Here is a 72089-nt window from a genome sequence, read left to right on the forward strand (position 1 = left end):
ATCATCAAGGTTCTAGCATAGTCTATCACTAATCTATTCCTTCTTTCAACAATTTCATTTTGAGGTGGAGTTCTTGGTGCTGATTTTTTCCTTTTGATACCTTTATCATTCCAAAATATCTCTAATTCTTTTGATGTAAACTCATCTCCTTTGTCTAATCTTAGGCACTTCAGACTCTTACCTATTTCTTTCTCAACTCTAGCCAAATACCACTAGAACATTTGAAATGCATCAAATTTTTTCTTCAAGAGCATAGTAGTCATTATCCTTGAATAGTCATCTACAAATAGTATTATGTATATGTCCCCTAGGTAGCTTTTCACTTCTATTGGACCACATAAGTCTATATGGACTAACTCTAGTACTTCTTTGGAAGTGTATTTTTTACTTTTAAAACTAGACTTAGTCATCGTTCCTAGTTGACACTGTTTGCACATTGTGGTTTTAGGCTTCTTCAGTTTAGGCAACCCCCTAACCTTCTTCTTTTTGCTGATGCTAATCAGATTGTCAAAGTTAACATGACACAATCTTTTATGCCACAACCACACATCATCAAGTCTAACAACAAGACAAGTTGCATCTTCCATATCTAGGTAAAACAAGTTACTCCTAGTCTGTTCACCTTTTCCTATTAGATTTCCATCAGTGTCATAGATCTTGGCAATTTTGTTTCTAAATTCTATTTTGCAACCTACATTTCCTAACTGTGATACACTCAACAAGTTATAGTTCAATCCTTCAACATAGTATGCATTATCGCATGAAATTTTCTTTGTAAGTTTAATAGAGCCTTTTCCTTTGATTTGACAAGGAGCATCATTACCAAATCTAACACTATTTCCATCATATTGAGTAAAGGTAATGAACTTACTTTTATCTCTTATCATGTGATGTGAGCATCCACTATCTATGATCCACTTGTCATTCTTGTTCACATAGGTTACTAATGATGTTGCTTCATCTTCATCTTTATCTAATTCATCCTTCATGGACACAGACTACTTCATCATCATTCTCATCAGAGTCTTCTTCAATAATGTAGCATCTTTTTCCTTTTTCTTTGTATTCTTTGCTATCATCTTCTCTCTTTTTCTCGTACTTGTTTCCTTCTTTGTAGTTCTTCTTCTATGTACACCTTGCAGCAATATGACCTACTTAATTACAATTGAAACATATGATAGGGAGCTTACCTTTTAATTTACCTTTGCCTCTATGGAATCTTCTAGCTAGTAGTTCTTCTAACTATTCCATATCTTCCTCATATGTGCTGCTATCAATGGATGCATTTTTTCCTTTTCTTCTCTTCTTGTTTGACGTCTCCTCCTCAGTGTCTTTTATTGTAAACTTGGCCTTGAAAGTAGATTCAAGATTCTTAGGTTTGTAGTTATCAAAGTTGGACAATTCAAAAGCAATAAGTCTTCCCACAATTCCTTCAAAGGTTAGTGTGTTTCCTTGTACACACCTTAGCTCTTGAATGGTTGAAACTCTAATAGTATAGATAGGGAGTAAAGTTCTTAAGTATTTGTTGTTGAGGGTTTCTTCTTCCAATTGACCACCTAGACTTCTTATTACACTTACCACTTCTTTCATTCTAGCAACATATTGAGCAGCATTTGCTCCTTCCTCCATTTTCATGTCATCAAACTTTCCTTTGAGGCTTTTTCTCTTTGCTCTTTGTACATTCTGATCTCCTCCATAGATATTTGTTAGGGTTTTCCACATCTTGAATGCAGTGTCACAATCTTTGATGTCATCATATTCTACATAGCTAAGTGCAAAGGAAATCTCCAGCATTCCTTGATTGTGCTCCTTCCTTTTGCTCAAATCATCTACAATAAGAGGTCTAGCTAGATTTACATGTTCTATTCCAATTAAGGTTTGTGCATAGTCACTTATTGATCCAAGGTTTAATTTCATCAGACTTTGCCATGCAACAAAGTTGTCTTTGTTGAGCTTGGGAACTTCTCTCTTGGACATCTTGATCTTCCTACTTCTAGTACTTTGAAACCAAATTAGAAGATGGCTTTGATGCCAATTGTTAAAAATGCTTTAGAATAACTAGGGGGGGTGAATCAATTATTCAAGGTCCAACATGCCCATTCAAACTTTTTCACTAAGTGTAGTGATCCCATTCAACCATACATTCATCCAATCCTATTCAACATGTTACTATAAATCATTATGCAAACTTAACACATAAAAGATCAACACATAACATAATGATTTACATGGAAACCCAATTTGGGAAAAACCACCAGTAACATGCTACTCCATTCTCACTCTTTTGATCTGATGCCATATGAAAGGCCTACCATGTTAAAGGCTTACAACATACTATTAAATGTGACCTTGGTAGAGGATTTATCCACACTATTAGAAGTGGGCTTGGTTAGAGGACTTTAGAACATTCACTTGGAATACCATGTTAAAGGATTTACAAATGGTTGTTAGGCCAACCTAAGTCCATAGTATTTTCCTTCTATCTTAACTAATACAATTGATGAAGAGTAAAAATTAGGGATTTTGAGTTGATTACAACATACAACTTAACTTGTAGATCTTATATCACTCTTTAGCTCTTCACATTGTCTGGCCTTCAATCTCTACAACTTTGTCAACTTTCCCTCCTTTCAAGCTTTGTCTCATTGAGTCTCCTTTCTCAAAGTACTAGTGCAATCATCTCTTCTTGACCAATTGTAGAAGTAGACCCTTTGTACTTCTTTTTTCTCCTAGATGCCTTCTCCTTGACACCCTTCTAACCACTTCACAATTTGGCACTTTAGTAGCAGCAACAGCAACAACATTTGCTTCTTGGTCTATGACTCCTTAAATGGAAGTTTGGAACTTCCTTTACCACTCAATTCTTCCATCCTTTGATTTAAATTTGTATGGATTAGGTAGGATTCATTGTATCTAACCCATATTTTGTTTCCTCTAGAAACTTCTTAAATAATCCTTTTGAATTTTCCCAAAAATGGTTTACATAGAATTTTGTGCCACTAGCTCATCATCCTTATCCTCCAACTAGTTCACAAAATTCAAGGTAACAACTTTTTTAGCTTATATTTGGAAAATATTTGTCATTTAAAATAATGCAATAGCTCGATACTATTGAAATCCTAATGCTCAACACATACTGTGTTACTCGGCATCAACTATGTTTTTACTGATGCTTGGCACCTAAAGTTCACTTCACACCAACTAAGATTTCTTGATGCTTGGCACCTGATACTTTGCTCAGCACCTGAAGATCACTCAATACAGACTAGATTTTCTAGTTGCTCAGCTTCAACTAGCTTGCTCGGCACCTACTAATGAACTTAGTTTAAGCTTTGTAGTCAACCTTGTTACAACTTATTTCTCCAATGTTTCTAAGTGTGACCAACCTCTGTATCTTTGAGTATGTTATCAATACATCATTTAACCATTGTCTTAACTGATCCTTTCACTTCATTACAACATCATAACTCAACCTTTCCCATAGGTGCTCTTGTTACATCTTGTTAATAAAATCATCTTCATCAATCAACTAAGTGATAGTACTTAGACCTTATAAGAAAATGTCATTCCTACAAGTAGTAGGTTTGACATCAATGACAAATTAATGATTGACAACATTCTTTTAACAACAATCTCCCTCTTTGATCCACAATAATGATCTTTTCAATCAAATTTCCAACACATTTTTCCTTTTTCTCTTCACTCTCTTAATTAGGAGTTCATCATCAAAAGGAATAGAATACCTTTCTATATTCTTTCCCTTATTTCCAAAAACCTTTCCTGAGAAACCTTTCTTCTCAATACCCTCTTCCTAATCCTCTTCAAAATTAGTGTCTTGTTTAGATTCAATCTCCTTCTTCTTCCTCTTCTTCCTAGATGAGCTCCTAGGATCACATTTCTTCCTCTTCATAACCTCAACCTCAGCAATCTCATCCTTAATATCCTCATGAAAAGTCTCCTTCGATTCACTTCCCTCTGTCTCACAATCTAAATTTTTGTTTTTTAGAAGGGTTATATCCACTTTTTTGGATTTTAGAAGGTTCATAACATGAACAATTAATCCCTCATGACAAGCATGATCACCCTTAGGGTCATTTTGAATGGCTAAAATAGTGTTACCTGGAAATTTCTTGAGGTAGAAGGGGAGATTGAGCCTAACCTATGCCTAAAATGGTTACCTAGCATAAAATGGTGTCCATATATCTTTGTAAAGTGGCCATCTAAAGTAAAATATTAAATCACCACAAACATTAGAAACCTCCAAGGGCAAGAAATAGAACCAGGGCTAAAGTATGAATTACTAATTTTCACCAGCCTATTGCACTCCTTAAACATGTCTACAAACTCGTCTACCACCTAATCTAAGAGCTTCTTCTCCTGATAGAAGTCAATACCCTCAGTGTCAAGACCCATAGCTTTAGCAATAATATCCTCAATAACCTCCAATATTTGATTACCCACCAAAGTACTCCATCCTTCCATGTTTTGATGAATTGGTGAGTACTAGGAGTGTTACTACCTTTTAGCTTCTCCATAAATCCTTTAAATTTCCCTATTCTAGACTACTCCAAATCTCACTCTTTTTCTTCCATTCTTTGCAACTTGCCAGTTCAATCCTCTTTCTCCTTCCTCCCAATTTCTTAAAACTAAACTAAGTGCTCTCAGTCCTCAAAAAAAACTATGCAATAAAAAGCCAATTTTGAAATCATAGCCAAGGATTTTGGTAAGAAAATTAACTCACAATCTATGTGGTAATGAATGACAAGACACTACCCAACTCATAATAACTTTTCATTTCCCAAAATCATAATTAATCCTTCATGCCATATTCATCATTAATGAAAAAAAATTTATTTTCTTCTAACTTTATCATACTCCATCAAGGACAGCCACTCAATAGGGATAATATCACCTTGATTCCAAATTAACTTTTGATGACTTTTTCATGCCACATTATCAGCCCAATCAGAAACTTGATTAATTTCTCTATAGTTGTGGGTTACAACACAATTCACAAAAGAATTGATTAGATTAATGGCCTTGCCAATAATATTATGAATAGTCCAAGAAGGATTAGTAACTTTATTAAGACAATTTATAATATTAAGGGAGTCCCCCTCAAGCCAAATCTAATTCAAATTCAAAATTTTGTCATAGCTGAGATTGTATCATGCCACACTTGCTTCTATCACATGATTAGTTTGTTCCCTAATAGGAATGGTCATCCCACCCAATCTATCCCCATTCATATTCCTAACAATGACACCACAATCCACCATTCTTGGGTTTCCCTTTGAAGCCTCATTAAAATTAATATTAAACCAGTCCTTAGGAGGAAAATCCTATCTAGCCAAATCTGTTAAGTTAGGACCATTTTGAGTAAGACTAAGACCATCCAAATTCCAGTTCTAAATCACTTCTTCTTCCCAAGCATTTTGAGGTTGGTTCCCTTTTCCACAAGATCTAATATGCTTTCTCACCATATTCTTAATTTTATAGAACAACTGGCCAAAATTAGTTTCTTTCCCCCTAAACACCCTATCATTATATTCCTTCCAAACACCCTAGAAAAGATATGGGAGGTTAAAATCCCACAACATCATGACCAAAGTATCAGTAGACAGAGACTTTTGACTATTAAATAGGTGTTGAATGCTAAGGGGGAAGACCCAAATCATATTCAACAACCCACAAACCTTTTCCCATAATCTTCTAGTATTAGAACAATGAATAGTCAAATGGTTAACTAATTCATCCACTTCCTTACAAAGATAACATTTGTTGACAATGTTAAAACATCTCTTCATCAAATTTTCTAGTGGTAAGAATTTTATCCTACAAAAGAATACAAAAAAAATGTTAACCTTGGGTACCATACCTTTATACCAAGCTTTGGCCCAACAAGGCTCCTAATGGTCTTGAATGGAATTAGTGTACATTGAAGACATAGAAAATGACCCATTGGGAATTTTTAGTTAAAGTCAAGCTCAAGAAATTATTAAGTACAAACTTCATTCAAGCTATTGACTATGTAGAATGGATCTCAAGTATTGTGCTAGTTTCAAAACATGACAAATCCATCTATGTATGCATTGATTTTAAGGATCTCAATAAAGGATGTTGAAAGGATGAATTTCCACTACCTAACATCAGCATGATAGTGAAAATGACTATAGGTTATGAAATGTACTCCCTAATGGATGGTTTCACTAGGTATAATAAAATTAAGATAGCTCCAGAAAACCAAGAGAAAACAACTTTTACTTGTGCATGGGGAACCTTCTGCTAGAATGTCATGCCATTTGGGTTTTAAATTGATGGAACTACCTATGAAAGGGCTATGGCCACTATAACATGTAAGATTATGTTGACAACACTTTGGAAAAATATAAACAAAGAAGCACTCACTTTTCAAACCCGAGTTTGATATTGGACCATATGGAACGATTCCATTAGGTTCAATCTAAAGAAATGTATTTTTGGCATCACATTGAGAAAATGCTAGGGTACATCATCTCAGCTAAGGGCATAAAGGTAGATCCTAAAAAGTTAAAAGCTATCATGGACATGCAACCTCCTAGAAACATTGGTCAATTAAGGAGTCTACAAGGATGCCTTTAGTAAATCCAGAGGTTCATCTCTCAACTTGATAATAGGTCATAACCTTTTAATAAGAATATACATAAGGGTGTTGTCAGTATCTAGAATGAATAATGTGAGAAGAGTTTAGTATAATCAAGGAGTATCTAGAAAATCATCCTATTCTCATGCCTACAATTCAAGGGAAACCTATGATCCTCTATATTTTGAGTACATAAAATTCACTAGGAGCTTTAGTGGCACAACAATATGACAATGGGAAAGAAAGAGTCATTTATTATATCAACCATACCTTGGTGACCTATGAGCTTAACTATAAAAAAATATTGAAAATGGTTTCCTAGAAGTAGTGTTTGTGTCCCAAAAAGTTAGACATTATATGATTGCACATACCATGTTTCTGGTAGCAAAGATAGATCCTTCAAAATACCTCTTAAGAAAGTTGCACTTACGAGTCAGCTTGCCAAATGGATGATGATTCTTTTAGAATTTTTCATTCACTATGTTGACCATAAAGTTATTAAAGGACAAGGAATTGTTGATCAAATGGCTAAATTCCCAATTACAGATAGTGATCGAATGCAGATTGATTTTCTAGATGCTTCTATTATGTATGTCACTGAAAGGACATGAAAGATGTTCTTTGATGGCGCAGACACTCAAAACAAAGTTGGCACTAGGATTTTGTTTGTCACTCTTCATGGCTACACAATCCCAAAGTCTTGCAAATTATTGTTTCCATGCAATAACAACATATCTAAGTATGAGGCTTTAACTAATGGGATTAAACTAGCTATTGAATGGAGAATCATAGAATTGCATATCTATAGAGACTCTCAACTTGTCATTAATCAAGTCAACAATGAGTACTTGAACTAAAGATGACAAGTTAGTACCTTACAAAAAATTGATTGATGCCCTAAGGAATCATTTCACATTTGTAACATTTTAGCAAATTCCAAGGATAGAAAAAAGGTTATAAATGTTATGGCCACTTTAGCATCTATATTAAAATTTTAAGAACATGAGTCTCACTTTGAGTTCCTAGTGGAAGAATTACGACACCCTACCTATGATTCCCCTGAAAACCATGTAATATGAACTATTTTTGGTCATGAATCCTCCTACTATTCCACCATCTTTTCCTACCTACACAAAAAAGTTATTCCTAAAAACCTCATGCACAATGAAAAACATCAACTCATTTGCAATGCCTTACATTACACCCTTATCTCTAGTGACTTGTATAAGAAGGGTCTAGATGGAACATTTCTTATGTTCATAGAGATAGAAGAGTCTTAAAAGGAATTAGTTGAAGTCCATGATGATATTTACAAGTCACACTCTAATGGCCTTGCACTTGCTAAAAAATCAACTATAAAGGATGATGTTATTTGGTACATCAAATCATTCAAGAAGTATTAGTTACATGCCAACTTGATTCATGCTCTTGGGCATGAACTTATTCATTTTATCACATATTGGGATTTTCATTAATGATCCTTCAATCTAGTCAGTAAGATTCACCCAAGCTCATCTAGTAGACATTTAAGTTTATCATCACATCGACTAAGTACTTCATGAAATGGGTTGAATTTGTTCCACTATCTACTTCCATAAGCAAAGATGTTTCCCTATTCATACTTAATAATATCATTTTTTGCTATGGTATACCATCCTCTATTGTCATTAATAATGGAGGGAAGCTCAAAAATAAGGACCTTAAGCAATTATGCAAGAAATTCAAGATTAAGTAGTATTGGTCATCTATCTACTACCCCCAAGAGAATGGCTAAGTTGAGGCCTCAAACAAAACATTGTTGAAAACCCTACATAGAATAGCTTACAAATTAGGAAGGGATTAGCATTTCCAAATCAATCCAGCACTCTAGGCTTATAGATCTGCTATACATACTCCTAGTGGGGTTACACCCTTTTCATTAGTATATGGTTCTCAAGATTTCCTCCCACTACAAGTTAAGATCCCTCTTTTTGAGTCTCTCTATATGGTTTAATTAGTGATGAGCACCATAGAGCTATGAGGATCCATGAGCTATAAACCCTAGATGATTGTTGTAGGGTCACTTTTTATCACATAAGGGCTTATTAGAAGAGAATGTCCACTAGCTATAAAAAAAAAAAAATCAATCCTAGGGAGTTCCAAGTGGGTGAACTCATTCTTTGAGAGAATCCTAAGAACCAATAGAAGGGTAAATTTGATCCTAACTAGTTGGGTTCATACATTATCACCATTGCATTTAGGTCTGGTTCCTATCATGTTTCTACACTAGAGGGAGAAAAACTCCTTGAGCCTATCAATATCCTACATCTGAAGAATTTATATGCTTAAGGATCTCATGGCTCAACTATTTTTGTATGTCTTATTATTGTTATAATATTTAGTCCACCAATATAATTGAAGGGGGGTGAATCAGTTATCCAACTATTATCACAATTATCAACCTTAATCAAACTTAACCATGTGAATGATATAATCAAAAACCACAACAAGATACTCATGCACAATAATACCAGATATATTAACTACAAAAATTTGTTATCAGAGGGAAAACTCCAATGGGAATGATACCCAAAAGATGATGAACTAATATAAATATTCCTTGTTAGAGGATGGACCCTTTTAGGAGATTCCAACCCTGTTAGGAGTTGTGGAAGGTAGATGAACCCATTGTCACAATAGCTTCAAGATAAAGACCAATGAACCCATTATCCAAATGACCTTTGTATTATTCCTTGTAGAATAATAGAATTGAATTGTACTTCCTTCTTCTTTCTATATCTTGTCAACCAGACCTTTTCTCCTTCTAATCTTATAACCAGATCACAAATCTTGCATCCAATTATCCCTTGGATTGCTTACTCACATTCACCAAATACTCTTCTCCTTTTCTCACTTTGCATAGAACATACACTCAATACGTTTTACAAATAAGGAAAACACCTTTTCTTTATATCATATCTTCAAAATAATTCCTTGAGTTGGCTTTGAGGCTTTCCCAATTAATTATAATAAGATAATTAATTAATTTGCAATTACAATAGTATTGTTAATTCACAGCATATACAAATCTTCACATGTGTAATACTAGGGCTTTTGTTGGCATTGCCATCGGATTGTCATTTGTTACTAGCTAATTGTGCATCACCAAATTATATCTCTACTAGAATATATAATAGGATCATCAGAAACTGTTTTCCATGAACTTTGTCTCTTTATTATTATGTATAAATTACTTATAGCTTTTGTACATCCTAAACTTAAACTCTATTCATTTAACCTCACCATCAAAATACAAGGTACAACATGTCCTTAAATGTGCTTCACTTGTATATTAAATTTTTTCCTGTACAAGTATGATCTCTCTTTGTTACTATGCCAATCTTCACAGAGTTATTTCCATGTGACATCAATGACAAATATAGTTATGAATGCAACATGTCAATATTCTCCAATTATTAGGATACTCCCCCAAAGGAATACCATCAGTATTCATGCTAAGCATTGATGGAAACATAGATGACAAACATCTAAGTTCCAAGAATACCAAATAGTACTCTATTTTTGTTGCTCCTAATGTTCTCATTTTTTCAAATCCTCTTCATCAATCAAATCTAAAATTTGTTTGGAATATATATCTTCATTTTGTATATCTCCCCCTTATAAATATTCATGAATCTTTCTAAATCTCCCTAATAAAGTAAGATTTTTGTGCATTCTTCTCCCAGATACACACTTAGGACATTCTTCTCCCCCATACACGCTTAGGAGATTTTTTCATGCACTCTTCTCCCACATTGACATCAATGACAAAGATCTCATTATGTCAATTATTTCTCAAATACTTTAACCAACTCAAGTGTCCAAATACATAGTTTAGTACTAAACATCAAGATTCCTTAATGACTTTTCTTATCACACATACTCCTCCATACATGAAGCATTAGCATTTAGTCCAATCAAAAAATAGTGCATTTTACCACTAGACTGATGCAATCTCTACATCATGTACTCTAAAGTAGGTAGGGGCATGACCCCAAGTATACCTCTAAAGTACCCAAATGTATCTTTAGGTGAAGGCTTCATAAAGATATCTTCAATTTGATCTTTAGTACTCACATACTCTAATATAATCTCTTTTTATGCTACCTTCTCTCTTAAAACATGATACTTAATAGATATATTCTTAATCTTAGAATACAAAATATGATTCTTAGACATACTCTCTATACTTATGTTATTACAGTATATGATAACAAGTTCTAAAAATTATATCCTAGTATATTTTAGTATCTGCTTCATCTATGTTACTTGATTCCAATTGTTTGTTACTACCACATACTTTGCCTTAGTTGTACTTTGTGAGATACAATCTTGTTTCTTGATTAGCCAAGAAACCAATCTTCCTCCAAGAAAGAATGCCCCACCACTAGTATTTTTTTTGTCATCCATACTACCTGCCCAATCCACATCAATATATTCACATGGTATAATCATGCAATCTATCATATCATATTCCATAATCAAATGCCCCCTTCAAATATCTAAATATCCTTTTTACTATTGCATATTGATACTCCTTAGGATCAATATGAAATCTAGCTACAATCCCAACTAAATTTACTATATCTATTATGATGTGAGTTAGATATTGCAAACCTCCAATGATGGACCTATACTTCTTCTTCTCAACTATAGGTTTTTCATCTTTTCTAGATAACTTGTGACTAGTTATTATTGCTGTACCAATAGGCTTACAACTTTCCAAGCTAAATATCTTCAACAAATCTTTCAAGTACTTAGCTTATGATATAAAGATACCATCATTATTCTGCATAATTTGTAAGCCTAGGAAAAACTTCATTTCTCTTATCATGTAATGAGATATAAGAGTAACTAAGAAGGGAGGGGTGAATTAGTTAATATTCAATCACTTAGTTAACACTAACAATATGTTGTAACTCAGTAGCCACTAAAATAACAACTGTTACATAATAAATATTGAACATGCAAAACTTAAGATATTATCTATGATTAACCTTAATTAACTTAGTTTTATACACATGAAATAAATATTATGAACACAAGTGAGACCAAGATTTAACATGGAAACCCAATTGCAAGTAGTTACTAATTTTTACTTTTATAAAGTGGGCCCTCTTAGGATCCAACCCTATTAAAGGTTACAAAACACACTGTTAGGTGTGATCCTATTAGATTATTTAATCACCCTATTAGAAGTGGCCTTTTTAGAGGTCTTTAGACAATTTAATCTATAAATATCACCTTTTTAGAGGATTTACAAATAGATGTTAAGCCAACTTTATTAAGATATTTAGTTCACTACTACAATGGTTAGAGAGTAACAATGATATGGCCTAATTTCTAATAAAACTATATTGCTGATTTCATATCTCAATTCTAGGTCAAATACTTTATCCTTTCTAATCAAATGTATCTTTGGATCTCCTCAATGATATTTTTTTTATCCTTCTAATTTTCTTCTTCTAAGCATCTCTTGTTCTTCTATCCACTTACACACTTTCAATCCTCAACTTGACCTTATACTTATATCATAAACATTGTCAAGTGGGCTTGAATACATCTTAGAATAATTAATATTTATCTCCTCAATCAGATAGAACCAAAAAAAAATCCATTAAAATCAATATGAAAAAACAAGAAAATCCTTCCTTTGCTAACCCTACTTGGTAAACATTAACTCACAAATTATTTTCTTGTGTTAACCAAGTGAACTCAATTAAAACTACATCTTCACAAACTTTCTTTGGTAACCGAGTGAGATTGGTTAGCACTGGTTCCATCCAACTTTCACTCATTAACCGAGTGAGCTCAGTTAACACTCAACTTCTCCTAACTTCTCTTCAATGCCTGAGTAAAGTTGGCATACATTTCCTTATGAACTTGGAAAACATTGGAATACTTGACAAACATAAGAAACTATCTTTAGCTTAGCATACATTGACTAGTAAAGATATGACAATTTGTGTAACATCAAAGATAATATACAATTGGTCAATTGTTTTCAACATCATGCTCATCTCAAAATCATTCTTCATTTATTTAGAAAACTTATCACTTGCTTCATCATTACCACCAATTATTATGTCATCAACAAATATTACTATTATCAAAAAACCATTTTTTATTTCTTTCAAATACAAGTTACTATCTATTGTACCTTTAGAAAATCCAAGCTTTTCCAAATAACTCTCCAACCTTGCATACTAGGTTCTAGGTGCTTGCTTCAAATCATATAGAGCTTTCTTTAGTCTGCACACCATGTCTTTTTCTTTTGTCAAAGGGAAACCTTTAGGCTGCTCAATATTTACCTCTTCTTCAAGTCCTCTATTCAAGAAGGTTGATTTTACATCCAAATGATACACTTTGAATTCCTTACTTAATGCATATGCCAAGAAAATTCTTACTACTTCCATTCTGGCTATAAGACATAAGTCTCCTCATAGTCTATTCCTTCTTGTTGTGAATATCCTTTGCATACAAGTCTAGCCTTGTCCCTTAAAACTTTTCCTTGCTCATTCATCTTATTTTCGAATACCCATTGGTTCCAATAATATTCTTAGCTTTAGATCTCGGGACTAATTTCCATGTTGCATTCTTCATAATTTGATATAATTCTTCCTTCATTTCTTGAATCCAATTATCATCTTTACAAGCTTCATCTTCACTCTTAGGTTCAAATTCAAAAATCAAACATATATCTTCATTAACTTTGTTTCTTGTCATGGCTCCTTTGTCTTTTCTTCTAATTATCTGCTCTAGAGGGTGATTATTTGTCAGATTCTTATTTGAGGTAGGAATTTCTAGCTCAACTCTTATCTCTTCTCTTGGTTTAGATATTTCTCCTCTTTGATCAATAATTTTCACATCATTAGGCAGGTCATTGTTAGTCTCAAAGAAAACTTCTACATTCTCTCAATTAGTCTCTAGATTATAATCATCAATAATAGTTACTAGAGCTAACTCTTCTTTTACTTCCTCTTCCTTTACCAATTTAGGCTCATTATCTTCATCAAAAAGTGAACTCTTTCTAGATTTTCTTGCTCTCTTAGGATATCTAGATGAAAAATGACCAAGATTTTACATGTCCAACAAATGAAAATTTTATATCTTTTGACTCTAATTTCATAAGTAGATCAATTCCTTCCTTAATCTTCATGTCTTCTTTAGATCTAGATCTATCTTTACTTATGCTTCTATTATTTTGTATACAAAAAAAGGATTCTAGATCTGGAACCTCAATGCTCTATTATTTACACAAATCTAATAACTCACCAAGAACCTCCATCTTTTAGGTGTCAAAATTCTCTCCATCAAACTTAGGACTTTCTTGAATCACTAGTGATCTCTTAAATATATTATTATTTCCCTTCAAGGACCTAATACTCTGATACCAATTATTAGAATATATAGTCCACTAATATAACTAAGAGAGGGGTGAATCAGTTATCCAACTATTATCACAATTATCAACCTTAATAAAAGTTAACCATGTAAACAATATAATTATAAACCACAAAAAGATACTCATGCACAATGACACCAAATATATTAACTAGGAAAACCCTTAATCAGATGGAAAACCCTGTGGGGATGATACCCATAAGATGATGTACTAATATAAATATTCCTTATTAGAGGATGAACTCTACTAGGAGTCTATAACAACATTCAATATATATTACCCCATGTTAGGAGATTTTGAATCCATTTTGGGAGTTGTGTCAACCCTATTAGGAGTTGTGTCAAACTTGTTAGGAGTTGTGGAAGTTAGGTGGACCCACTCTCCAAACAACTTCAATGGCAAGACCAATGAACCCACTATCCAAATAATCTCTAAATTATTCCTCACAAAATAATAGAATTGAATTGTAATTCCTCTTTCTATGTCTTGTCAATTGGACTTCTACTCCTTTTGATGTTATAATAAATTTTACATCCAATAATCCCTTGGATTGCTTACTTGCATTCACCAAAGACTCTACTCCTTTTTTCACTTTTCATAGAACATACACTCAATGTATTTTACAAACAAGGAAGAAATATTTCTTTTATACCGTATCTTCAAAATAATTCCTTGAGTTGATCCTGAGTCTTTCCCAATTAATTATAATAAGATAATTAATTTATTTGCAATTATAATAGCATTTTTGGCTCTTAGTATATACAAAACTTCACACGTGTGATACTAGGGCTTGCACACTTGCTAACATCACCATTAGACTATCATCTGTTACTGGCTAATCACACATCACCAAATTATATCTCTACTAAAGATATCAATAGGTCATGGTTCATCCAAATATGGGGCATCTACAATAGCCAACTAAAACCCATGGTCTCTTATACCTCTCTATCCTCATCATCGAGGTGACATATAATTTGAAACCCCATTAACTTGGGGGCTCTGATGTACAATACCAAAAAAACCAACTACATAACCAAATACAAAAGCAAACAAAAAAGTGTTAGTACTAATCTTGATGGATCAAGTAACACTATAAGAATCTAATCAACTAAGAAATCAAAAGCCACATGATCAAATTCTACTTCTAAACATGTGAATATGCTCAAACATAAATTGTGTGATACTTTCTACAATGATATGCAATACTTTTTTTTGATAATGTATCATGTGATACTTGTCATAATAGGCATGTGAAACTCTCACGTCATACAATATTTTGCATAGTGTCATGCGACTAATGGGTAGCCCCCATATTATATAATCATCAATACCCTAGTGATACAATGTCATTGTTAGAAGTATCATATGATGGTTCTTGTCACAGGTGTGTGATAATTTTTAAGTGTCACAAAAATATCAAAAAATGATAAAAATGTGCAATAAATAACCCAAAAGCTCAAAAAAATTGATGACTCACCAAGGCACCATACTATGGAGGTCAATTATGCAACTAACTAAGCTAGAATTAGTGTTGGTTGGTTGGGATACCTACCTAAACCATTACTATCTCTCTTAGATCACTCAAAGCTCTCAAAATCAAAAAATATAAAATGAGTTGAAAATGACCCTTTGACCCATTATATAGTCTTTTGACTCAATTTTGACCCATTTCTCAAACTCCTCAAAATTTTGTTTAAATTGCACCCTTGGCTAATTTTGATGTCCTAGATTCATTTTTAGGATTGAAATATAAATTTGAGTTCACCTTGATGGTCAAAATTGCATTTTAAAATTATGCCTTCTTCTATGTAGTTAGTTAACCTTTCAAGGTCTAAACTTTTAATCTTCACTAGGGCATCATCATTTCTTCATCAGTCCCACTTCCAATTCATTGCATTCCACTTCTATATCATTATTCTACTTGATTTGACTTATTTTTCATGTTTTATCTTTCTTCATCAAACTAGTCAAACTAAGGCATTCTATCACTCCTTAGTGGTCACTCTTTTGTTTTAATCTCTTATCTATCATTATGGACCTTACTTTTGTTAGAGTGGGGTTTTCATTGTACCAAAAGACCAATCTATCAATGTCTGATACAACCACTCAACTTATAGTACACAGGAGGCATTTAATCCCTTGTCATGAATCCCAAGGGGAGCACTAAACAAATTTCTAACAATCTCCCCCTCAGCATTACTTGAGGGTCTAAGGATTTTTACCTATGACCAAGCTCTAATACCACTTGTTAGAGTGGGGTTATTGTTGCACAAAAAGACTAATCGATCAATACTCAATACAACCACTCAACTTATAGTATATAGGAGGTGGTTAAGCCCTTTTAATGTATCTTGAGGGGAGTGATAAATAATTTTCCAATAGCTTATCTCGATTTGATCATATCTTTCTCATTTATGCATCCCTTATAGCTCATTTTGATTTATTTCATAAGGGGGTAGGAATATTCTTTTATTGCTTGCTTGTTATTGCTATCAATTTCTTAGGAGCATATACTTGACCTTTCTATTTACTCTCAATCTATCTATTTTGCTTGATATTAGTACTCTTCTTGAGTCTTGATATCATCTCTTTATCCCAATGTTTAGTATTATCACTACCAAGTTGTGCATTCAAGATTTTCTATCTCACTCTGCATTTCATTCTTTAGAATCATATCTCTCTATCTATTTCTGCCTACCTGGCTTCTTTATTCTTTGAATTAATGTGTTCCCAGATCAATCACACATTAGTCAAAGAGTGAAAAATGTAATCACCTAAAAATGATCACTTAGACTAGTAGCCCCCTTCTCAACATTTTGGCTAAATTATTTAATCATTTTTCTATATCAAATATTCAAATATCAATTTATTGAAAAATAACAAATGGTTTGACTATAATATCCTAAGTCCATATTTGATTAAGAGAACATGACTCCTTTTAATTAAATAAAATACCCCATTGCCACATATTCCTAAGTTGCACATGCAAGTCATTTCTCCTATTTTCAAATTAAAAGAAAAAGATTGTGTTTCATTTAAAAAGTCAACTCACTTCTATTGGAGGAGACGAATGTGCACATGGATCATGACAAAATTCAACTCTCACCCTTGATCATGTACCTCTTGATCTTGATCTCAATCATCCATACACCATTAAAAGAAAGCCCCCTCCTCATCTAAGGATCCCAAATTTAAGATATTGTTATGTTGCAGGTTTACTTATAGGGTTTCTTGGAGCATTTGTGAAGAACTTATATCTTCTCTATCATTCATTCTTGCATCATCATACTAGTGTAGTTTCATTTGCATTAGCTAAGTTTTCTTCTTGCAATAGTATAGCTCACTTAGTTTAATTAATATTGTTGTAACACTCTCATATTCTTATCTTAGTTACATCTTTGCATTTCATTCTAGCATAATAGCATTTGAATTGCATCATTTGAGAGTTCTTTTACATTAGCACTCTTTCTCTTGTCTAAAGAATATCTTGTTCCATGGCTTACTAGCAAGGGTTTCATTCCAAAGCTCATCTAAGAGCTATATTCATGCTTTTTTGTATTCATTACACTCCATGACTATGAATCTCTAAGACATGATCCAAGATTTCCAACCTATAGGACACCTTGGATAGAATGGTTTAGAGAAGTGCATAATTCTAATGTACAATTTCTACTGAGATTGCAGTTAGAAAGGTTGAATTGATGGCACTAGTACTAAATATAGAAGAACTTGTTCAAAAACTACAACATCTATACAATATTCTTTGTGAAGTGCCAAGATTTACAAATAATTTTTAGGAAAACATTTAGAAGATTTGGGTTGATAAGAAATTATCAGTCAACTCTATCTCTCAGTCAGCTAAATTGAGCTCAATGCATTACAATAGATTTTTATTTTCACAAAGGTGGTTGGTTAAGCTACATAGAATAGATAGTAGAATACAGTCCAAACTTATCTCCATCCAATCAATGTTGATACCTTACTTGGATGTTAAGCAATGAGAGTGGCATCAACAAAGGATCTAGTTTAAAGAAATCATAATATTTTCATTGCTGATAGCTTGATTGACCTAGCTACAAATTTTAAGATAAAGATTCATGTTTTAGAATCAACAAGAACAACATGGGATCATGATCTTGCCATGATCATTCAAAATCAGGAACCATTCATTAATAAATATGGTTTTATTCCATCTACATAGTCCCCATAACAAACATAAGTAACAAAAACAAGGGGGATAAATTAATTTAAGAGAAAAACTAAAAGGAGATGGATAATAAAGAAGAAATAATCAAAGATATAGAGCTCAAAAAGATAGAAGTCAAAAAAAAGGTATGACAACTAAGATCAAGCTATTTTGAGTCCTGTAGAATAGGTATACTATGTTTAATAGAAATTTTTGTTATTTTTGTAATATAGATATGTAATTATGACAAAGTATTTTTGTCACTAATGTCAAAGGGGGAGATTGTTGGTTCCACTACATTTTGTTGTCTATTAGTGCCAAACACTCAGTCATATATAAGGTAGAGTCAATTAGCCATCACTATGACCAAGTTATTCTATATAGGTTGAGTCATGTAAAGACTTATAAATAATCATGCATAGCTGAGCTCTATAGGAGCTAAGAAATTCTTTGGTTACAAAGTACTTCCATACAAGCTAAGTTTAGTGAATATCGAGTAGATAGAGAAAATAGCTATTGAGTTATATAGAAGGAGTTAAGTTAAGTTAAGTTTGACCAATAGTAGGAAAAATAGTTTCGACCAAGCATCAGAGACAGTAGGTGTCAAGTAACACATAGTGAACAAATTTTTTTGAAATGGTACAAACTTCCAGGTAAACCATTTTTAGCTAAAATGTAAATAACATTTAATGGTCATATAGGTTTTTGCAATAGTTGTTACATATTTTGATGTGAACCACTAATCCCTATGAAGAGAAGAAAATGAATCAAATGAAGAGGAAAATTAGAAACATCTCAAGGACTCTACATATGTCTTTAAATAGGTAGATCCAAACCCTATTTTGATATAATGATAGACTATAGAAGTTGTGAAAACCAACTTCACAATTCGCCAAGAACACATACATGCAAATAACGTGTGTTGAAGAGAAACCAGAGAAGGAAAAAAGCATAGCTTGGAAAATCTCAAAGGAGTGAGAGAAAAATGTATTCCAAGATAATGAAAAAGAAAATACAAGTGTTCAACCTTAAAGGTGAATGAAACCCTAAAGCCTAAGAAAGCTAGGTTGCACATTAATAATTAATATAAGAATTAATTATTAATGCACATAAGAGAAATCTTAAGCACTAAAGAGTAATAAATTAACTAATTAAATCAAAAATATTTAAGTAGTAAGAAAGAAAAATATTACTCTAACAACCCCCCCTTAAGCTAAGTAAAGGGGACAAGCTAACCTAGTAAAGCTATGAAAGTAGGAAATGGGTCCCAAAAATAAGGCTTGATTAGGTACCCTATACAAGGAAATCTTTGTAACTAGATACAAAGGAGAAAACCTAGTGGGAAAAAATCCTCTCCAAAAAGAGATAAAAAAATACAACAAAAAGAAATGGCTCAAGAGACTCTCATAAAATCATAAGTACAACTAGCACCCCCATAAGAGAGAGAAGAGACACCAAAGCCCCCCCAGAATGATGGAGCCTCTATAGAAATGATCAAACCAATAGAACTCCAATTCAAAAGAAACAAAGGCACAGAACAAGAAAATCCCTAAATGAGAGGTGCAACTAGAAGGCCTAACTGATGCTCAAAGGAGAAGACATGAGGATCTTGAAAGGGAATCCCCAATGTAGGTGTGTTGACACCGTCATGAAAGAGGAGATGAATTTCCTCTATAGAACCCTCAACAAGTGCACCTAGAGACTCGATGAATGGAGTTGGAGGGTCAGGAAAAGTGGAAGAAGAATCTTTTTGAAGAGAAAAGACCTCAATTGGATTTGGTGTGGTAGTTAGAACAATGATCTTTAGAACAATACAAAGGTTCAAGGGTTATGACTGCACCACATGATGCTCTTGTGAAAGAGAAGAGTTGTGCTCTAATAGTGGAGATGGTAGACCAAAGTACAAGAAGTTGTAGAGATGGGTGGTATAATCTATTGCCCCTACAGAAATAAGGCCTCCTATTACACTATCCCAAATGAAGATTGAATTTGTAGTGAACTCAATTGTCTTCGCTGATCCACTGTGTGTAATCTGATAAATTGAGAGAAGGTTCGCAAAAAAAGATGGAACATACAATACATCATTTAATGTACCACCCTAAATTCCAATTGAACATTTTCCATAGAATATTAGGCTAGCATTATTCCACATGAGAATATGAGGAATAGAAGCCTCAATAGTAGAGAAGATCCCTTGAGAAGTTGCCATATGGTGAGAAGCACCTGAATCCAGTATCCAAGGGACCTAGAAAGGGTATGTAATGGATGCCCGTAATGCATGACCCTAGCCAAAATCTAGTTTAGATGTTGAGGAGATGGAAGAAGACTAAAAGACAAAACCCTATGAGGTAGAAGAGGATGGAGAGGAAATAGAGCTCTTCTGAAGAAGCCCTCACAGCCATCAAATCTCCTCTAAAAAAAATGTGACTCATCATGAAGTCCCTTTCAACAATAAAAATAGGTAGGAGTCTCAGTCTTCTTATTCTCCTTCTTACAAGAAGATGATGGACTAGTAGAGTATTGAGAAGAGGAATCTAATATCTACTTTGGCTTTGAATTTTGTGTATCCTAAGGTGACTTGGCAAGCAATGCCTGTGACTATGAACCTATAAGTGAATCCATCTGAGTGAGCTTGGACTACTCACAAGTTAAGCTATCATAGAATGTCTCAAAAGAGGGCATAACATGTCATGCACCTAGAGCATCCATAGTGGAGTAGAAGGTAGAAGTGAGAATCTAATAAGGACCTCATAGCTTTGAGTGTATCAAAAAGATACACTCATCATCTAAATTTGTCTTTCTAGCAACCTATAAAATAGATCGAAGAGACTTGAATTTCATTAAGAAGTCCTCAATGCTAGTAAATGATTTAGAAACCAAGGAGGTGAACTCTACATCTATCTGTAGAACCTTGAACTAATTCATTGTGCCAAACAAGGTGGAAAACTTGTCCCACATAGCCCTAGGTGTAGTCAAACCATCTAGGTGAAATAGTAATCCATCTAAAATATTCATTGCAATGAGGACCATTGCCTCATCCATCTTATTGTCTTGCATAAGAACCTCACAAGGCCTCTGTAGAACTGGTTGAGCCACATCAAGGCATGACCATAACCCATTTTCCATAAGAAATCTATTCATATATCCTTTCTAAGTATGGTAGTTGTGAGGTGTAAGGCAAGCAAAAAAAAGAGTTCAATATTAAGAGAACAAGACGGAAGTAGAAGGGTTGTTTCTAAATTAAATGATAGCAATGAAAATGTACCCCCCAAAATGTATAAATTTATCCCTCATAAACCAAAGAACCAACTAAGGAAAGCACAAAATTGAGAAGAAAACCTAGATGCCAAATGTAAAGAGGGAGGAAATTGAAGCCTCTAATTCAAAGCCAAAAATAGGAGCTCAATCAGCCTCATAAATAAATAAAACCTACACCATCATCTCCAACTCATAACTAACTTTCTGACACTTCTTTCAAATTGAAAAAAGACATCATTATGCTCAAGTTATGGCCAAAAAATGAACTCCTCCTCTAAAGAATCAGCTCTCTGGAAAATTATATGCATGGGAAAAAATTGATGTCCATATGGCCATCAAATGGTCATCTTTCAAAAAAAAATCTAGTCACTAGAAAATGAAGTCAGCTAGCTAGAAAATAACATTAGCAACCTAAAAAAACTATCAACCAGAATGATGATGTCAATGGTCAGAATGCTAAGTCAATAGTTAGAATGTTGATGTCACTCTGTTATTAGTCAGTTGGACAATGGTCCACTGGCAGTAGTGGCAGGTGGGTTGAGTGCTGGAGGTGGCTGGGAGCAGGTCAGGCTATGGTGGCACGCCGACAGTGGTTGGGAAAAGGGTGGACATGGGTGTCCCACTAGTGGCACATGGGTGGCTACCAAGTGGCTACCAAGTGGCCCAATGGAAAAATGTTGTAAAAGCATTTTCTTATTTTTTAATTTTTCTTTCAATTTTTTTCAATCTACACGGCCCCTGGGAGGCCAAAAAAATTTAGAGGCTACGTTGTCAAAATACACAAATTTTATATGAATTTCAACTATACTGAGCCTTCTAAGCATGATGGGGACGTCTGATTTTACCCAAAGTGCACCAAAAAAGGTGCCTCCTCCAAATTGAAGAAAAAACTTTTAAAAAGATGGGGTTTCTATCTTCAAATTGTAACGTCAAGATCTCCAAACCAGGCAGTAGTAGGGAGGATCTAATACCATGTAGGAGTTGTAAAAACCAACTTAATAGTTCACCAAGAACACTTGCATGAAAATAACTTATGCTGAAGAGAAACTAGAGAAGGAAAAAAGTGCAGCATGGAAAATCTCAATCAAGTGAAAGCAAAATCTATTCCAAGATAATGAAAAGAAAATACAAGCATTCAACCTTAAAGGTGAATGAAACCCTAAAGCCTAAGAAAGCTATGTTGCACATTAATAATTAATATAAGAATTAATTATTAGTGCACCTAAGAGAAAGCTTAAGCACTAAAGAGTAATAACTTAACTAATAAATCAAAAAGATTTAAGTAGTAAGAAACAAAAATATTACTCTAACATAGATGAGGTGAAGGAATCAAAGTATTATGCAAATGAGTTAGGTTTTGGATGTTTTATGTGAAAGTTATGAAGCAATAAAGTTAGTGACCTAATGAAGTAGTGAAGGATAGAGTAAAGAAATATTAGATAAGAGATCATATCGAATATTGGAAGGATGAGATCTATAATCAAGAATTATAAGTACAAACCAAAGGATCAAGTACTAAATCAATTTTGATAGATTGAATCAAGGTAAATCTCTTAAAAAAGTGGTTTTAGCAAACCTTTGTAAATCTCTTAACAAACTCCTTACTTCATTATAAGTATTAAATCATTTAATCAAGGTAGACCTAACAATCTTGTAAATATTTTAATAGCATAGACCCTCATAGGGTAGACCATCACAAGTGATCAAATATGTAGTCATAATAGGATAACTTTGTTGCTATAGTAGTGAAGATTTGTGGGTGTCATCCCCACCCCTATTTTACCTTTACCTCAAAGGGTTTCTAGGTTACCAAAATCTTTTGTGTTATGTTTACATTTCATGGATGTGATGCATATTTAGTTTTATTTCAACATTTTAGAATTTGAATTTATATATTATCCATAAGATAGATATGAAATAAAAGTTGTATACATCATCATTAACCTTCCCCCTCTCAGTATCTCAATTTTCCTATAAAATTCCAACATCTAAATTATAGAGAACATACTAGAATTTTTGTAAGTAGTTGTAAAGATATTGATGAGAATATTCTTTTGTTTAGTTATAATAAAATCATGTATGGTACATAAAGAGAAAATCAAGTTCACAAATAATCATGTGTTTTTTGAGTGTTAATTGATTCAAATGTATTGGCTTATAAGTCTCCTTGGTATGAGTATTAATCATAGAAATATGTAATGGATGACTAAATGTAAACTAGGCTAAATTTAATTATAGTTCTTGAAGTATTTTGATTTATTAAAGAATGAATTGTTATTTTCTAAAACCTCTTATGCACTAGTTGGAATCTTTGTCTAATTTTTATTTCTCATTGATGTTCTTGCATATCTTGTGCGATAGTGGTTGACATTGAATTCATGCTTTGATTTTTTTGTACATGAATATTAAGATTATTATTTGATCCTATGATGTTATTTGGAAATTGTGAGTATTTCATTTCTTAGCATTGATTAATATGGACAATTGGGTATGATTTAGTCCACCTACAAATTTTGATCCATGTTGTGGGTGTGATGATTGTGCATTGATTTTGTGTTTTCCTCACTTAGAGTAGTTGTGGAGGTGTTTAATGTATCACTATTTTCATATTATGGTTGATGATTGTTCCTTATGGATTTTAGGATTCTAGGTTTCCCCAAGTCTTCTTGGACTGATGCACTATAGAGGTTTAGAGATTCTCTTTCCAGTCTTGACACTCCCATATTGATACCTCCTTATGGCTATATTTATTTATTTATTTATTTATTTATCACTTCTTGGCAAGACTACATGTTAGATATTAGGTTTTGGTGGAAGGTTGATAGTAGTATCCCTGACATTTTTCTAGAGGGACATGGTGTCTTTGAGCATATATTAACTACCATTACGTGAGTTGGTATGAATTTGAATCTAAGATTTTTTCCACCAATGGAATCCATTACAACCTTTTGAAAGATGCCATGTCTAGTCAGGTTAAGTGACCCTAATGCCTACTAATAGTTAAGATCTTTGTACCTTACAAACCATGCTAATCTTATGCTTGGTGGTAAGTTGTATTGATTAAATCCCTTTAAAATGAAGGAGTCAACTATTGTGTCTTTGTATTGTGATTGTTCTTGGGTGTGATTATATAATCTGGTATGTTTGTACTTCTTGACACCTAATATAACATCTCTCATAAAAGTGCAATTTTTGCAGAGAATCCTTACCCTTTGAGATATTGTGGGTGATTTAGTGGCATCTTGGTTGGATTTGAGATTGCTTTTTATGGGTATCATAGTGTTTTTTATTGTTTTGACATGATTTTCCCCCATGTTCCCAAGTTTGACTTGGAAATTTTTGGTGCATTAATCTTGAGTAGATCATGATAGGTACCTTTTGTACTTGGATGCCTCATGATAAGGTAGAGTGATTTTTGGTATTCCCCTTCTTGTAGATATTGTGGCTAGATGTGTTTTCCTAGTACATGTTGAGTTCCTTGCCAAAGCACTTTCTGTTAGAGTAATAATCTTTATCTTGTGGTTGAGCTCTTTTTGTGGATTATTGGAGTGATTTGGTTTGACTTTGGGAGAATTCATAAATCTATTCTTAAGTTTGATTGGTTTTGATTCCACACTTGCTCTTCTTTATTTAAATTGACTTGCAAACTTCAAGGAGTGAGCCTTGTATTTGGGGGGATAATGTAGTGCCTCTCCCATTTTCATTCTATATGCTATCCTAATGGATGTAACTTTGGTAATTTAGGCTTATTGTGTGATTAGTTTATTTGATCTTGAGATGTGGTGATTATTCATGTGTTATTCTTTTAGGTGACCTTATGAGATACACCCTTTATAGTTTATTCTTGTGTCTTTTCTAAGATGACTAGTATGGTTTTGATTTGTGTTTGGCTTATGATATCTATGATGTGCTTTTATGGCTTCAATAAGGTGTGTTTTATTGGTTACCTAGTTTTGGATGGTATCATGATGTTATTTTGTGAGTACCTTTATGATGTGATTAGTTGTTGTATTGTATGTTGCACTTGATTGTTGTACCTTATTCTTATTCCTACAGTAGTGTTGAATTATATGTTATATTATGTTGTTAATGGTATTTTAGTAATATATTTATAATCATGAGCTATGATGTTATCTCGCATATTTTGCATTCAAATTTATGGATGTTAGATAAAGATGATTTTCTAGTATTTCATTAAATATTGTTCCATATATGTTAGGTGTTTTAGTTGTTTACTTCCATTGAAATATTCCTAGAACAATAGTAAAATGATTAATTAAATGGTTTAGTTTAAATGCTTTATCATATGAGTATATTTTTTTATGTTGCACTACACCCCTACTATGCATGGATTGCATGTTGGTGCTAGTATAGAGAGGTAACAAATTTGTAGTCACTTTTTTTGTAAGATCTACATGGTGCCTTGTTCTCCTACATGTGACTTTTCATGTTTTTTTTTTTTCTATTTATATATTGAGAATCTTCACTAGAATTTTTCATGTTTACTAAATGGGTACTAGGTACATTCTTCTTGAATTGTAAGAATTGAGTGTGAACTTATATCCCCGATAGTGGCACTAGGAGATAGTAACTTTGGCCTTACATACTGAGCCAATATCATCCATGTATGGATGATGTATCTAATTATTATATTATCCCTCTAATATGTGCTTGGTAATTCCATATTCATATTGCATTTGTGATAAACCAGTGAATGTCTATGCATTAGAGTTGTTGAATTGTCACCAAAGGATTTTATTTAAATGATGATTTTATGTATTGCAGAGATTTCGGTGATTTTTTAATGATAAACTAATTTTACATAGTTGGATTCTAGTTAATTGGAATTGATATTGATTTGGAAAAATCTTAAATGGATTATTTAATTATTTAACTAACCTATTTTAAGTTCACTTATAATGTCAAAAAGTGAGTTTCATTCTAACTTCTCATTTTTATGTCATGAGAATTTAGTAATTTTGCACCAAACCTTCTTGGAGAAATTTATCTTTTTATTGTTAGGTAAAAATCTAGGTGTCAAATTTTTGCATGGAGTGGCTAGCTAGATTTGTTTCATAATTACTCTACTTCCCCAAAGGTTTCATTTGATTCTAAGGACTTTTGATTTGTTTCTATTTTTTCTTTGGTTTTACCACTCATGCGATGTAGGGCTCTTCATATCTTTTGATCCTCTTCATCTTTTGAATTGAAGTAAATTCCTATTAGTTTTTGGGATGAGAACTAGTTTGCCTCACATTTTTGTTTTTTTCCTCCACTTAGTTGGATAGGTGTAATTTTTGATGTTTTTTCATGTGGGGTTTGAAGCTTTTTACATTGTTATGTTGTTGAATATTCATGAAGTGCCTAGATCTAATAATTTATCTTAGAAGTGTAATATTTGGTGAATTTAGACCAATGAGTTTTAATTACATCAATTTATTTGATGTTTGATTTTTGGGATTTTTATTTGCTAGCTCATTTTGTGTGCCACCCATAATCTATATGTTACCATGTTTTGGTTTGATTGAGATATGGATTTATTAGTCATTTCTAAAATGGGCAAGACCATGGGGTTGGAATGACTATAAGACATTTCAAGTATTTTATACCTCAATTCAAAATTGCTCCTTTAATGTTAAAAATGTTGATTTTTGTGTTTACCTAATTTTTCCATAAATTGGGTATTTATTTTCTTTTGGGTATTTTGTCTCTTCCCCATGTTCTAGTGATATTAATTATGGATTCCAATTGAGATATGTGTTATTATGTCTTTCTTTGGTTTTTACTCTCTTTTTTTCCTTGAATGTTTTGGAGTTGAGATATCTTCATTGTTGTTTCTTTGTCTGTGTGTTGGCACCTACCATGCTTGAATTAGAAGTATGTGTATGGTGTATGCGAGCATATCCCAATATGTATTTGAGATATCCTCTTATGTTGAGTTTTGAGTGACCCAAACTCTTAGTATTTGAGACCAATCAAGTTTACCATGAATAGTAGTTTATGACTTTGAGAGTCTTTTATGGGTTTGTCACATTATATATTCTTATTTATGCATTTCGTGGTACCTTATTTTTGTAACAAGATGAGCCCACTTAGTGTTTGTATAGTGGAATGGAGTAGTTCTCCAAGGTAGGCTAGGAAAAAAGGGGTCCTAAGGTATCCATTGGTAGATTCTTTAATAAGTCATAACTAAATAAATGAACAGGAGCTTAAAATTCTAACAAGAGGTTTGTGTGATAAACTACCTTATCATTGTTACTTAGATATTGTATGTCTCTTCTTCTTATTTTTCATGATGTTGATATGTTGTAGTACATTAACATCTTTTGAGGATATTGATATAGTCACTATAGCCTTGTCATCTATAAATCTTGATATAGTTTTATAGGATAACCTTGATGACTAAAGGGTAGTTTATTTTTGTACAAGCTTTGTGAGTTGTGATATGACACTCCATTCCCATGTCTCTACACTAATCCTTTATTAGTAGTAAGTAGTACCTTTAGTGTAATGTGACTACTGGTGTCCTTGATTACATTTGGATGTGGATATCATGTTGAGTGTTCTCCATGTGTAATGCCCTGCCAAGGGATCCAAAGAATTTCACTAAGTTTGCCAAACAATTTTTTTTTTTAAACATGAAAGTAAAAGCATACACAACACTTGCAGAAGCAATAGTAACATCCAACTGAAAATTACATAACATAACAGATTACATTCTTTAAAGATCCCTTAATGTTGAATTAATTCTAATCATAACTTATTCATCTAACATTACATCCTTAACAACGATATGACAAGGATACATCCAATGTTCATAAACCATATACAAGTGCACATTTTAGATTGCTCAATCATCCACTATACATGTTACAAAGTATGAAAAGCTTAAAAGAATAAACATTCATGTAAATAAAGTACATCATCATCCAATATCAATCCATGATGCAATAACATAAATGAAACCACATATCATACATGATACATCATCATCATAAAGATATAAACATCCATCATAAAAGATAACCATATATTACAAACATATCTAACTAAGTGCACGGTTCCTCCCAACCGTAAATAGCATAATTAGAACATGGTGGATCCTAGCCATCCCTCCGTGTGTAACATTCCAAAGCACCAAAAAGATCATCGGCTATAAACATAGTAGGAATGTCACTCCTAAAAACATCCTACTAACATGCAAAGTAAAGCATAAGATAACATCATCTAACATATGCAAATCATCAATAAAAGGAACATACCAGTAAATACATCCATCATAGGGTATATCATCTATCATAATGATCCAAGAACAGAATGAAGATAAATACCAACCAAAAATACTCCAGCCACGGTGTCTTGAATAGATCTCAAATGATAAGAGTGATAAAACACTACCACCCGACCGTGTGGAACCTAAATGGTCCACTCCCACCGTGCTGAGGAGATAATCTCAAGTCCCAAACAGGATATCATAACCACAAAGCATAAATTTCTATGAGTCCAAGAATCCTAAAAGTATACTAACTCAAAGGTTCCAACACACACAAAATCTGACATCTAATTCCCAGAGGCACACAATGACATGTAGGAAACCTACTCTGCAAGCGGGAAAGTGTCATCGCATTTATCTTGTACAAGTTACCCTGGCAGTTAGCTAAACTCCACGGGTACATACAGATCTCATGCGGCCACTAGTATCCTCTCATACAGACAAGGCATACTATGGAATGCAAGGTCACAACCATGCGTCTCACTACTCCCATCCTAGCCTGTACAAGCGCTCAAGGCATGGGCAAGAACATCCAAAACAAATATCTTTTTAGGTTCATTTAATCCCCATTTAGTGTGTAAATGTTATCACTTATTAACCAAACTTACAATGAGTTATCCTGGCAGCCACTTAGGGCCCTGGCCCCCATTGCAAGCCACTTCCTGACACTACAAGTAGATTACCTACCCTAATGCTCATGGAATCATAAATCACCACAGTCCTATACAAGCGACTGTAAAGAAATCCAAAAGACAATCCATAAAAAGAATCATCAAATATCCACAAAATAAGCATCAAATATCCATAATAAGAATCATCAAATATGCATAAAAGCATCAAATCTCCATGAGCAACATCCATAGAAAATCATGACCACAACAGTTCTCTATTGGCAACTGAAGGCATCACTGATAATCATAAGTATCCATTGGTCCTCAATAACCAAAATCAATCATCACATCTATTGGTTCTCAACAAGAAACCAAGAATATCTCAAAATCATACTGATCGAAGACTCCAAAAATGGTTAAGTCAAACATGTCACAACATGACATCATCAAGAGATAAATCCACATTTCAGTCCCATCATGGTGACTAGAAAATAATCCAAGGATAACTGATCGATGACCAAAAATATGGTTAGCTCAAGTGTCTCATACACATACATCTCAGCTTCACACATGAAGACTGATGAACAATAACAAACATTTCATAGAGCATACGATCACATAACCATGGCTGGGCTTATAAATATTGAGACCAAATAAGATCAACATGCCATCACATCTCATAACCCTCGAGCCTCTGGTAACAACCTAGGATTGGTCATCACTAGTCAACCCAAAAACCCAAAACAAGAAGCATATAGAATACACGATGCAGACACATGTTTTGGTTTTGCTATAATCTTATAGTTGAGTTAAGTGTAGAGTTTCATTTTCCATTTACAAGTTTAGGGGTTTCATTTTCCATTTTCAAGTATACTTCAAATGTCTTAAGTTTCATCGTTTGACCTACAAGTCAACCAAATTGTTTCCCCGATAGCATTATCCTTCCATTATTAAGAATTACATTCTTAGAATAACTTAAGGATAAATATTCACTAAATTGATCATCATTGACCTTAATTAAATTATTCTCTTTATTTGACCAAGATCCATATTACTAATTGAATAACTCTTCCTAAATGTTATTTCTACATTTCAACATTATTAAAGGATCGTTATTCTTTTATAAAAGAACCAATTATCAATCCTCGAATAAGAAGAATTATAACTTAATTAAAATGATCAATTTAATAAATGAACATAGGCACACCATCCATGACCTATTATCATTCTAATAATTTTCAATTAGAAACTTAATTGAGTATTACTAAAGTTGGAGTCTTTTAATCGTTATCATCGTTGACAACCATATAATATCTAAGGTCATAATTCAAATCATAAGACTTATCAACTTTGATATAGTTAATTTACAATCTCATTAAAAGAATTATATCAATTAAATCTCTATTACATAACTTAATTATTAATTAAATCTAATTAACTCTCATTAATTTATTTAATTAATAATTACATAACTATAGCAATGTTCCAATTAATATCAGTTGACTAATAACTAACCAGAATTTTGTAAGATAGGAGTCAACTATAGTTCAATACTCAAATGATCATATTACTAATTCAATAATATTAACTTATTAATATTTAATAAAAATCTATATTGAAAAGCTTGATAATAAATCTGTAATGACCACATTCGTCATACTAATATTTTCTTAACAATTCGTATTAATGATAATCATTTCAAGTTAAATCTCTATCGCATAGAATAGTTATATGAATATCAATTGATTAGAAATCAACTATACTCCAAATCCAAAACTAATGTCTTTTACAAATCTTCAATCTTAAAATAATCTCTTCTAGATTAATTCTAATCGAATTTATTGATAGCTATATAATCTATTTATTATTTATTAATAGTTTATTAGACCGAACAACATTAATAAATAATAAACTCATCGCAACTATAAATAATATGACTCCATGTCAATTAAACCTTAATCCATTATCATTAGAATCTCATCGTTTAAAAACGTAATATAAAATTACCATTTCTTATTTACTTAATGTATATATTAATATACATTAAATATTTAATATTAAAAAGTCAACCTTTAGACTCAATACTCTAATCACTCAATATTCAAATTAATAATTCAGTATCTCTTAATAATAATTCACGAATTATTATTAATCGATTATCATTTATCATTTTCAACGAGTCGATTAAGGACCCCAAAAATAATAGATAACTTAAATATTTAAACTCATCTATCATCACTATTTAATTAACTTGATTAATTACTTAATATTACATACACACACACACACACACACACACACACACACACACACACACATATAATTATATATACATATATACATATATATTTATATATATAATGATTAATATCCAATACTTCATTACAAAATCGAATTACAATATTAATTATATATATATATATATACACATGCATACATTTATACGCATATATATATACATATATTAAATAATTGTAAATTTCATAATATAAAACTCGAATTACACAATCATAAAATTGCATATCATATAATACACTTCTATTTACATATGAACGCAGGCTTATTAAGCTGCTGCCAACGTACCAAGGGTCGTGCGGTCCTTCCCAACACCCACCGCAGTCAAGTACACTGTGGATGCAGAGCTGACGCAGGTGAACGCTAACACCGAACGGAAGATGGAGTGCGATTTTATTTTTTTTAAATCTTTCTCCCATGTTGCAGGTACTCTGCGATGCAGACCTGCGGGAGTTAAATGCCACCATCGGGTGAGAAGATGGGGTATGGGGGGTGGGGATATATATCCCGCCCCTCCAAAACATATATAAAAAAAAATTTATATAACATTTTTTCATATATAAAACATTCATCCAATGTGCTATTCGGATTCAATTAATTAATTTCTCACTTGAATATACACAAATATATATATACATATATATATATGTATATATATATGTACATACGTATATGTATGTATATATATGTATATATATATATACAAAAAAATTTATCAAATATCATTGCATTTAAAATATATATTTATATACATATATATATGCAAAAGAGAATATATACTTAGATTTTAAAGGACATTTCTAAACAAGAATTTTTTTTTCCTTTTAAATAATTGTTTTCTAAACATATCCATTAATTCTTCCAATAGGTTTAACTATAAATTTGAAATCATCATTCTCAAATTAATTCTAATTCGAACCCAAACCCATTTAGATCTAATTTCTCCTTAATTGGATCTAGGGTTTTCTAATGTTTTCTTCTCAACCAAATAAAATATCTAATTACCAAATTCCAATTATAGATTATATCACAAGAGTATTCAGACACATATAATAAACATGATGAAGATAGGAAGAGAAATAGTGCAAAAGAATATGCGAATATCACGAGTGCACCTGGACACTGATGCTAATCTACCATGTCTTTGAAGTCCATAGGAAATCCCTTCCTTCTCTATCATTCGCAATTCCTCCTAGATCCAAGCCAACAGAATCCTCCAAGTGACTAGAAATTCTAGAAGGAGCATAGAAGCAAATAGAAAATATACGAGCATATGAATCTTCTCCAATCTATGTAAGCTTTGAAGCTTCCATTAAGCTTCCATAAGGCTTCTAGCTTGTGGCCTCCATTCCGCTTCCACTTAAGCTTTCATTTTTGCTTCCAAACACACTAGGGGAGCCTCTATTTAAAGGCCTCTAAGATGCATCTAGAGTGTCTCTAAAGTCAACTAGAAGATAAGCATGACAACCAAGCATGGGCCTTCTCCAACCTTCTAGATGAGTCTTAAGGTTGTAGACACCATGTGCTCAAATAAAAATGCTAACTCCTAAGTGTAGACAACTTGTGCAAACTTAGAGTGCAAACTCTAGTGTTGTCTACATGACAACTCCCGAGAATTTACAAACTCCTATGTGAGCAATAATACACATTAATTAAATATAATATTTAATTTACTCTTCCCAATTTAATTTATTTATTTATTAAATCTCATGCACTTTAATAATTTCACTTTTCAATTTCGTTTTCCAAAACTTAATTGCTAAAATATTTATTAGCTTTAATAATAATATTATTTAGTCATTTATTTAAAAATGAGCTCCAAATATATTATTATTAAAATAAATATTGTCACATTCCAAATTTAAACTTTTAACTTTTATCTTCAAATTTAATTATTTTACTTAATTAATTTCCCAATTAATTAAATAAAATAAATATTAAAATATCATATTAATTTTCCATTTAATTAAACTATTAATTAAATCTTTTAATTAGGCTTAATTAATATAAAATACATCAAAGACTCTCAAGGTAAAAATATGAAAATCCATCATAGCCAAAATACATACAAAATCAAACCAAGGGTTAAATCACGAATTATGTTATCCAACGTATTCGGAGGGTACTCAACTTAGATACTTGTTCTGATTTTCCAATTAGAACAAATGGCTTAAAGGGTTGGGATTTGGACTTGATAATTTATCTCCCCTCTCTTATCATTGAGATGATGTGATAGGGTACGCTCATCCTGACAATTCAGGGAAGTCGATACCCGATACCTGCAACTTGCATAAAAAACCATGCATGTACAAGCACAATATATAGTAAACTAAACAGGCAATGGCAGGAAGTGGTGCATCGTGTAGATCCTGACTAGCAGGTGACTACGACTCCCTTCCTTAACCACATCAGACACGCCATACAAAAGCAAACACGCAAAGCAAACATGCACACCATACACATGCAAGTATGGGGTAAGTATCCATAAGAAAACACATATGATAATAAATCATCTTACTAATCATCATTAATAACTGCAAACACTAAAAATAATCATCATGCATACATGAAATATAAATTCTAAGTGATCTCATCACATAATAAACTGAATCCATAGCACAATATCTAGTAATCTCAAAAGAATGTTGCTAACCAACATCATAAAACTAGTCTTAAAAGAGTTCAACAACAATAACAAAATGCGAACTAGGGGTAGGCACTACATCCACCCCCCCAAAATTAGGCTTACTCTTGGAAGCCTACAAGAATGAGAGACTAAGTTACTCACTTTGCGGTTCCCATTGAACCCTTTTCCTCTGTAGGGAGACATGATTCCACTGAAGATATTACAACACTCTTAGAGCAATATGATTCTGGTTTAATGGTAAACCAAAAACCACATTGATCCAACATTCATTCTTTTAACAACTATTAAAATAGATCCCTTAATACATTCTAAACAAAAGCAACTTAATGCTTGCAAAGATAAACAAAGGTATACTAGCTTGAAACTTAGATAAAAGATACATGTTTTACAACTAGAATAAGTTTCAATTTTCAGTTTTTCCTATGTTTAGGTTTAAGTAGAATTTTCCTTTTTTAAAAGCTAAGTGTTAAGCATGAAAAATATGCAAGTAACAGTTTAAGTTTTGTTTTAGTTCACCTAGTTTCAAGTTTCAGTTTGAAAGAGATACACATGATAGTTCAATGTTTTCATTTTATTCAACTAGCTAACAACTAGTGGCATTCAAATATACCCAGAGCTCCCAATGTTGAAACTCGGGCTCTGATACCAAATGTAATGCCCCGCCAAGGGATCCAAAGAATTTTACTAAGTTTGCCAAACAATTTTTTTTTTAAAACATGAAAGTAAAACCATACACAACACTTGCGGAAGCAATAGTAACATCCAACTGAAAATTACATAACATAACAGATTATATTCTTTAAAGATCCCTTAATGTTGAATTACTTCTAATCATAACTTATTCATCTAACATTACATCCTTAACAATGATATGACAAGGATACATCTAATGTTCATAAACCATATACAAGTGTACATTTTAGATTGCTCAATCATCCACTATACATGTTACAAAGTATGAAAAGCTTAAAAGAATAAACATCCATGTAAATAAAGTACATCATCATCCAATATTAATCCATGATGCAATAACATAAATGAAACCACATATCATACATGATACATCATCATCATAAAGATATAAACATCCATCATAAAAGATAACCATATATTACAAACATATCTAACTAAGTGCACGATTCCTCCCAACCGTAAATAGCATCATTAGACCATGGTGGATCCTAGCCATCCCTCCGTGCGTAACATTGCAAAGCACCAAAGAGATCATCGGCTATAAACATAGTAGGAATGTCACTCCTAAAAGCATCCTACTAACATGCAAAGTAAAGCATAAGATAACATCATCTAACATATGCAAATCATCAATCTGCCATTAAAATCTAATTTCTAATCTGCCATGCCTCTGAAGTCCATAGGAAATCCCTTCCTTCTCTATCATTCCCAATTCCTCCTAGATCCAAGCCAACCTAATCCTCCAAGTGACTAGAAATGCTAGAAGGAGCATAGAAGCAAATAGAAAATATACGAGCATATGAATCTTCTCCAATGTATGTAAGATTTGAAGCTTCCATTAAGCTTCCATAAGGCTTGTAGCTTGTGGCCTCCATTCTGGTTCCATTTAAGCTTTCATTTTTGCTTCCAAACACACTAGGGGAGCCTCTATTTAAAGGCCTCTAAGATGCATCTAGAGTGTCTCTAAAGTCAACTAGAAGATAAGCATGACAACCAAGCATGGGCCTTCTCCAACCTTCTAGATGAGTCTTAAGGTTGTAGACACCATGTGCTCAAATAAAAATGCTAACTCCTAAGTGTAGACAACTTGTGCAAACTTAGAGTGCAAACTCCAGTGTTGTCTACATGACAACTCCCGAGAATTTACAAACTCCTATGTGAGCAATAATACACATTAATTAAATATAATATTTAATTTACTCTTCCCAATTTAATTTATTTATTTATTAAATCTCATGCACTTACTTTAATAATTTCACTTTTCAATTTCATTTTCCAAAACTTAATTGCTAAAATATTTATTAGCTTTAATAATATTATTATTTAGTCATTTATTTAAAAATGAGCTCCAAATATATTATTATTAAAATAAATATTGTCACATTCCAAATTTAAACTTTTAACTTTTATCTTCAAATTTAATTATTTTACTTAATTAATTTCCCAATTAATTAAATAAAATAAATATTAAAATATCATATTAATTTTCCATTTAATTAAACTATTAATTAAATCTTTTAATTAGGCTTAATTAATAGAAAATACATCAGACTCTCAAGGTAAAAATATGAAAATCCATCATAGCCAAAATACATAAAAAATCAAACCAAGGGTTAAATCACGAATTACGTTATCCAATGTATTCAGAGGGTACTCAACTCAGATACTTGTCCTAATTTTCCAATTAGAACAAATGGCTTAAAGGGTTGGGATTTGGACTTGAGAATTTATCTCCCCTCTCTTATCATTGAGATGATGTGATAGGGTATGCTCATCTTGACAATTCAGGGAAGTCGATACCTGATACCTGCAACCTGCATAAAAAATCATGCATGTACAAGCACAATATATACTAAACTAAACAGGAAATGGTAGGAAGTGGTGCATCGTGTAGATCTCGACTAGCAGGTGACTACGACTCCCTTCCTTAACCACATCAGACATGCCATACAAAAGCAAACATGCACACCATACACATGCAAGTATGGGGTAAGTATCCATAAGAAAACACATATGATAATAAATCATCTTACTAATTATCATTAATAACTGCAAACACTGAAAAATAATCATCATGCATACATGAAATATAAAGTCTAAGTGATCTCATCACATAATAAACTAAATCCATAGCACAATATCTAGTAATCTCAAAAGAATGCTGCTAACCAACATCATAAAACTAGTCTTAAAAGAGTTCAACAATGATAACAAAATGCGAACTAGGGGCAGGCACTACACCATGTATGATTGTATTATGCTCTAGTGTATTATATTATACATTTTGATGTCCTATGAGTCTATGTATGTGTCTAGTTTGTGTGCTACCCACTACTTTCTTGTGTGTATTTTTTTTTTGTGGTCTAGTTGCTATCTCTACGAGCACAAGAGGTCATTCCTATGGGTTCCATTTGGTTGGGAGGTGTTACTAACTATACAACTACTAGAGATTGATGCATAGGGACAAACTTCCTCCAGTTACAAGATTCAAAGCCTATACATTGACTCTCTTTTCATTAAAGATTTACTTGATGGTATGCATATATATTTTATGTTGCAAGTATTGATATTGATCTTGCCTTTTATATTTATGATTTACATTTACATATTTGTGTACTCAATTGACTATTTCCTTATTTTATATGCATTTGGTACTCCTCAGTGTGGATGTAGATACATTTTAATTATGATATTGCCACTATTTTGATCTCACATCCTTTTTTCATAAGGTATCATGCTAATTCCATGTCCAAAATTCTCAAGTTCAAGTCATGAAAAGAAAATTTTAAGTCTAGATCAAGATTTGAGTCAAGTCATTTCTCATTGAGATCCTCAATTTTTCCTTCTACCTTGCATTTTCAATCATGTCATGTGGGTTCAATTGAAAGTTAGTTATCACAAGCCACACCGTGTAGTTCATGCTTTTAGGAAGTCAAGGTAAGTTATTAGAGATACCCTCGATGGGAAACAAAGTTTAAGTTAAAAATAAATCTCTTTATGGTTCAAGATTGTGAACACTCCCAATTCGGGCTTCTACTATGATCGAGGAAGTGTTGAAGCAACTTTTTTCCCATAGCTAAGTACATTTACATTCTCCATGGTAAAGTAGGTTGGTACATGAGAATATTCTTGTGGAGATTCCTAAGGCATGCCCCATAGTTCAAAAAGGTGATAAAAAGGATGTGCTTCCATGAGTAAGAAACAAAGTAGATGGTGTAGGAAGTTAAATATGAGAAACATGAATATGCCTCCAAATATTCTCTAAAGTGACTTCTCAAAAAAGTAACCCTTCTCCTATGACACCAATAGTAAGGGAAAAGTGATGAGATCTAAGGCTTGTAGAAAAGTGAGCAAACAGCTTCTCCAAGGCTAACACCTCAATAAACAACATTAAACATACAATTTGGATTTCACCCTAACTAAAGGAGATCGTTGGCTCATAAGTAAGGGGAAAAAAATTATAAATTTGCTAATCCATGTTAAAAAGGAAAGAAAGATAAAATCTAATTTTTTGAGATATAAAGTGTAAGGTGATGGGATGCACTAACATCCTTTTTCAAGCATTAACCATTGGAGATTTAATTTAAATTTGATTGTTAACATAAAAGGGTCACTTCTAATTAAATATAGCACTCCTCATTCATGTGACATGAAGGTATCAATCCTTAATCACTTAGAAAATCCATAAAAGTAGATCTTCCAAGGGTTTTCTTCATCATAGTTTTTAAATGGATATCTTCAATTTTTGTAGCTAAATAGATTTGTGTTTCTCAATATAAGTAGTTCACAATGGCAACGAAATTTTTAAGCAATGATAATCTAAATGCAATTGATAGTGAGTAGAAGGGGTTGAGTGACACCCAACTCAAGTTTTGTGATTTAGGGGACCTACACATGAGATTGAGTTCTGAACCCATCCACCCAATTATTTGTAAGTTGAAAGAAAGTGGCCTTGTGGAAGGCATAGGATTTATAATGGCAATTCAAGCTCCTAAGATGATTCTAGAGTGAATCACTCCCTATGACGTATCCATACATCAAATTAAGATGTCCAACAATGGGGTATTACTGACTATTGATAGGAACACTATGCAAAACTATTTTTGGTTGCCTACCTAAAAAGTGTTTAATGAAATGGACTTTTGTAATCCTGTAGCTAACTATAATGAGAAAAAATTGGTGAGGAAAGGAGACATATTGGAAATTTGGTTTTAAACACCCAAGAGTAGTAAGAGCAATTTTTTGAAGATTCTCTATGGCACTAACTTGAAAAGAGAGATAGTGGACACCTTGGTGTTGTTGTACTAACTAAAGAGGAATGAAGGTGTCATGAATTTCATTGAGTAATATTACTACCTAGTGTAAATGGTATGTGCAGAAGGTGAGAACATAGATTGGGCTCAAATCATAAGAAATTGGCTACATGATTAAAGGCTGCCAAGGTCTAGAGATAGTTCTACATGTTGGTATTTTTTATCTATCCCTTGGCCATAATCTGTCTATGGCCTAAGCTCCCTCACATAGAATATTTCAACATATACATTGAGGTCTATGACTTCTAATTTTCCCTCCAATTGCATAATAGCTACACAAAATTCATGAAAGTGAATGATGCCTTCACCATGAGGTTGTGAAAAAAACTCCAAGGGTTTTTGGAGAGAAGGTGATCCCCTGAGGTCATCTTTTTCATTACCCAATTTGGTAACTTCTTTATTTGGTTCCCCTCCTTCACCTACACTAGGATTATCAAGTTTGATAAGTTCATCTATAAGTTGTTGAGGTAACCTAATTAAAGGATAATCTTGATTAAGATATGTTTCCAAATATTGGAAGTGAATATAATATGTTTGGATGTAAAAAATGTGGGGATCCCATTCCCAATTACAGTTGAAGCTTAATCCTATACATTGTGTGCCAACACAAAAATATGTTAAAATCCATTAGTAAGAAGTACAAGCTAGAGTCCTATAAATTTTTTTGGCTCAAGTTTTATCCTATTAACTATATCAAAGAAAACTTATAGCTAGGATCAAGTTTAAAACATGTTCCCATGCTAGAGGATTACTGAGTTGATTGCATAGATTAATTGGTGAGTAGTGAAAGGTTCTACTGAAGATTTATCATCTATCCAATAGATTTGTATGGTGTGAACATAAATGTTGATGGGATCAAAGATGCTAGGAAAAATATGTATACATCCACATACCTGAAGGATATAAAGGGAACTTCTATTGATTCTACCCCACCTTTGGGGCCTACAACTAAAACCTTTAAGAAACTAATGGCTAACATCATCAAGAGATTTGATAAATGGGTGGAGTGGACTAAGGAGAGATAGAAGAGAATAGGTTCCTCACCTTCAAACTCCAATCCCACATAGGCATCCCCTTCCACTACCACTACCAACTCCATGATTCTCTCACACCACATCCAACACAAACTAGTAGTAGAGGAGACCACCCTCAATAAAGAACATTGCTATTGAGCCAACTTATAGAGGTGGGCTTGCCCCAAATATTAAAATAATAGAGGAAGAAAAGAAAGAAAATAAGGGGGATAAAGGGAAGGAACAAGAGTTGGAGAAAGGTCCATCCATAAAATTAATTAATCTATAGATGCCTCCAATGGGAACCAGCCATATGAAGGAGTTGACTGGGGCTCAAAACAACTAGAAATATTGTAGAGCCATGAAGATCAAGGTAAAACTCCTTTTTCTAGTATTTCTACTAAATTATTGTTTTTCCTTTCTCTTCCAAATAGAAGTAAAATAATCCAATTGAAAGGAAGATCTTATATGTGAACTCTATCTAGTCCTTTCTTAATGTCCTAGTAGCCAAATCATGGATGGAGAGCACTCTAGAGAAGAAAAGAAAAAGAGAAGAGGAGAGTGCCCCCACAAAGTACCTAATCATGTAGCAAACCAATCCACCTCCTCTTGTCCAAAAGACTAAGAAACCATGCACTTTGGCTACCTTAGGAAGAGATACTAATGTTGGCCATATTTTCAAGGAGATATCCTAGGCCTAAAGAGAAGGAAACATGACATCCATCTCTCTCAGCATGATACCATAGTGGAGTTGTGTAAATTTACTGATTAGTAGGTGGAAGAGGAGTTTGAAGAATTAAAGATATCTAAAGCTTGCCTAAAGACATCCAAAAAAGAGCTCTTAGAATACATCATTTAGTTACTCACTCTACTTATAATCCTCTTCAAAAAATCCTCTACTTCCAAACCATTTGATTCATTGGCCAAAGAAAACAAATATTTAATTTCTAGGTTGTAGGAGGATAGGCACATTCGATAGATTGGGTAAAGATGGGTGAAATACATTAAAGTTAGAGGTTTTCCTTTAATTGAAAAAGTTTGCAATCTCTACAAAGAGGTCTAAAAATTGGGGGATGATATATTCATATGCCTCGACGCCATGAAGGAAAACCTTGACAAATATAAAGAATGCACAATTTTATTGCAAGAGATCATAATTATGAAGTATGAGAATGTAGAGAACCTAGGGAATTTGAAGATAGGCTATGAGCCCTTGACACATTGGATGCAATCTCTAGAATTCAAGAAGGAAAATATTCTTAGAGTCAAGAAGTACTTCAAGAAGATGTATGAGACAATGAAGAAAGAGCAAGAAATATTGTACAGGTACCTTAGTGTTTTGCACATAGATTCTCATACAGCTCATCAAGATAGAGCATATGAAGACCTCATATCAAGACTACATTGATGAGTTAGTACATCTCTCCAATTTTTGAGTTTCCCAAGAAAATTACTTTGGATGGGATAATAGCTAAGGCCTTAGAGAAGATGAATGCATAGTCTTATGCACTTGTGAAGCTAGAACAAGACTAAAGATACTAGATTATTCACACTGACAACATGCTCATCCTAGATGTAAACAACTTGGTAGCTATCTTGGAGGGTATGAAGAACTACTAAACAAAACAAAAAAAGGAAAAAGGAGATGGTGAAGGGGATTATGAAAATTAAACTTCCTAACTTTTGTATTCATTTCCCTACTAGAAACGATTAGTGTCTCATCTTGTTTTCCTCTTTTCTTCTTCTCCAAGATTATTATTTTGTAATGACCAGAAGTTAAAGGGCTATATGTATCTCTTTGAAATTTAATAAAAAATATTGGAAAAAGTTCTGGTGTGAATTATCCCCCTATTTTTTAGAAAATTGAGTGACTCTCAAGAGTTTTTATTAAAAAAAAATGTTCAAATAGTTATCATTTAATTTTACATTTGATGAATAAGATGTTAATTGAATTGAATGGTATCATATTTTGGGAAAAGTAGAAAATTTCTTTAAATCTAAAAACTATTAAGTAATCTAAGTATTGTTGTAATTCAAATAACTTTCCTATCATCTCTATGATGCATATTTAGGAATTAGTTAATCATATAAGGTGAATCATTTTGTGAAAAGCATACTAATCATATGTGTAAGTTAGAAAGGGGAATTCAAATATTTAACATGTTCACAATTATGGGTGGAATTTAATTTAGTTGCAGACTAATTTTATTCCTAGGCCTTTTATGAATATGGAAAGTTTGGTTATTGCCTCTTCTTCTCTCAGGTCAAGAGCACATCCTTGTTAAGTAAGAATCAAAAAAAATTCATTTTAAATCTTATGCATATGGGATTTATACCTTTCAATTCAAAGGAAAGTTGAAATTGTGAACTCGAGGCTTTTGAACTTTTGGGAGAAATTATGTTCTACAAATTGGGCATTAGAGTGAGACATACAAAAATATCTAAGATAATATGTTAACCAACATATTTTTGTAAACTCTTTTGGGGAAGACAAATAGTTGTGCATATTGACTATTTGTTGAGATTATGAGGATATTTAGTACTTCCTGAATAAAATATAACCTTGGATCTCCAATAAACCATGTGTTTTCAAGACAAACAAGAAGACATCACTAGCCAACTAAATACCTTAGCATGGATAACAAAAAGGAGTCTAGAGGATTATAGGAGAGTGATTCTAGCCTTGGAAGAAAAAGGAACTATAGTTGAGAACTTGGAGAGAGCTATCCAAAGGCAAAGGTTGAGACTAGCTCAACATCAAGTACCAAGAAATTGATCTTATAAAAATAATAAGAATGAGAATATCAATTCCATCTAGAGTCAAAATGGCACACCATAAGTGCTAGGGTGAAAGGTAAGAAAAAATCTATTATAGAAGAGTTAAAGAGAAAAAAAATCCTCTATTGGAACCCACTCATTGAGGTGGAAAAGAACAATGGGAGATAAATTATATTCTCAAAGACCTAAGCAAGGTCAACTTCTTGATAATAAACCTCATCCATCAAAGTAAAACTCAATTGTTTTTACCCTTGTAACATTAAAGAAAAATATCTTCAACTTGTCATGCCCTAACATTATATAGAGTAACCTTTCCCATAAGGTTTAACCTCCAACCCATTTGTGTTAGTGGACCTAGAGTGATGGTTGTGTTAGTAACTTGGGGATTTGTGATCGTCCCCTAAATTTGGTTGGACACAATGACCTCCACCAAGGATCTAGAAAGAATTTTTTGAATTTTATAGGTGATGGGAAGCTCTTAGCTGAATAACACATTGCATAATTATTTTCCACATGTAGTTTCTTGACCCCCCAACATGAGGATATGGTAGTTTTCCTCTTTGTAGAGACATTGGTGGATGAGGTTCTAGATTGGTTTCAACATTTGTCTGCAAGGTGCATCATCAACTAGGTTGACATGATAAGAAATTTTGAAGCCATATTTAAGAGCACCAAAGATGAACACACATTCTTATCACAACTCACTCACATAAAGAAGGAACCTACTATCACTAAGAGTTCATAGCACAATTTACTAAGATTTTGAATTAAATTTTGGCCAATAGTAGGTTGACCCTTGACAACTTGAAGACATTCTTCCTTGATGCCATGCCCTCATATGTAAGCTTTAATTTTAGGTGATCTTGCATGGTTGATTTAGCCCAAAGTATGACAATTGAGTTGTAAGATAACCTTATCTCTATTGAGAAATAGAAATGAGAGAAGTAAACTAGAGCAAGTAGTACTAATACTATTTTTTCAAAAGCTATAATTCAAAAGCTTTTGAATGAAATGATTGGACTTAAAAGGAAGATGATGCAACAAGAATCTCAGGGTACCCCTACTGGAGGTAATCTAGATCCCTACAAATAACCACATAGTGGAAACACAACAACAATGAAAGATATGATACCAAATTAGAATACTTTATTTACAAAACAACTATTTACATGCAATATGACTAATTGTATGGCCCTCTGGATTAGGACCAACTACAAAAGAAATTAAAAAATAGTTCTGCAAGATCCAAATACACACTAATCCTAGCTACTCAAATCCACATCATGGTAGAAAACCTCAAGGAAATCTCAACTCGTGCTCACAAGCCCACCAAGAAATCTCTTTCTTTACTAAGCCTTAGCTAATTTCCCTTCTCAAAATTTTCTCCTACACTTCATCCTCTTCTCCAAGATGGATGATTCTCCTAATTTTCCTTAAGAATCCACAAAACATCCTTACTTATACCCAACTAAGCCACAAGTTGGCCTAGCCCATTACAATTAAAATAAATCCTTACATTACATTCCCATGCAAGCCACAAGTCAACTTCTATATAAAATAAAATACCTATACACAAATTAAATGCCAAAAGTTGGCTCACAAAAAACTTGGGCACCATAGGGACTAAGACCAAACTGAGTGTCAGAGAAAACCAAACATAAATCAATTTCCTTCACTGATCAAGCACTAGTATGTGTCAAGTCCTCTAGAAGAAACTAAGACCAAGATCCTTAGAAAACACTATTGTTGAGTTCCCAGTGCAAACTCCCAGTATTTATCGAGCATCTTCATTAATTGAATCACTCAATTAACACAGTAACCAAACCAACTTAGTATTAACTGAGTTACCCTTTATTCTTTGACTAAGTCCTCCAACTCCAAGGTCAAACCATACTCATATGTAGGATTGTCAGCCAATCAAGGATGCTCCTGCATCAGACACCCCAAGTTTGAAAAGATGTTCTTAATAGTTAGAAAAACATCTTCTAGAATTCAACACATAAATCCCAAATCAATCCTTTACATACATATCCTCCAAGTCCTCAACTTGTACACTTCTTCCCTTGATCTTCTTCTACTTCTTCACATCCATCCTTGGTGTGCTATAGGTTTATTTTCCATGTTGATATTTAACCCTCTTAGAATCCTTCAACTCAACTAGGCTTCCAATAATTAGGCTTCTTCTACCAAGCTCTTCATTCTACAAATGAATCAAGGAATGCTTCCTTCCACCTTTCACAATTTGAAACATGTTCTTGACATAATCATGCACAACTTTACAATCATACTACCAAGGTCTACCAATCAACACATAACAATTTTTCATGTCCACAATATCACACAATACTTGATCCTTATATAGGCCAATCTGGAAATCAACAAGGCACTACTCCCTTACTTCCAAAGCATGGTCACCTTGCAACCAACCAATCCTATAAGGATAAGGATGTCTCATTCTCTTCAAACCAAGTTTTTGAACCATCTACTCAATGACAAGGTTTTTTGTACTACCACCATCCACAATCACATTACAAACTTTACCACCAGACATACAACAAGTTCTTAACAAAATAGTCCTTTGACAAAAGTCTAATGTCCTTTGACCAACCAATACTCATTGAGCTAGTCAACTCTCTCCTTGTTTACGTTGACTACCATGATCCTCAAACTCATTCACAATAGTAGCTCTTTTATCACTAGCCCTAAGACATTCATAAAATCTATGCCTTACTTCTCCACATTTGTAGCAAGTACCATTAAACTCACCTCTACATGTCCTTCTCTTATGATCAATGGGTTTTGGTTCATCTTCTTCACTAAATTTATCTTTTTCTGAGATATCCTACTTCTCCTTCCCTCTAGAATTACATTAACTTTTCCTCTTCAACTTATCTTCTACCTTTAGGGCATACTAATAAAAATCCTCTACTGAATCAATCTTCAACATACCAACCTCATTTTGGATATTGAATTTCAAACCTTTAATGTACCAAGCTACCTTCTCCTTTGACGATTCTCTATGCCTAGATTGAATGGTCAAATTATAGAAATCCTTAGTGTAATCTTTCATAGTAGTATCTTTTTGTTTCAAATTTTGCAACCTTTTGAATAACTCAAGTTCATAATTAGTAGGAATAAACTTATCCTTCAACTTAGTTACCATCAACCTCCATCTAGTGATCTTCATTTCACCTTCCTCCTCTTTATCTCTTTGTAGTTCTTTCCACCAAAGAATAGCATGTCCTCTCAACTTATTTTGTGTCAACCTTACTCTGACTAGATCCTCAATATCCTCACACTCAAAGTAGTCTCCCAATTCACCAATATAATAAATTAGGTCTTCAAGATTCAAAGTACCTAAAAAATTATAAATCTTCATCTTATGCTTCAACTTCAACTGAGATCCAAGTCTAGCAAACTAACTAGCCCTATTTCCCATAGGTCTCTCCACATAATCAATTCTATCCTCACCACTTGATCTAGTAGCTTCAAAGTCTTCAACAAACCCCTCATAACCATCTTTAGTACCTGCTTATTGAGGTACACCACCTATATCACTTATGATCTCATCTATCATATAACTCTTTATTAATGTCATCTTAGATATGAATTTTTTTTTAATCTTCTCAAAGATAATTTCATCCATAGCATTAGTAATATCATCAATCACCCTAGGTTTCAATCTTCTTGCAGGCATCTTCTAAGATTTTCACAAACCCTCTATAACAAATCCAAAAGATCAATCAGCTCCACAAGTTCAACCTTCTCTTCTATCCTTCACCCAAGTCCTATTGCAAACTACCTCAACTTCAGCACTTAGTCTACACAATTAGGAATAAATGAGCTTTGATATCACCCAATGTAGTGAGAATCTAAGGGCACCCCTATTGGAGGTAATTTAGATCCTTGTAAATAACCACACAGTGGAAACACAACAACAATGCAATATATTATAGCAAACAAAAATAGTTGATTTCCAAAACAACTATTTATATGTAATATGCCTAGTTGTAAGGACTTCTAAGTTAGGGTTAAATACAAAAGAAATTACAAAATTAGTTATGCAAGATCCCTTAAGATTCAACTCCACACTAATCCTATCTAGTCTAGATTCACATTCTAACAGAAAACCTCAAGAAAATCTCAACTTGTGCTCACAAGCCCACCAAGCAATCTCTTGGTTTACCAAGCCTCAGCTACTAGCCCTTCTCAAAATTTGCTCCTACACTTCATCCTCTTCTTCAAGCTGGATGATTTTCCTAATCTTCATTAAGACTCCACAAAATACCCTTACTTATACCCAACTAAGCCTTAGGTCAACCTAGCCCATCACAATTAAAATAAACCCTTACATTAAATTTCCAAGCAAGTCACAAGTCAACCATAATATAAATTAAATACCTATACACAAATTAAATGCCAAAAGTTGGCTCACAGATAACTCAGGCACCATAGAGACCAAGACCAAACTGAGTTTTAAAGAAAACCAAATATAACCAAATTCCTTCATTGATCGAGCACCAATATGCGTCCATTCCTACATAAGCATCCAAGCCCCTTCATTGACCATGTTGCTTGGGCAACACTATTTTTGAGCTCCCAATGCAAAAAAATATCCCAATATCTACCAAACATCCTCATTTACCAAGTGACTTGATTAACACATCAACCAAACCAACTCAATATTGATTGATTTACCCTTCATTCTTAGATTGAGTCCTCCAACTCCAAGTTCAAGCCACACCCATATGCCAAATTATTATCCAACCAAAGATTCTCCTAGATCAAAATATCTCCAAACCTAGCTCTTCCTTCCAATAGCCTTACCAGGACATCCTAAAGAGGAACAACAAAGGAAATATATTAAAGGTATCTCTTGTGCAGCAAAAATTGGCCATAGAAGCACCACCAAAGAAGGGAAATATGTATGTGTTTCACCTCATTATAAACCATGATGGAGAAACCTATCAAGAAATGGTGAGGCTCATGCAAATGAGTATCTCAAATAAACTTTCAAAAGTGACTTGCAAATACGAAGAAGATTCAACTCCTAATGGCAACTCTAGAACTTGTTTCTTGGAGTATGAATCAAACTAAGAAAGACGAGGAGATTTATTTTTAATTTTGGATGGGACATCATTGGTTTTTTTGACTAGAATCAAAGAGAACAAAACTTTGGATTCCCCAATAGAGACTCTGAACAACCTACTCATAAGTACGTCATCATTTTGTGTCATGTAAATGGATAAGAATCAAAATTCATTTGATATTTTTAAGTTTTGTAAGGATGCTCATATATAAATTTCCCCACTAGATTTTCAGGTTGAATCCTTCATAGCTTAAGAATTTGGTTGAGTACTGTTGGGATGGTAATAATGGTATTAATGCTTGAACAAATTCTCCACCTAAAGAAGAACCCTCTTTGCCTAAATTATTCCAACATGAATATTTGTGTGTCCTAGCTACCTCCATGGAATAGAAACTTAATCCTCTCTATGTGTCTCTATTTATTAATGGTCACAAATTAATAAATTGTATAATTGACTCAAGAGTGTCTAACAATGTGATGCATACATCAATTATAAGGAAACTTGCACCGAAGAATCTAACCATTTCCACATAACCCATAATAGATCTAAAATAAATATGTAATTGAAATCCACATGCAAAAGAATAGACAACATACCCAGAAAAATGTGACATGAGATATACCCTGAGAAACCCTCATTGAGGGAAAAATCTAGCCTCCAAAAGCATCCATCACCATGTATTATTCAGCAAAAATACCATTACAATACAACCGTGGAAGCCTTAAAATCCATATCCACAACCAAGTAATCCATGTGAACAAGCATGAATCCATACAGCCCATGCCATGCTTCCAACCTTTACAAATGCTCCCTTGGCTAACTTATCAAGCCTTGTCTTGCTTGACTCTCTTTTTTTCCTTTTCCCCTTTTTTCTTCATCAAATCAATGACTACCCTTGTGGTTACTTATATAGTATCAAGTCACACAAAACCACCAAGTGGTATTACATAAACCATGTGCTAAAACCATATGCTACCTAAGCCATTAACCCCATATTTAATATTAGATATTTAATTCATTTCCCCAATATTAAATAATTACATCAAATATTATCACAATGTTACAATACGACTCATCAAGTATATCCCATGGAAATCTTTCTATGTTGTATGCCCACCTAGGTTATCCTAGGTAACATTACATGATAAGATAAAATAATTAAATATAATAATATTATGCAATGTGTGGAACACCCATTATCTCAATATCAATAGGTCATTTCATTGAGTTCCCATTGACCAAGACCTTTGGTTGCTACTACTCTATGGATGCCAAAAAAAATCCCTTGGTAGGACAAATTAAAGATACATAGGTGGCTTTGGCAACCCACCCAACTAATAGATTGAAGTTAACTATCCTGGTGGGTAACGTTCCTGCCAAACATGGAATATTCTTGACTAAAAGTTTCTATAGGGATATGGGAGGTAAGATTAATTTGGATTGGTCACATGCAATCATCCCAATCAAAAATAAGAAGATCAAGCTTGAGCTAGAGGAAAAGGAAAAATTCATTGTGTTGAAGTCAAATAAACCCAAGGTTCAAAATTTATATCAAGAACTTGAGTTTGGCAACTACATTTTTTTTAGCAATACACTATTTGTAGAGGAAGAAGAAGAATTTTCAAGTGACTCCCACATTTGGACAATGGAATTTGATGCCATTTGTGTATAAGTTGGCTCTAGAGATAGCATAGTACTAGTGTCTCTAGAAGGTGAGATGACTCACCTTGCATAGAACCCTGAATTCAAGAGTACAAACAATACCACTAAATATAAATTAGTTCTATTGGATATAGCCATTATTAAGGAAAGAAAGGTAAATATTCTCAAAGCTTGGGGAGATTCCAAACTAATAGTTAAACATGTCTAGGGCTTATACATAGTGAAGAATTACACATTAAGAAATTATAGTAATCAAGTTTGGGATAAGATGGAACATTTTGAAGCTTTCTCTATTGGTATCATCCCTAGAGACCAAAATATGAGGGTTGACTCATTAGCTATGTCTACTTCACTACTTCTTCTAAATCTAGATTTTAAAATCCAATATTACAAGGTGGAGGTGTTGTTTTGACCCATTGTTTCTAATAATGTTGATACTTGGAAAGTTTTTTAGGATAATCAAAAACAAAAAAGTGTTCATGGAAAATGTTGAGATGTTCAGAAGATAGGATTTTGAGTGAAGTAAGAATGTATGTCATGATTTCTCCCTAAACAATAAGATATATTTAGAGCAAGGAATTGCTCAGGTTAAAGGTAACAAAATCATAACTCACTTGATCTCTTACAAATATCTTTAATAGGCATGAAGCATACATCCAAAAGAAGTGAGGTGAATAGGAGAAGACCAAAATAGATTATGATGGCCTAAATATCAAAGATGAACACAACCCAAAATTTGGAAATGAAGGAAAATGTTGCATCAAGGAAGAGAGAGTAGAAGAAAAGAATGTTGCTCACGATATACCAAGATGTATCTATCTAGGGATATGAAGATTTGAAGAATTACATGGGAGGGAGTTTTAAGAATCACATCCCTCTAAAACTAGGAATAACCCCTTTCTGGCAAAAGTAGAGGAATTACAACCCCATGGTTGTTGATGTCATCTTGAGAGAAGTGGATAAGATTCTCAAGGCTATAATCATCTACCCAATTTGCCACTCTACCTAGGTCATGAATATCACACCATGAGGAAGATGAATGAAGAAATAAGAATATGTGTTATCTTTTAGAATTTAAACTAGGTTTCACTCAAGGACAATTATGTTATGCCTAGTATGAATCACTTACTACATACAGTGGTCAATTCAAAGATGATGTCAATGTTGGACATTTTTTCCAACTATAATCAGATTGAGATCGAAGAAGGAAATCAAACCAAGACAACATTCACCACCCCTTGCGGAACCTTTTCATATAAAAGGATTTCATTCAGCTTGATTAATTTCAGCACCACATTATAGAGGGCTATGGACATATTATTTGGGGTGTTGGTTACCAAAATTGTTGGTTAAATTCCTACAATCCTTTCCTACTTGATGTTGGCAATCTCAACACAATCTTGTCCAATGATGAAGACCAGATCACAATTGTTCAATCTCCACACTTTAGGCTCTGCAAAACCTAGGTGGTTGTACCTATATTTATGTTTCTTGAGATGATTTTAAAGATTAATAGTAAAGACTTTTTATAACTGATACTCTTTTGTTAGCAAGTGTGTTATAAAGCATAAATCAAATGTTTTTTTTAAGCGTGTAAAAATATTGAAGGTAAGATTTGCAATACTTGTAGATAGAACTTCACCAATATACAATAGTATATATTAACTTATAAGAAGTATACAAATAAAATTCCTTAATCCAATTTGGAAAATATAACCCCACACAATCTTATCATCAAACCTTTAAAGATAGTATGCACCACATCAACTACTGGAAAGAGAAGATATCAATACAATTCCTAGTCTAAATGAATTTAACCCCAACCATATCCTACTATAAGAATATCTTATGATCAATATCATACACTATTTACTCCATCAAAATAATAGCATATATCCAAAGGGATAGTAAAGAACATGAGTAACTAGAAAGTCATGCACTAAAATAGATGTAAAGGAAGTATCATTGTATTGACTTCATTTATAAGGAAGTACAACATAGTAGTTTAGTTTCATATCCAAGAAATTAATTGCATAGAAATGTAAATTAATTCATAATGTATTCATTATAAACTTATATGCTTCATTGTATTGAAAAATATATACATGTCTTAAAACTTTTGATTCTTAAATAGAGCTCTTGGTATCTTTTCTTATGAAAATGAAAAGATGCAACATAGCTTCAAACACCTTCATAACTATAACTAACTAATAACTAAATGCATAAGAAAACAATAACTTAAAATATGGAAATCATTTAAAACTTTCTCAATTTCTTCAACCCCAATGACTACTACATCCTCTAGTATATCCTCAGAAACTTTCAAGTAGATATCAATACACTTATAAATATGACCATGTGTAGGCAATGAAAACTTTGAGACTGCTAGAGAAAAGGCTTATAGATTAACCCATTTCTTCCCTCAAGAAATTTTAACATTAGTTATGAATTTTTAAAAATTTGTCTCCATAACAATCACTTTGCTCAATAACCTATGAAATGAGTCCAATTGTATATTTTGTTCTTATTTGAACTTGGGTATCATTGCTTGGGGTAATACTATGAGTTCATGTCTCCAATCCTCCAATCATTTGATTTTATCCTCTTTGTCTTTAATGCAAAGGATGCATGAATGATTAGTAGAGGCAATTGCCTTGAATTTTTCTTCCAACTTTAGTTGCTCTTGATTTGTGTAACTCAAATTCCTTGTTTCAACATCAATGAAATAAATGGTGGCTCTTATTTTTGTGAGAGAATCTAGGTCTCTTTTAGTGACTTCAAAGAGTTTAGTCAACTCATAACTAGAGGGGGCCCATTTCCTCTCTATCTCCAAAATTATGCTTTTTCCTTTTGCAAATAAATCCAACATATTGCAAATATCATTGAACCCTTCAAATACCTCATCACATTTAGCCAAAACAAGATTTATTCTATAAACAAGAATTTTCTTTTGGGTTTTAAAAACATAGTCTTTATAAGCAACTTTCTGAATCATTTCTTCATCCTTCTCTTTTTTAATGGCCACAATTAGAGCCTTGTGAATGAAAAAGGCATCAGTAGTTTTAGTACATTTCAATTCATTTACTTCATTCTCCAACCTTCTTATTTTTTCATGTATTTAATTTATTATTAAACTCATTTCAATTTCCCTCTGTTGCAATGCTTTGATCATTTCTTGCATATGTCTGATCTAGGCTTGATTGAACATAGATTTGTGTGTTAATAATGTTGCACCAAGAAAATGGTCAATATTATACATAGTTTATACCAAGGCCATTCTTTCCTCTCCTTTGGATATATCAACTATTCTAGGTTTTTTTTCTTTAATTGTGACCCAACTAGCAAGAGTCTCTATTTTTGGATCATATCTAGTCCCTTCAACTTTTTCAAATGATTCAAATTCTAACACAAATATTGAATCATCTTGATTTCTAACTTGATCTAATAAAAACATTTCTTTTAATGCAAAATCTAATAGAATTAATATGTCATTCTTTTCAACCATTTCCCTTGCCTCCTCACTCATGAATGAAACATCATCTAAATGTAGTTCATCCAACATCTTCTACAAAATTATAGCTTGTTAGGATTCATCCACACCTTCATGTCTTTTGGTCGTTATTTCATCAAAGTCCCTTATCTTGTACCTTATCAAAAAATCCTTAAATTCTTGAGTGTATGTAAAGTTTTCTTGCTCAATAAACCTAAGAGAGATAGCCTCCCTCTCACCCTCTATATCAATTGGGTCATCAGTATCCATTGTTTGATCATAATAGCCATGTTTCTCCTCAAAAAACTTTGGAGGTGGCTCTAATGATTTGGCACTTTTATCTTCTTTCTATCTTTTTGGAATACTTACAATCTCTATCGACTCTTCATCATCTGAATCTTTGTATGACACCAATGGAATAATGGTCCCTTATTCTTGTTGAGGTATAGGGGTAGAGGGGCTAGGATTTTATCATGTTATGCTTGACTTCCTCTTTTTGGCTTGAAGAGGTGGAGGAGTTTCATGTTCAACCTTTTTACCTTTCTAATATTTAACACATTCTTGATACAATTTATCAAAGTCTTTGAAACATTTATCAATCATGAATGTTTACATGTCTTCCTCAAGATGAAAACAAGGAAAACCCTTATTTAGTCTTTGTCATTCTATTTTGGGAAAGGCAAGACATTCCACTCATCATCTTCCATGTTTACCTAATGAGCATATCTAGACTTTATGGTCTTGATGTGTCCTTCATGGACATAATCTCTTCCTTTACTACTAACCAACGAGTACCTATTTATGATTTAATCCTCAAATTCATGGATCATATTGTACCCAACTATATAACCATCAAATTTTACAAAATCAAGCATCATATTTCTTTTTTCACTTTTTTGAGTTATTTCTTTCTCAACCCACAAGATTTTCCATATGAATTCTAAGAAACATAATCTCATAGGGACAAATAGAGGGGGTCTATGAGGTAGTTGCATACACCCATACAATCTTATTAATTTGTACTTTGATTTGAAAATCCAATCACCCAAGTTAAACTCATAACTATTATCAATTAAATGTTCTTTCGGTCTCAATATGTCCTTGATTTTTCATGGTAGCCTTGTGATAGTCCTTCCAAGCATCCTAATTATCCATTGTATAAATGCATCTCTAAACACTATGAAATCATCATCCTTAGCATGTGTAATCCAAAGAGAGCATGACATCTAGTTAGGTTATCCGTTAACTTCTTCATTAATTGTGGCCAACTTCGTAGAATTCCTAAATTAACTAGTGTTGTGATAGAGAATTAGGTAGTAGAGAAAATATTAATTCTTAAAATCCCTAGAAATATTCCATTTGACCAATTGATTGTGAAGGGCTTTCTCAATTTCACTTGCAATTCAAATCCCAGATAGGTATGAGGGTTTTGAATCTTCATACACATGTACATGTGATCTAGTGGAATTTTATATTTCTCATATTCTCCCAATAGTTGCAACCAAATATAAAAATTATATTTGAAAAAATCCATAAATGATTTAACATGGCAAGGACCCATTTGATCAACATACATCATCTTGTTATTATGGCATCTATACATGAAATGTACAATCTCTCTGTTTTTTCCAAATTCCATCATTTCCTAATATTCATACTTGAAATGTTCCCTAAAAATTTTGTTAAGGGCTTGAGTACTAAGCTTAAAACTTTTTTCAATGCAATATTTTGTGATGACCAATAATGGTATACCATCCATCCTTCTCATAGTTCAGATAGTAAGCTCATAATGATTGGCTACAATGTCTATGAGCTATGTGTTAATAGACTCATTAAGGACTACAATTTTACCAAGGTATAGCCTCCATGGGTTATTTCTAGCTTCCTTTCTATCCTTGTTTGCATAAAATTACCAAAATAAAGATCTAACATGTAATGGAAGGTTAGCATCCCTAATTTCTTTGAATTCATTAGAAAAGATAGGTACTTGACCACCAAAAGAAGAACCAAGAATTATTTCCAATAGAATTTTTTATTTAATTTCTCAGTGTGTTATGTTGGCTCCTGATTTAATAAATTTGAATCACCAAGTATGCAAAGCAAGAATGCATCTATGGGTAGCTATCTCCAATAATGGGCACAATTCACCAAGAACCTAGGCAAACTATAAGGTTGCACTCCTTCTTCACTTTAGGCTCTGCAAGACCTAGGTGGGTGAACCTCTTAAGATCTAATTATGTGACCAGTGCAATGAGCATAATCATCTAGAATAATAGATGAAACCCCTAAGTCTTCTATACTTAACCAAGAAATCACAAGCATGAAATAGCTAATAGCATGACTCATGAAATTGGTAAGCTAAGTGAGGGTTAAACTTTGAATAACTTTCAACATAAAAGGGAAAAGATGATTTAATATGTTTATATCAGCAAGACCTAAGTATGAGAAACAAAACTGAATGATCATATCTTTGATTAGTACCTTACCTATTGGGAAATTACATGAATTACAACCATACATCTCCTGGAAATATTTAACATAATTCCTACATCAAGACCCTTGATCTATCTTTCACCTTGTGAATAGACATCTACATCAAAATGAATCTCATACCTAAATTATCCCATCATGAAATTGGCAAACCCTCTCATAAACACCAAGCAATTACATGGCTCTTTGTTCCACAAGCAAGACATTTCAACCACATAATCCTTAAATAGAATGCAACCTAATTTATGCTCTTGGTTCACAAATTAGAAGAAATTATAGATTCATGAATAGGAGATAAGATTCAAAATGAATGTAAACCCTTTGTTGTGCTTTATTCATTTTCCTTGAAAACAAATACATGAAAGATGTATAGGAATGACTCACAAATCACCTAACAGATGAGAACTATCTACATAAAACTTAAACTATTGTTTAATACAAGAGAAAATACTAGATGTCTGACTTTCATTGCCTAATCAAAGCTCCTAGAACTAAAAATTGAAAACCAACCAACCCCCTTTTTAGAGAAGAAGAAAGAATATATATCAAGGAAGCAGTTTTCAAATTTGTTCAAAAGATGACAATTGTCCCCTCAGAATTCTTTCCCAAGAAGTTAAATAACCTCTCTCCACCTTCTCCCATCAACTACTAATCATATCCTTTCTATTTTTCCTTTCCAAATGCAAAATATCTTAGTAAAGGACAAAGATCTAATAGTTGATCTAGGATATGTGCCAATTGATCAATTTTAAGCCAAAACACCACAAATACTCAAAATAACTAGATGCAAGAGTTACTGAGCATGTTTAAAGTGTTTTTCCACTAAATTCTATAACTAATGACTCAAAATACCTGATAAAAAATGAAAATTACTTTGAGAGACAAAACCTCCTATAGCATGTATCGATGACATTCAGTGTAAAAATGAACTTCATATTCAAATAGTTTGTCTCTTCCCAGTTCTGATGGTATATTGGAGTGCATATTTCACCTACCAAAAAACCCCTAAAAGCCGATTCAAAAAACATCCCTCTGCTAGGGCTATATGACTGCAACTTTTAAATTTTCAAAAATTTAAAAATTTCTAAACTTTAGAAAATATATCCTTTTTGCAGTTTTTAAAAATTTGTATGGTGCAATTTTTTTGGGAAGATTTAAAAATTATTTTTTAACACTCAATTTAGATTTTAGGCCCTACCTATGAATTTTTTGGTCAACCATGTTTGACCAAGCACCACATGGAAGCCTTCTATTCGACCACCTAACTACTCCGTCACCACCTACCTACTTTGACTGGATCACCACCTCACCATGTATCTCAAGCCCACTGCCATGTGGAGCTTGGGTGCATTCTGGCATTCCTTAATGTTTAAGCAACTTCCCCAAGTGGGGAAGTGCCCACCATAGGACATGCCACATGGCACAATCCTATGCTTCGCCACCACATCATGTCACTTGTTTGCTTGTTTAAAATTTTGCTTGAGCAACTAGCTATCTGGGTTAGTGGTGGGGTCCCCACGCATGGGTAAGCAGCTTACAAAAGCCCAAGTCCTTTAGACATTATGAAAAGTGAGTGTTTTAGTATTTAAATAGAATAAAACATCTTCACAGCAAGAATGTGCAACAAATGTTCTTACACTATGTTGCCTCTGTTCTACGCCTAAAATATTTCTCGCTTTTTCCAAACTCTATTTCTTCCATGGCGATCTCCTGTTCATCGAGCTTCAAAAGTTATTTTCTTTAGATATCCACCAGTAATAGATAAAACATAGATCTCATCATCTTGTACATCAGTTATCATGGTTCCATTAGGCAACAATTAAGGATCAAGAAGTGGAGAAGATGGTGTGCTCTCCAATCTCAAGAGTAGCTCCATACCAGGAAGATCTTGAACATAAATCCCTACAAGGAAAGGAATCATGAAATGATGTGGGTGATAAGTGTTTGCCCAATCATAGTGAGTGATGCCCAATCCACACTCCCTTCTCATTTTATTAGCAAAGGAGAGATTGCACTCATCCACACCACCTCCTGGGGGACTCACCACTAGCTCCTACCTGCCTGTGGATGTATTGATCACATAGCTTTGTATATGGGGCATTGAATAAGCTGGATCTTTCATTGCACAAAAAATACTTCTCCTCCCTCATGTTTCATGACAAAGGCTTCTTCTACACCTTGATCAAAGGGCTTCACTTTTTCCCCTTCCATCCACATACCCATTCCACCTAAACACTCGCTCAACCTTCCCAAGCTATCTTAGTTTTACAGGACTACCTCTAAGCTTTGGACTAGCTTCTTGGTGGCTCCCTACTAATTCTCTATATATTGCATGAGGCTCTACCTTTAATGTGGGGAGATCTATGAGTTTATCCTTGTGTGGAGCAATTTCCTCCAATTAAAAATGACATATGCACTACTTAGAACTCATGCATTAGTTGCACACTAGGTAAAGGGTACCTCCACTACCGTGGGTTTTCTCCACTATGGTAGCTTCTAGTCTTTCTCCTTTGACCTATGGCTTGCCTTCATCTGCCACTACTTTTCTCTTATTGAAGACTCTTCAATATTTGATGGGATGATTTTTTTTGCCATCTTTATCATATAAATTAGATTGATGTTTTACATCTCTTACACTTCTAGAGACTCTCACACTTCCACATTCACTTTATTGACCCTTTCTAACACTTATGAAATCCACATCCTGATAGTGATCTCCCTCTTTTTCATCCATATCTTTGAAAAATCTTGATGCCATGGACTCAATTTTAGGATGTCGATATGTTTCTCTGATATGTCTTTCTTGTGTCGATCCCTTTCCTGAACATCATCTCTTTTCCTATCTTGCACTTTACCATCTTTGTATGTGTCAGAATCCTCCTCAATTTTTGTATGATTATCTATTGCTATATTCCTAGATTCATTACATTCTTCATAATCATCTTTACTTTGGCTTTTAGCATCATCACAAACCTTTTTTTTTTGTTCTATTTTTCTTGTGTCTCTTGAATGTTCTTTAGTTCCCCATTCTCTAACAACATCCACCATTTCATCACACTCCTTGTGCTTTTTGACTTCTATATCCGTGTCAAATTTTAAGTGCTTATTTTTATGGCAGTCTTTATTTGCATCATCCTTGTCTCTATATTTATTAAAAACTTCTAAAAGAAACATTGCCTTCTTATATACTTGTTTTTCTCTCAATTCCTCAACTTCCTCTATAATTCTAATCTTATCATAGCTTCTTGTTTCCTTCAACTCTCATCCTTGTCTTAGAGTCATAGATTGCCCTTGATACAAATGTATGATAAAACTATATAACAATCTAAGGTGGTTTTAATTGTTGGCAGTTGCAAGCATGTCAATGTTAACATCAAAATCCAAGTGATTTAGGAGATCCTTCTCTGGTTTCCAATATTTGAAGCCATTTTATTCTTTCCATTTTTCATCTTGAGCATTTCCTTTATCCACAGTGTTGTTTACACAAAATTTCAACTTCAATATTATAATCAAGACAATTCAGTCCCCATGACACACTATTAATTTAATGGAATTAGTTGGGCCCCAAAGTGGGTCTGGCTAAAAAAAAAAATTGTTTTCAAACATATGAACCATCAAATTGATCCACTAATTTCTTGATACTAATTCTAAACAAATTTGACCACTGAACAATCATTCAAAACTTATTTTATCACTGTTCTTTAAACTATGATTTGCTGATAGGAAAGCTTGATAACCAGCTTTAAAAATTGACATAAACACCTAGTCTGGCTTTGAAACTTTGGATATATTGTATATCTAATATATTCAATAGGCCTACCAAATCGTGTCACATGATGACATTAGGGTCAAAATATATCGACCTCCAAATTTGTTTACTTATAATCACCTACAAATAAACATGTCAAAAAACAATAAAATGGGTTTTCTTTTGGCCTTGAAAACTAGGCAAATGGGCACTTGAGGTTCCACAAACTAGGGCATTGGTTCATTGTCATGAAGAGAATTTAATTCTATGATTTGGGCTCCTGAAAAATCAAGGGGTGCATTTGGAAATCATGAAAAGAGGGCTACTTAGAATTTTCAAACTAGAAACACTAACAGAAAAGCAATTTTTGCAAATGGAATGGACTTGGGAAAGTATGCAGACGGATTCATCAAAACTTGCAAACTAGCACACTCAAATTATTTTTAGAGGACAATACAGTGGTATAATCCATTTGATCTCACCTATCATAGATTCAAAGTTATGACATCACAAACAAGGGTACTAACCAATTTACCTTTTTTGACACCGGTAAAAAGTTAGAAATTGCATTTGGAATTACATTTGAAAACTAATCAACCGGATTAATCATAAGCTCAAATTTGAAACATAGAAAGTCTTTGACCTTTAAAATGCAATGCAAATGAAATTTTCTTGATTTAGTCAACTAGGTCAAAATTACAAGTCAAACAAGGCTTCCCAAAATTTAGAACTAATTGCATTAGCATGAAAACATTAAAAGACCAAATTTGAGGGATTCAAAACCTAGGCAAATGGACTCAAAATCTGAAACATAGGCTCTTTGGTATAAACACTAAGCACTCCCAAAGTAGTGAGTCATGAAACATTACTGGGTGTGAGTTATTCAATTGCAAACAAGACCTCCTGTTATTGTTTGACACTTAAGCCAAAATGCAATTTTGACAAATACTCAAAATGGGACTTCACGGAATAGCTCATAATGTCAATTTAATATCATGAAACACATAGATGCATTAAATGAAAGGTGCTAGAAGAATTAAACACCTCTTAGCCTTCACAAGTACAGTCAAATACAAATGCAGTTAAAAAGTGTTCATAAGGCTTAATTCATCAATGGTACTCAAAATTGAGGCTTCAATTTTGAGTCCCAATAGTGGCTCTATCTAGGGATGCATGCCCCTTGTAGGCATGGCAAGGCTTCAGATCTCTATAAGAAGTAGACCATTCCTAGAATAGAAAAAACTTCTCTCCTAAATAGCTTTATTGAAAGTAAGAAACAACTACTCCTATTATGTACAAACGATGGCCTTAGGCCACTGAACTTCAGAAAAAACTTTTACCTTTGTCAAAAATCTTATTCTCATCTAAAATTTCATGAGATAAATTAGAAATACTTCTCCTATCAATTTCACCACTTAGATCAGCATCTCAAAATTCATCACTTAGCAAAATTGAATCTACATCTTCACTTTCATAATGCGTACAAAGACTAGCTACACTTTCAACCATTTGCCTATTATGAAAGTTTTGATTAGCATGCTCAAACATATCAGACTCAAACTAAAAATTCTCTTCATTAAATGAATCATACATGCTATTAGTCTTGAATATGAAGGCATCATATTCAACATGGGTAAAAAGCTCACACATACCTTAAAAATATGCATCCTTATGTATATATGGATTGTGTTCACATGAGCAATCATATTTGTACTCACACATGTCATCAATGTCAGAATTTGAAACTAATCTAGAGTCCTTCAATGATTCTTCACAATCAATAGATGTATTAGTTGTCACATTAAAGTATTCATCATAAAACTTTCTACAAGATGCATGCTGATTTTCAGCAACAACTTCATCAAAAACCTTATTATCCATCTCATCAGATGCAACATCAACATCTTCACCATCATACTCAGAAGAAGAAAAATCTGATCTCTCACAATAGTAGGATAAAGTATCATCATTAAGATCATCCTCAACTAAATTTGAACCATCCATGTGCTCTTCAAAAAGAGGGTTGATAATTGCATGCAAAGCTCCTTTGTAAACATTATAACAAGTGATGTGTTGATCAACATCAAACTTTTCACCATATAATAGATTAGTGAAAACTTTAAAACCATTTCTAACATCACTGTCATGGACACTTTCAGCATATGAGGAAGAAAAATCAAAATCACCACAAGAAGACACACCATCAACTCCATCAATGAAGCATGCATAATATGAATCAATATTACTTACATTGTCTTCATTAAGGTGATTGAAATGTCTTGCAAACAAATCATTATTTATCTTACCAATAAGTTCTAATGCATTAATCTCAAAATCATTCATATGTTGATTATCACTATATGCATCCTCAAGACATTCATCTACACAACTAATCAATTCATCTTTATAAACAATCCCTTTATCTTCATGTTGTGTAGAAAACTCTTCTTCACAACTTTCAACCTCAAGCTGATCTACATAATTTTGAAATAGAACTCCATATTTAGATTTAGAAAAAGAACTCATTCTTCTACTCAAATAAGAGTACTCACTTCTGTCATTACTTTCTTCTTCCCAATTTGCATCTGATTCACATGAAGATGAACATATATTAGCACTTTTATCTTCTTGACTTGAGCAACAATTCTCACTATTGTCTTCACATGATGCTTCTTCACAATATGTTAGATTAGCAAATTTATCTTCATCATTTGAAAGATAAATTCCAGCCTCTTCATCCTCATATTGTGATGAATAACTTTCCTCTTCCTGATTCATTATGTTTTCAACATAAATCAAATCATCAATGGGAGAATGAATGATTGAATTTAAATCTGGCATGTATAATTCATCAAGTGAACTAACTTTATGTTCTGCTGTTGTAATATTACCAACATATGCATTCAATTCAGCAAGAACGGAATCATATTTTCTTTGCAACAAAGAAACTTCATCTGCACATGTTTTTAATTTTTAATTTTCAACAAAATCATCTACCACAGTAGGGGTACCTACTTGCTGATCTGAATTTTCCACTTGATTAAAACTTACAGCAAGGGTATTGATAAACTAATTTGAAATTGAAGCATCAATACCACATTCATCCTTTCTTTCAAACACATTATACTGTTACACATTTCTAACAAAATGACTTCTAGTCAATCCATATTTTAGATTTTTTTCAATCTCTATAGCAGTCATAAAAGCCTAGTATAATGTCCTAGTCTTTATCGCTTAATAGATAGTTCATTTTCTTGTCAACTGCATCAAAGTAAATAGTTAAATACATTTGATCATTGGGTCTATAACTCTCAGGGATATCATTCAAAAATTTTGCAAATCTGATATTGAATTGAGGCACAAGTTCATCACACATAACATGAATCTTCAAGACCTTGTCATAAGAATCGGATATGCTTACTCTTTCTCCAAATTTCTCCATGAAGGTGGAATGCAACTCACCCCAAGATGAAATAGAACATGCTAGTAGAAAATAAAACCAATCTCTAGCATCATCTTCCAAATTTTGAACAAATAACTTCATGTGTGAATCCTCATGAGCAATCTCATAGTCACCCATCAAATCACTGAATAACTCAACATGATGACTAGCTAAAACAAGATGGTTCCCACTAAACTTAGGAAATTTATTTCTAACATCATTAGGAATGATTTTTGGGAAATGATGAATGCCATTGAAATTTAATGGCATATACCGCTTGGTAGAAATAGATCTATAAATTTCACTGACAGGCTACATACTAGATGAAAGGAAACTTGACATTCTTCAAAGATTTGAAACTCATTCACCCATAATAAATCTTAGATTCATAATTTGTAGTAGATCTATATAGCCTTCTACCAAATAACTCTCTTCAAATACACTTCACAAACTTAAATACAATACGTTGAAACTTGACCCAATGAAGTGTATGAAGCTTTTTAAACTATTCTCCTCTTCTTAGTGTTGAAAATCACTTGATGGAGAACACACACTTTTTAACAATCAACTTTCATGAAAAGATAATACATGAAAACAAAAATACCTCAAGATCCATATGACTAAAAGTTCTCTGTCCACTACTTACAATAGTAGACCCAAAATCTTATCAATTATTTACTAAACTTTTTGAACCAGCGCATCATAAGTCTTACAAACCATTTGAATGTTTCAACCTCTTTGAATCTTCTCTTCTCCTACAGAAACTAATCACAATTCATGTATAGAACTACACTAGTATAGAGATTAACTTCGAGTCACCACTCACATTAAGTGAGACATGAATTGCATTAGTCTTAAAGATACCACAAACTGATTTGAAACAACAATAGATAGAAGACATCTCTTTAGATTTACCTTAAATTTGAAACCTCTACACAAAGCTAAAAGATATCTTTCTTAACTTTGAAATTTCAATAGAAGCTCACACCAAATTGAACTGATTGAAGGCATACTCATTTCTCACCACAATTTACATCCAATTTAAGAACTACTACTATAAGAGAATCAAGCTTACTAGGGAACACAAAAATGTAGCAAGGAAATGGACTAAACACATCAACTTACTACTATATAAAAAATTTCTCCATGTCATTCCTTCTATTGTTTTGAATCCCTTTAAAATCTCAAGGTTTGTCTATCATGAATCTCAACACAATTACCCAGCAGAGTCACCAAATTGTTGGCTCTTGATTTAACAATATTTCAATCACCAAGAATGCATCTATGGGAAGCTATCTCCAATAATGGACATAATTCACCAAGAACCTAGGCAAACTAAAATCCTACATTCCTTCTTCACTTCAGGCCCTGCAAGACCTAGGAAGGTGGACCTCTTAAGGTCCAATTATGTGATCAGTGCAATAAGCATAATCAGGATCTAGAATAATAGATGAAACCCCTAAATCTTCTATACTTAACCAAGAAATCACAAGCATGAAATAGCCAATAGCATGACTCATGAAACTAGTAAGTTAAGTGAAGGTTAAACTTTGAATAACTTTCAACATTAAAGGGAAAAGATGATTTAATATGTTGACATCAACAAGGCCTAAGTATGAGCAACAAAATTGAATGATCCTATCTTAGATTAGTACCTTATCTATTGGGCAGTTACATGAATTACAACCATACATCTCCTAGAAATATTTGACATAATTCCTACATCAAGACCCCTAATCTATATTTCACCTTCTGAATAGACATCTGAATCAAAATGAATCTCATACCCAAATTATCCCATCATGAAACCTACAAACCCTATGATAAACACTAAGCAATTACATGGCTCTTTGTTTCAAAGGATAGACATTTCAACCACATACATCCTTAAATAGAATGTAACCTAATTTATGCTCTTGGTTCACAAATTAGAAGAAGTTATAGATCCATGAATAGGAAACAAGATTCAAAATGAATGTAAACCCTTTGTTGTACTTTATTCATTTTCCTTGAAAATGAATACATGAAAGATGTACAAGAATGAATCACAAATCACCTAACAGATGAGAACTATCTACATAAAACTTAAACTATTGTTCAATACAAGAGAAAATATTGGGTGTCTGGCTTTTATAGCCTGAGCAGAGCTCCTAGAACTGAAAATTGAAAACCAACCAACCCCCTTTTCAAAGAAGAAAAGAATTTGAATAACCTCTCTCCACCTTCTCCCATCAACTGCTAATCATATCCTTTATGTTTTGTCTTTCCAAATGTGAAATATCTCAGTAAAGGACAAAGATCTAATAACTAAACCTGGATATGTTCCAATTGATCAATTTTAAGCCAAAACTCCACAAATACTCAAAATAACTAGATGCAAGAGTTATTGAGCATGTTTAAGGTTTTTTTCCACTAAATTCTACAACTGACAACTCAAAACACCTGATAAAACATGAAAATCACTTTGAGAGAGAAAAAACCCCCTGTAGGATGTACCGATGACATTCTGTGCAAAAATGAACTTCATATTCAGATAGTTTGTCTCTTCCAAGTTTTGATGGTATATTGGAGTGTATATTTTTCCTACTAGAAACCCCCTAAAAGTTGATTTGAAAAGCATCCCTCTACCAGGGCTATATGACTACAACCTTTAAATTTTCAAAAATTTAAAAATTTTTAAGGTATAAACTTTAGAAGATATATCCTTTTGCATTTTTTAAAAATTTACAAAGTGCAATTTTTTTGGGAAGATTTAAAAATTATTTTTTAACACTCAATTTTAGATTTTAGGCCATACCCATGAATTTTTTGGTCAACCAGGTTTGACTAGACACCACGTGGCAACCTCCAATTGGCCTACCTAACTACTTTGTCACCACCTGCCTACTCTTACTAGATCACCACCTCACTATGTGTTCTGGGCCCACTTCCACATGACACCCAGGTGCATTCCCACATTCCTTAACGGTTGAGCAACTCCTCCAAGTGGAAAAGCACCCACTGTAGGATGTGTCACATGGCACAATCTTGTGCTTTGTTGCCACATCATGTCACTTGTTTGCTCATTTAAAATTTTTCTTGGGTGACTAGCTATCTAGGTCAATGGTGGGGTCCCTATGCATGGGTTAGTGGCTTACAAAAGCCCAAGTCCTTTAGAAATTATGAAAAGTGAGTGTTTTAGTATTTAAACAAAATAAAACATCTTCACAGCAAGAATGTGGGACAAATGTTGTTACACTATGTTGCCTCTATTTTGTGCCTAAAACATTTCTAGCTTTTTCCAAACTCTATTTCTTCCATGGTGATCTCCTATTCATCAGTCTTTAAAAGTTATTTTCTTTGGCTCTCCACCAGTGATAGATAAAGCATAGATCTCATCATCTTGTACATCAATTATCATGCTTCCATCAGGCAAAAATTGGGGATCAAGAAGTGGAGAAAATGGTATGCTCTCCAATCTCAAGAGTAGCTCCATACTAGGAAGATCTTGAACATAAATCCTTGTGAGGAGAGGAAGCATGAGATGGTGTGGGTGATAAGTGTTTTCCAAATCATAGCGAGTGACGCCCAATCTGTAGTCCCTTCTCATTTTATCAGCAGAGGAGAGATTGAACTCATTCACACCACCTCCTAGGGACTCACCACTATCTCATTCCTACCTGTGGATGCATTGATCATGTAGTTTTGTAGATGGGGCATTGAATAAACTAGATCTTTCATTGCACAACAAAGACTTCTCCTCCCTCACACTGCATGATAAAGACTTCTTCTATACCTCAATCAAAGGGTTTCATTTTTTCACCTCCATCCACATACACATTCCACCTAAACACTCATTCAACCTTCCCAAGTTATCTTAGCTTTGCACAACTACCTCCAAGCCATAGATTGGCTTCTTGGTGGCTCCTTGCTGATTCTCTATATATTGCATGAGGCTCTACTTTTAATGTGGGGATATCTGTGAGTTTCTCCTTGCGTGGAGCAATTTCCTCTAATTAAAAATGGCATTTGCACTACTTAAAACTCATGCATCAATTGCACACTAGGTAAAGGGTACCTCCCCTGTCGTGGGTTTTCTCCACTGTGGTAGCTTCTAGTCTTTCTCCTTTGACCTATGGCTTGCCTTCATGTGCTGCTTCTTTTCTCTTGTTGAAGACTCTTCAATCTTTGATGGGCTATTATTTTTTGCCATCTTTATCATATAAATCATATTGATGTTTTCCATCTCTTACACTTCTGGAGACTCACACTTCCATATTCATTTTCTTGACCCTTTATAACACTTATGCATCCCCATCCTAATAGTGATCTCTCTCTTTTTCATCTACATCTTTGAAATTTATTGATGCCATGGACTCAATTTTAGGGTGTCGATCTATTTCTCTGATATGTTTTTTCTTGTGTTAATCCCTTTCCCTAACATCATCTCTTTTCCTATGTTGCACCTTCTCATCTTTGTATGTGTCAAAATTCTCCTCAATTTTTGTATGATTATCTGTTGCTATGTTCCTAGATTCATTGCATTCTTCAGAATCATCTTTACTTTGGCTTTTAGCATCATCATGAACCTTTTTTTGGTTCTCTATTTCTAATGTGTCTTGAATGTTCTTTGTTCCCCATTCTCTAACAACATCCACCATTTCACCACACTCTTGTGCTTTTCCACTATTATATCCATGTAATCTTTTAAGAACTTATTTTTATGGTAACCTCTATTTGCATCATCCTTGTCTCTATCTTTATTAAAAGCTTCTAAAAGAAACATTGCCTTCTTATATACTTGCTTTGCTCTCAATTCCTTAATTTCCTCTATAATTCTAATCTTAGCATTACTTCTCCTTGTTTCCTTCAACTCTTGTCCCTGTCTTAGAGTCATAGATTTCCCTTAATATAAATGTATGATACAACTATATAACAATCTAAGGTGGTTTTAATTGTTGGCAGTTACAGGCATGTCAATGTTAATGTCAAAATCCAAGTGATTCAGGAGATCCTTCTCCAATTTCCAATGTTTGAAGCCATTGTATTCTTTCCATTTATCATCTTGAGAATTGCCTTTATCCATAGTGTTTTTTACACAACATTTCAACTTCAATATTATAATCAAGACAATTCAATCCCCATGACACTTTACTAATTTAATGGAATCAGTTGGGCCCCAAAGTGGGTCTAACTTTAAAAAAATCATTTTCAAACACCTAACCCATCAAACTAATCCATTGATTGTTTGATACTTATTCGAAACAAATTTGGCTACTAAACAATCATTCAAAACTTATTTTATCATTGTTCTTTAAACTATGATTTTCTAACAGGAAAACCTGATAATCGGATTTAAAAACTAGCATAAACACTTGTCATGCTTTGAAACTTTCGATATCCTATCTCTCTGACATATTCAATAGGTCTACCAAATCTCATTACATGACGACATCAGGGTCAAAATATATTGAGCTCCAAAGTTGCTTACTTATAATCACCTACAAATAAACATGTCAAAAAACAATAAAATGGGTTTGGTTTTGGCCTTGAAAACTAGGCAAACAGGCACTTGAGGTTTTGCAAACTGGGGCATTGGTTCATTGCCATGAAGAGAATGTAATTCTATGATTTGGGCTCATGAAAAATCATGGGGTGCATTTGGCAAGTGTGCAAAGAGGGCTACTTAGAATTTTCAAACTAGAAACACTGACAGAAAAGCAATTTTTGCAAATGGAATGGACCTGGGAAGGTGTGCAAATGGATTCTTCAAAACTTGCAAACTAGCACACTCAAATTATTTATAGAGTAAAATTTAGTGGTACAATCCATTTGATCTCACCTATCATAGATTCAAAGTTATGACATCACAAATAGGGGTACTGACCAATCTGCCTTTCTTGACATGAGTAAAAAGTTAGAAATTACATTTGGAATTACGTTTGAAAACTAATCAAACGGATTCATCATAAGCTCAAATTTGAAATGTAGAAACTCTCTAACCTTTAAAATGCAATTCAAAGGGAATTTTCTTGATTCATTCAACTGGTTCAAAATTATAACAAGTCAAACAAGGCTTTCCAGAATTCTGAACTAATTGCATCAACATGTCAATGTTAAAAGACCAACTTTGAGGGATTCAAAACCTAGGAAAATAGACTCAAAATGACTCAAAATTTGAAACATAGGCTCTCTAGAATGGACAATAAAAATTCCCAAAGTGGTGAGTCATGAAACATTATTGGGTGCAAGTTATTCAATTGCAAACAAGACCTCCTATCGTTGTTTGACACAAGCAAAAATGCAGATTTGACAATTGCTCAAAATGGGACTTCATGAAATAGCTCAGAAGTCAATTTATCATCATGAAACACATAGATGCATTAAATGAAATTTTCTAGAAGTATTAAACACCTCTTAGGCTTCACAAGTATAGTCGAGTACACATGTAGTTAAAAAGTTTTCATAGGTCTTAATTCATCAATGGTAATCAAAAGCAAGGCTTCAATTTGGAGTCCCAACATGTTCTTCCTTAGATTCTTTAACACTAGCATCCCTTTTTACAAATAATTTTCTCTACAAATTTGGACTAGGATAAGAAAAGATTTGAACTTACTATTTTTTTTGCACTTCTCCAAGAACACTTTAAAAAAAAATTTGCCAACTTCTCATTCAACTTTGTTCATATGCTTGGTATGAAAGACTCATTTTTGCCAAGACTTTAATTTATTACATTCTTTATTATGATCTATTACTTATCACACACACATTCACCTCATAATTTTCCCAAGTTGTTACATTGTTGTGTACCTTATTTCTTAATTTAAGTAATTGAGTTAATGGTTCAACCTTTAAAATCCTAAAAAGTGATTTTTTCCTTTTTCACATATCACATTTGAAATCATCTCCAAAATTATGAACTTTTAGAACTGTCTTCTTTAGTCATTAGCAAAAGAGCGATAAATTGTTATCTCATGGGCTTCCAATAAATTACCTTCTAGAATAGTGAAGTTATCATAGCTCTACGGGACATGCATTTTGTCTTCTCCAAAGTATCAATATTTTTCTACTTCGTAGGTATCTTGACTTCCTTTCTCTAAGATGGCAAAAAATGCATTAAATAACTATCTTTTGAGCAAAAAATATTCTAAGCTCTACCACAAGGATTGAAAGGATAGGATCATGGTCATATACCTTGACAACCTAACTATGTTCTCCAAGGAAAGAAAATACCAACTAAGGGATTTGGAGAAGGTGTTGAAGAGATATCAAGAACACGAAATTTCATTGAACTTGAAAAAGGTCAATTTTATGTGTCACTAAAGGAAACTTTCTTGAACATATAGTCTCACAAGAAATGATCAATCAATCCTAAAAGAGTTGACGCTATACAAAAATTCAAGCCTCCCATTGAGAAAACTAGGGTTTAAGCCCTTCTTCAAGCAGGTGAACTTCCTACGAAGGTTTGTCCCTAATTTCTCTATGATAACCAAGCACATAGTAGATAATATGAAGGGGAGCCCATTTTTTTGTTGGAGTCACTTTGGTAAGAAAACCTTTGAAGACATTAAAGCCATCATTGCATGAGCCCCTATTTTAGTTCATTCAAATTATACTAGGGAGTTAGTTGTTTATTTATATGCCTCAAAGCACACCTTGTTTTAGATTACAATAAAAGCAGGTTTTGAAGGGACCCCAAAACCTTTTAACAAAAAATAGAAAGATAAATCAATACATCCCAACCAGGAAAAAACTTGCAACAAACTGCAGAATAGTATCAAAATCAGGTTTTACAGGGACCTGAAACCACTAGAAAAGTCCAAGAACAAACTTACCCAAGTTTTACAGGGACTTGGAACCACAAATAATCTAAACTATAAAAAACCAAAAACCAAGACCAGATACCCCAACCAGCGACCAAAACCAGACAGGCACCAAACCAGAGAACCCACCCCAGTGCCACTATTGCAACTCCAAGATCATTTTAGCTACTTCCTTACCAATAGCAGTAGTCTCTTGAGTGGAAACAGCACCCATTGTAGCAGCATCTTTCATAGCACTCTTCCTCGAGCTCTGCCTTGTTCTTTTGCTCAGACCCTCATTCAAAATGATATCTTCATTCACCCTTTTGCCCAGGTTAGCAGCGGCTTCCCAAATACTCGATGTGACCTGTTCTATTTTAGTGCTACTCTCCTTGATTAACATTGTGAGGTTCTTCTCATAGTTGTTAAGTTTGTTTGGGATGTCTCCCATCTGTCCTTCCATATGACTAAGTTTAGCATTGATAGTATCCAGGTTATGTTGCATAATTTCCACCTTTTTCTTCAAACCCATTATTTCATTGTAGATCTAGGAATCAACCTTGAGACTGGTGTCGTCTTTCTCCTTAGCAGAATATAGGAAGGTAAGCATGGTGTCCCTCTGCATATCGTCACAATCATCTTCAGCATTCTCGTGTGGGGGGGAGCACATATTGTCATTGATATCCTCCATATCCGTTTGATCCTCCTTTCGACCCTCAGCATAGTCCTCAAGATGAGTAGAGTCCTTCCTTTTTTCTTCCTCTATCCCCTTAACAAGAGAAGTAGTAATAGCCATATAGTCCTCCTTATTCTTCTCAGCAAGATTCCCAACATTGTTATCTTCCACTTTATTACCCCCACTAGAAATAACCTGGTTACCCTCATTATTAGATTTACTCTGTTCAAAATTACCTTCACTATTGTTTTCCTCTTTTCCTTTTTCATTATTATCGTCAATCTCTGGATACCTGTCCAAATTAGAACTTAACTCTCCAGTTTTAGTATCATCCTCATCCTTAGGTTTCCAATTCGCATAGCTTTCCAAATTCTCAGTCTCAGACTCCTCATCCTCAAGAACTTGAGAGGCAGAGGGTTTCAAATTTAGGGCCTTTTCTTTCCCTTTAATAGAGTCACCCTTCTTACTCTTAATGGGCTCTTTCTTTTTGTCCTTAGAGGGAGTAGAGGCAATGTGCTTATTTTTACAATATCCCTCAATAAGAAGGATTAGACCTTCATGAAGAATGGGTCTG

This window comes from Cupressus sempervirens, chromosome 11, assembly GCF_028749045.1.
Source record: "Cupressus sempervirens isolate cs-2001-9-10 chromosome 11, ASM2874904v1, whole genome shotgun sequence".
In the NCBI taxonomy this organism is placed as follows: Eukaryota; Viridiplantae; Streptophyta; class Pinopsida; order Cupressales; family Cupressaceae; genus Cupressus; species Cupressus sempervirens.